Genomic DNA, 72,089 nt, shown 5'->3' on the forward strand with positions numbered 1-72,089 from the left:
GATGCAGAAGAATTGGCTGAAGGTAACATGGACTGTTCGTGAGCACTGTGAGAACATTTGTTGGCCTGCTTTGGGAACTCAAGGAAGATTTTCTGGGGTGAGCTCCCAAGGTCAGAGAATGTACATGTTCAAGACATCAGCAACAGTGGTAGTCAGTGTGGAGCAGAGCAGAGAACCACTGTTTTTGTTGTATAATTCTTACAGTTTTCTATCTCATATTTACATTCTTATATAGTGCTCTAAGCAGTCCATGGTGGCCAGGAAGCAGAGTAGAGGGACAGCACCAGGGAGGAAGAAGCCAGAGACCAAATGGAGTACCTAGGGTCATTCCTCCATGACCCCTACAAATGAGCCCAGAAGTACACTTTACTAATCCCTTGGACAGCTCTCAAACCCATCAATTGACAATGAAATCAATCATCACATAGCAGAAGTTTTGTCAGGTTAAAATTATAGGTGATTTACATATGTGCATATATATATATATATATATATATATATATATATATATATACATATATATATGTTTATATAGTATTTTGGGTTTTTTCCACCTTTAAAATTCTATCCAAAGTCAAAAAATGCTGAATTTTATATAATAGAAATAAACTTTCATTAGGTAAATTTTACAAAATGAACTGAAAAATAAATGAACAAGAGTTTAAAAAGAAACAACTACTTGAAATACAGTTAAACAGTTTCTGTGTTAAACAAGCAAGACCTGAAATATTCAACTGCACACTGACTATCTTCCCCTTGGAAATCAGTGCTACAGCTATACAAACACAAGAACGACTACAGCAACTTTATTTTTGAGCTCAAAACTGGAAACACCAAAAAGGGCCTCAGCTGATGGACACATGAGGATCTGTGGTTCATCCACACAATGGGATGTGATGGCTCAGCCACTGACAAGGAGCAGCACTTGGAAAACCTAACATGGTTATGAGGATTGAATAAACCCTACCAGCTCCCCACAAAACAAAAACAAAAACCTTCTGCATCCTGTGTGGTTACAGACCCGTCACCCCTAGAAAATACAAAGTGTTTCCCAGAGACAAAAAGCAGACACATTGCTTAGGATGGAGGGAATCAATTTTAAGAAGCCATAAGTAAAATATGAAGGTCACGTATACATCACCACTTCGGTTATGATTTTCAAGGGGCTCATGTATGACAAGATTCCTAGAGGATTTTTTGTTTGTTTTTAGTTTCAGTTTTGTTTATTTTTGGTACCAGAAACCAAATTCAGGACCCTGTGCTTGCCAGGGAGCACTTTGCCACTGAGATATATCTCGGGCCCATGTCAAGTTTCATCCAATTTTGTATTTAAACCTGTTCGTTCATTGTATGTCAATTATAATGAAATAAAATTGCTTTAAAACACTTCTCATCTGAGCTATCCACAAAAGCTTTATTTACTTATAGATTGACTGACAAGCACTTTTGTTTTTATAGATTTATTTCTAAGCAGTATTGTTTATTTATAGATTATTTTATACAAAGTCTGTTTATTTATAGATTTATTTAAATTTACTGTGGTGAAGATTGAGTCCAGAGCCTTGGTCCTTTTATCATAATTTATTCCCAGACAGGGCCTTGCTAAATTGCTAAGTTGTTTACATTGGGCTGGAATTTTATTACACTTATTAGCATTTTTTTTGTACTGAAGTATAACAAAGGTAACTAAATTGAGTAGTCTCAAGTAAATCAATAAATACAGCTTAACAAACAATAGCTGGGTGTGATGGTACATGTGTGTATTCCTGGCACTTAGGAAGCTGAGGCAGGAGGATTGTTGAAAGTTCTAGGTAAGACTAATTTACATAGTGAAATTGAAGGCCAGCCTGAACTACACAGTGAGAGTCTTAAAAAATAAATTAATAAAATAAAATAAGATAAACCCTGGACTAAGGCAAGGAATTATCTTCTAGTCCAAAGCATGGGCATCTTCAGAGGATTTACTTTCAAAGGTGATATTATTTGTATCTGGGTGTCCCCACAAAGCCTCATGAAGTCACAGAGGCAGCTAAACCTAGCATCAGTGCTGGTTCATTGTTTAGTGCTGTGATTGATGATGAAATAGTTTCACCTTCCCGTGGTTTGAATTACCCAAGTAAAAGAGGTCTCACCAGTCCATTTTATGAGAGAAGTGAGAAAGTCTTGTAATTCCAAACCACCACCTGTGGCCAAAAGCTGCAGAAAATATTCAGCCTCCCAAAGTCGATAAGCACACGCACAAATTATTCAGATGTTCTGTGTCCCCATCCAATGGCACCTTTTAAGGCAGGAGCTGAACAGCACTGGAGAGAACATGGGGGATAGAGCAGAGTCCTGTCCCATACCTCCCTTCACAGCTACATCAGAGCCATCTTTGGCCTCACAGGACTAAGAAGAGATGTTTCTCCAACAGAGAATACTACACAAATTTTCAAGATTTCTTTTCAAGAGTTTGATTAACAGTACTGTTTGAAGCAGGAAGGAACTGGGACCCTCCCTAGCCTTCACTTAGAGCATGCAGAGGAGAGCTGTTTGAAGAATGCCATGCATGATTGTTGGAGGGAACTCTGGCCAGGGCCATAGAGGTGCAGGTCTAGGGGTGAAAAACTAATAGCACAGCAAGGTTTTTCATGGGCTAACCAGTGTGCTGGGAGTCTACACTGCAAACCAGTGCTTCCCAACACCAGGGACAACAATGAGCAAGGGCATTTGGATGCCACAGGGGCCAGTCAGGTGAGGGGCAGCCCTGACTGACACACCAGAGGAGAGTATCCCTCTGGAGCTGAACCCCCAGCAGGTCCACCTCACTTCCTTTTCAGGTCTATTAGCAAGGACATCACACAGGAGCATGGCAACACAATTGAAGTTTACTCAAACTAAATTATTTAGCTTCCTTTTGAAGAAATGATTGAAAATGCACAACTCTGAGAAATACAAGGCTGAGAACAGCATTCTGCATGTTGTGTAAATAAACTGACCCTTTACAAGTCATGGAAATAATGCCTGTGGGTGAGTCTGCAATGGCAGAGGTGTGCAAAGTCATGCATGCAGGTTTCACAATTGCAAAAGAATAACTCCAAATAAATGCTACATGGACATGACTTCCCTTTGGCACTGCACTACAGCAACCTAGATTTACTGAGCAACCTCAGTGAAACCAAGGCAAAAAAAACCAGATGATACCATCACCCAAATATGAGGGTTCAGGAGCTCTGCTTCATGCTTGATGCTGCTGCTGGTTGACAATTTCAAGGTGTTTCTATCTGCACAAGCCATCTCCACCCCTCTCAGCTCATGATTGCCTGGATATGGATCAGACTATGTCTTTACTTAAAACCCCACCATGATTTCAGGATGGATAGCAGTCTCTTGTTTACTGGAAATTATTTTTGAAGTTTGGGTGTAAGAATCCTTAGACCATGTGCTTAGCAAGTTGAGGGGAAATGAGATTGTTTGAAGTAAATGTATGAAACTCATTTGTCAGTGGAAGATTCAGTTGGTATTGAAGCCCATATGTTATGGGTAAACAGGCATGAGTCAGGGTTTGCTGTACTAAGTGCTGGAAGGCACAGCAGTGTCCCCAAGTTCAGTTTCTGCTTTGCTTCCCTCATTCTACCAAGCTTGAGAGTGGATTCTCAGCATTCAAGCACATAGGGTTTGAACTACAGTAGAAATCTCTAAAAACTTCTGTTAACTGGGTAATGAAAAGACAAAGAAATGTTTTTTGGCAAGACACAGTTCTAAATATATGCTTAAATAAACAAAGAAACCAGAAAAATAACAACAAAGAGAAACGTAATGAAAATATTGTGTTTTGTTCCAGTGGCACTGCCTCAGTCTCAAAGATAGGAGCAAAATTTGCAGAGTAGAAGGTTCACTGAAGACAGTGGTCTTCTTGTTCTTGATCCCCAGAGGTGCAGATTTGGTGCCCTGCCCACTAAGCCTGATGAATTCAGGATAGCACCTGAATTCTGGTGGAGGCTGAGACCAGGACCCAGGAACTGAGGCCCCCAGGGCTGAGGAATCAGAGGTTTTGCTGCATCCTGTCTGCTCTGCCTTCCCTTGCCTACAGGGCTGAAGCATGGATGAGGTGGGGGAAGAGTGTGAAAGGCAGGCAGTGCTAGGCTCCTTTCCAAGCTGCACACTCCCTGTGCTGCCTGAAAGCGGCAAGATTCAGGACTTCCTTGCTGGAAAAATAGACACTGAAGCAAATCACTTGTCGTCCTATGGCAGTAGCAGACACAGGTCAGCACGGTGGCTTTTATGGTAGGAAGGGCAAGGACACCCACCACAGCAGGATCCTCATGGCTGTATGTGTTGTAATTTTTAGAAGTTAGTTGTGAGCGATGTGTTGGCTTGCTGAATACCAAGCCTCCTTATTTTATATTTACAGTGATATTTGAAGTGTCTGTATTGTGCATAACTTTCAGAATATATAATGAAATTAAATCATCAATGTTCACATACCTATTCAAGAAATTAGCCACAATTAAATATTAACTTATTTGAATAAAAGGAATATTGAATAGAACACCATAAATAATGCATTGGAATGGAAAAATTGAAAAAAACACCAAAAAGGCTTCCCCCCAGGTTCAGTGCTCTGCTCTCCAGGAGCTCCTCTCTTCTGTCCTCACCTGCTATTCAGGCCTGGGTCTTTTCATTGCTGGGTGGAGAGAGGGCCAGGCTATGAGCTTTTCTATCATCTCAGGTAAGATCCAGGACATGGCCTAGGACATGGCTTTCTTTCAGCATTTTCTTTGAGTATAATTGTATTATTGACTGAGAAGCTCTGCTGTGGTACATTCATGGTTTCTAACTATCCACACTCCTAACTGAATAAGAAGAGATCACGGGTATCTCTCAATCTCATTTTTTATAATGAGGCCATAGAAGTGGAATTGCCAGGTTAAATGTATATAAATTGAATTTCCTGATCATAAAATTCACACTAAAACTCACCATAGAGTTGGAGCTTTGAAGGGGAAGCCCAGGGCTCCTCAGATCTCTGTGGAAATTCGAAGTAGGAGGAAGATGGACAATGCAGATGTAGAGGACATCACAGCACCTAGTATGGTACCATGGTGAAGAAAGTCTCAGGTCCAGGACTCCTCATCCATCAGCCAGCTTTTCAGCAAACAGCCTACACTGCATGCAGGAAAAGAGAGGGCTGTTGTGGCCCTGCTGTCCAAGTTCATCCCTGCAGTCATGAGTCCCCATGTCTCACTCACAGAAACTCTGTACAAGAAGATCAGCATGTTTCAGAGCCTACCTTGACTGAATGTCTTCCACCCAGCTGAGATCTCAACTCCAACATGTGAATTCACCACAGCTATGGAGCAATACAGCTGTTTAAAGGCATCAGGTCAGGAGGTGGGGACTGCAGTCAGGTAAGTGTACATAGCCTGAAATAAGAGACCTGGCCCTACCCTTCCCCAGTGTCCTCCAGGAGTAACTGCACCTGCAACAATGTGCTTTAAAAGACTAAATAACTTAACAGAGTGCTCACAAAATTATATACTGTAGGGCAAGTTTGAAGATACAAAAGTAAATTGCTACGTCCCTAAGTAAAATGTGACATGATCATTAATCAGTACATGATCTCCCATGGTATCCCTGACCCACACCCTCAGAAAAAAACACACCATTTCACATAGCATTAACAAACACAGGCAATGAGTCAACAATCATAACTGCTTAATAACAATGACAAATGTCAGAATATGATAAATGCCCTGCCTACTTGTATGAAGTGTATAGTAAAGAATAAATACTGGATCTGGCCATGTTGGGACTTAGGCAGCTGAACAAGAAAACAATTCTCCTGCCTTCCTGGAAAGCACCCCTGATGCAAGCCAGGAGGTGAACCAGTCAGCATCTCTGGTGAGCCTACTGGTGCATGGACTGACAGCCATACATCTCACTTGACCACCCTTGGTTAGCAAGGAGAGGCAGAATTCTGAGCATCTCTTGGGAAGATGACTGTGTGCAATACAGAAAATATGGGGGATTTCTTTCTATCTTGTGTTTGAAAACAAATGTTGTTTTTAATTTTTTGCTGTGTTCTGATTAATTGTTTTGCTCTATTCAATATTATCTTTTGACTGGTTTTAAAATGTTCTGTGTTTGTTTGGATTTCACTATAACTAATTGAATGGAAACCAATTGTGAAGATGAGATATACTCTGGTACCTATTACTGTTATCATGGACCCTGCTGTGAAATTCTGTACCAGTTTCACTGCATTGTCTCGATGTGCTTTGTACTGTTTGCTCTGTTGTATTTTACTATCTTCAAAATAAAATTTTGAAAAAGAATAAATACTAATCATTTTTCATGTCTTTCAAGGGAAGGGAACCACCACCAATTCCTTTCAGATGACGAAGTCACCCTGAAAATGAAGCCAGGCCATAATGCTCAAAAAAATGGTAATGCTCTAATGGCCAATATTCTTAATGAACATACACAAAAATATTCAACAAAATGCTCATTAGCTAAATTCACCAGCACATGCAAAATTTAAATACCAAAATAAACACTGGGTTCACCCTCAGTGGTGCTAGAATGGTTCCACTTGCACAAATCATTCAGTGTCACTTGTCACATTCACAACATGAGGCACAGCTAACCCTCAAGAGATTTGGAAAAATCACATTGAGAAATTCAAAAGTTCACCATCCTTTCATGATAAGAACCATTCACACATCATGTGCAGGAGGAATGAATGTCAGCACAGCAAAGAACAGACATGACAAGCCCATCATTGACATCATGCTCAGAGGCTGACAAGCTGCAAGATTGGCGTCTCAGGTCAGGAACAAGACCAGGCTTTGGACTCTTTTCAACACACTACTTGAAATCCTAGTCCTAGAATTGAGTCAACAATAAGAACCCAAAAGTTTACCAAATCAGAAATGAAGAATTAAGAGGTGTCTCTTTTTTCTGAGGACACAATGTTTCATATAAGAAACTTAAAACTACACTGAAAAACTTTTAGAACAAATGGAAAAATAACTTCAGTTTCAAGGTACAATATCCATATGTCATAATCAATTCATATCTATGTGCTTCAAACAAACTGCAGCCCCAAATACAAGGAACACAATTCATTTCATAATTCATCCAAAAGAATTAATATTTATGCAAAATTTAAACCAAACTCACCTGTTCTTGGAAAATTGTAGAAAGTGAAGCAATGAGTGAAGTGGCACTAAGAGAAGAAAAGACAGATTGTGATGGTGGATGGGAAGAATTCATGTTGTTATAATGTACATGCTACCCAGAGCAACCAGGTGTTCAAATGCCATTCCTGTCAAAATATCAGTGCCATTTTCTTAGAAATAGAAAAACAAAGTGAAGATGCACAGGGAAGGACAAAGAGTCATCCTATAGCCATGGAAAAAACATTAAAGTTGAGGCAATAAAAACATAGTTTTCTGGTATATAATGAAGTGACAACAGTCCAAAGGGTCCTATACTGCAAGAACTGGACACAGATTTAAAAGGCCAGCCCAGTAGAGAAAAACTCATACAGTCACCAGGAATTTTGTTTTGTTTCTCCTTTTTCCTTTCCTTCCCTCCCCTCCCCCCTTCCACTTTTATTCATTTCCCTTTCTTTTGGTTTCTTTCTTTTTCTTTTTCAGTTTTTGGTCAAGTTTTTCCTCTGGCCTAAGCTGAACTCAGAGTGTGTTGCAGGCTTGTCTGGATCTCCCAGGTATCCTGCTGCCTCAGCCTCCTGAGTGCAGGCATTGCAGGCATTTTCAACATTCCACACTCAGCCAATCAGTTTTTAACAACACTCTGATGAAACCAGGTCTGGTGGAGTGTCTGGTAATGCCAGCAGTCTGGAAGGCTGAGGCAGCAATATCACAAATTTAAGGAGAGCCTCAGCAGTATAGCCACTTTTCCAGAACCTGGAAGAAAATAAAAAGAATTTTAAATGTGGAAGGCCATGGAGCTAAGTGCAAATCTCTGTATTCAATCCATAGAAACTGAATGCAAAACAAACAAACAAAAAAAAAAAAACTTGGGAAGTCCAACATTAGAAAAAACAGTATTTTACACTGTCCTGGCTTTCTGGAGGGCAGTGTGCCCCAAGTGGCATTAGCTTTCACACTTTTTGTGTGGTTTGACTTCAAAAAATCATCAAAATCCATGAGGGATAAAAAAAAAATAAACAGAAACTGCTTCAAGGACATCAAATCTCAGTCCCAGTGCTGAAGGCATTTGCAGTGATATTCTGAAGCACATGATGACCACAGTTACAAAACAGAGAATCTACAAACAATGTTAATGGGATTTTCAATCTTACTTACTTTGAAAAAACTGCCATTTAGGAGGGTGATATATAGCTTAACTAGATCCACTCTTTCTGCAAAATGTCTAAAGATCAAAGCCAAATATTTCATTCAATGAATGCACAAAATTACTGCTGATTACCAACTCAAGATAATGTACATTTGCAATCCTAGCACTCTGGAAGAGGGAGGGAGATTGAATAAGAAAAGGTTTAAGCCTCACCTGGGAAACTCACAATCTTAGTGGGATCATGCCTTAAAATTTGTAAAAAGATTAACAAATTTTACAAACGCATGAAAATATGGATCATTAAGAAATCTTTGTGCACAATACAGTAGCCAATGTTATTCTCTCATTATTCTTCTGCATTTTATTCTTTTACAGACTTAACAATACCATCTTTTATGTGGACCTTATTAATATGTACTTGAGTTACATTAAAATAAGACAAGAAAGTCTTTCCAAAAAACAGTAATCCTTTGCTCAAATCCTACTTCCATAAATAAAGTTACTACTAAAATAAAAAAGAACCACCAAATTCTCTTTATACTAGGCTCTCCAAATCCTACGTGTGTATATTCAGTAGCATATCTACATTCATCTCAGTTAAAAGGTCAAAAAAGTTGAAACAGTTCAAATTCTTGGCAGTAGATCAAAGTCTACCTCATGGTAAACCTAATGTTCAGTGTGCTGACTAAAGTACATATATAAGCAAAATTCATCAAGATTTGATTTGTCAATTTATAGGTGATTTTTGTGTCTTTTTAAACCTATTTTAATGTATTATTTATTTCAATTTATTTATTTATTTTTGAGACAGGATTTTTCTATGAAGTTTAGGCTTTGATCGAAATCACATTGTAGCCCAGGCTGATGTCAACCACAGCAATCTTACTGCCTCAGCCTTGTAACTTCTGGCATTAGAGGTGTTTACTACCAAACCTGGTTCTCATTTACTTTTTAAATTTTTTCCAAAATTAAATTACCCAAGATTATGTGATATGTCATAGTTTATCAGGTGAGTTATACAAAATGAAATCAGAAAGCACTGAAAATGCACTGAAGGAGACTCAAAATCCTCACTAAAACTAAACATAGTGTAACCTAACATAACATAACATATTATAGCATAAAAAACACAATAAAACAAAGCAAAACAAAATAAGAAAACAGGGTGGGAGATTTAGTTCAGTAGTATAAGTGCCCTCTTGGCAAACTTGAGGTCATAAGTTCAATCCTCAGTACCAAAAAGAAAACAACCACCTAACTCTGATTTTAAAAAATGCTTGCAAGTGTACCTTAACAGCTTGTAAGCTAATCATACACAAGACATATAATCTGACAATTTCACATCTAAGTACTTTTTCTTTGAAATAAAAGTCTGTCCACTCAAGACCGTGTATAAGAATGGCTGTGGCAGCTGGCTTTCCAGGGCCAACCAAGAAACAGAACAAATGGGATCAGTAGACGGGTGACAGATGCATGAACAAGTTTCAGTTGGCGGGTTCAGCCACATGAGAGTGTGTGGTGGCTCCATTACCAATAAGCAGCAGTATGTGGAGAGCCCAGCACAGAGACGCTGCTTGAAGGAGATCAACCAAGAGCATTGAAAGTTAACAGGCTCAGCACCATCACCTCTAGGAAAGGCAAACTACCCAGCAGGGACACAAAGCCCATGGTCTCTTTGGGATGGGAGAACAGGAAGTGAAAACAGTGACTAGGACACAAATTCCCCAGGAGGGAATCCCACGTGTCCTCATCAGCACGCGGTGAAGATGTCCATGGCCTTGCAAAGTCTCCCCCTGCCCTCACCACCTGCTGTCCCTCCTCAAAGGAGGGCAGAGTATGGAGCACTACATTGTGTGGCTGAGGTAAACATGAGTAAAACTTGCTATGAATCCTCCTTTCCTAGACACATGGGTGTTATAACATGAAACATTTCATATCCTTTAAGGAAAATTATTATGGGCATTATGGGAACATCTCCATGCTCCTTAATGATAATGAAATGAAACTAACATAAGTCCAGAAAAGACAGTCAAAATTAAATTTGAGAAATCTCTAAATGAAGAAACTGTGAACCTCATCCTCAAGGGAAAGGATCTTTTGAATGGAAAAGTCTAAAAATACACACATTTCGCTAGCTTTTTAACTTGCTGTTTCTAAGGAGGACACAGATTAGCTCACAATAAAAACAAAGGAGGCATCAGAGGGGGAGCATCAACTGTGGACCCGAGCATATGACCTCACTTCCTTCGTGATATGTCCAAACAGAACTCTGAAGACTCTGGTCACCAGGCACTGTGGTCTGGTGATAGTTGGCCTTCATAGATGGCTGGTTCCAGCGAGTGAACAAGGAACATGCTATGCTGCTTTCCCAGGGCTAGTGGCCAAGCATACGGACCCCATGTCAGGGAACCACGTGGGAACATATGGAGAGGATGGTTCACTTGGTCCAGATGCTTCAGGAAGCTCAACTGGAAACACCCAGCTGTCAGCATCCCAGACAAGGACTCTTGGCACACAGAGGTGCCCAGAGGCACCCAGAGACAAGCGGAAGCCCAGAACACATATCCCTAGGCTCAACCACCAGCCACTCAGAGACACTGAGTCCAGGAGTAGTTCAGATACAGGCAAGTTAAGTTCTCACCTGAGCAGCCCCGTGAGACTTGGCCACCTGTGTATTCAAGTCCTGGCCAAGTGCAAGCACCTCCTTCTCAGTTTACAACACTGAATTGTGGGGTGCTGAGTGGATCCAGAGTGCAGGGTCACTGAGGATGAAATGGGGACTCCATGGCAAGGGATTAGCTGTGGCCTTGGCCCCATGAAGACCTGCTAAGGAGGCTGTCCTGATTCCCAGGGATGACCTTCCACCCACCTCACTGACTCACACACATGGGAAAAATGTTCTATTCTTTGGAAAGGAGATTGGAGAGTCACTCTAAGGGTTTCAAGGTATGCTCAGGGCAGGAATTCTTAGGAACGGCAAAGTGTCCATGGGCCACAGGCATCACTTGGAAGTGGGTGGTTGTCTTCAAGCCAAAATACACATGAAGACACCCTGTGTGAAGACACTTTTCTGAGTATTGTCCATGGTCTTGTAAGCAGAACAGGTGCAACCACTGCCCTTTTGAGTTTTGACATTCTTTGAAGGCCACAGAGTCAGAATTGGCAGCAGAACAGATATTGTTCACCTCAAGGAAGTCTTTCTATGTCCAAGGCCAAACTTAGAAGTGGTTACAGACCATGTAGGAGGAGTTCTACAGAGACCAAGAGAACTGGGCAGCAGATCTTTGCCTGACCTAGACACTGCAAAAGGCAGGAAAGACATTGATGATTCCTCACTTCTCAGATATTCATGGAGCACCAGCCCAGAGCCCTTGAGTGCAAGGACATGGCACATATCAGTCTTTGCCTTTGTTGAGCTGACCTGCAGTGGGGAAGGGCAGGGAGAATCTGTGTCATGCTTCCCTAAAGAAGGGAGTGGTGTCACACCACTAAGCAAGGACTGCCTCAAAGGGAGCATTCTGTCAGCCTCTCAGGGATCCCAAGGCCCACACTGCCACACTGTAGTTGGAAGAGGGTGGGAGTGGACACTGAACTTGCTAGGCTAGAGACCCATGTGCCCCTCGCTAAGGTAACCTGTGTAGGTAGTGTTTAGAAGACAGGCCAGAACTCTCCCTTTGCTACCACCCTGTTTGCTCCAGGTCGGCATCTCCTGTCCTTGACTCCTCACTGGAGCTGAGCTCCAAGGTGGCATCCCAGGCCAAGCTTCTCATGGACCAGCTTGAGCCTCCTAATTTCCTGGTGCTTAAGTCACAGGGTAAGGATCCCTGGGATGTGGGTTGTGGCTTTGAGAGGAGGAATGTGCTGGGGAATTCAGCAATGTGCCCAGATGATGGGAGACACAGGAACATGATCACCTCAGCAGTCAGTGTGGGGATGCAGTCTGGGAGGCTTTAATGGGGCTGTGTTCATGCACACAGCTGCCTCTGTCAGGCAGAGGGAGGTTTGGTCCTGAGAAGGCCCTGGAAAGTCAGTGATGTTTTCTTCTCCTGCAACTGCAGAGGCAATTCCAGTGCATGCTGAATTTGTACCCGCAGAGCTCGTGCTGGCTCCACCTGCAGCTCCATCACCAGCTCTGACCCCACAGTAAGAGCAGGCACATGTTTCCTTTCTCCACCAGCTGCAAAGCTGAATCTCCTGGTGGCTCCCCAGCAGGAGTCATCTCTTGACCTCTACCTGCAGGCAGCTCTTGACCAACACCTGCCATTCCCCTCTCTTCCAGATTTACATATCATTCTATTTATTATTATTCTATTCTGGGATGCGAGTGATAGAATTATTGTAAATGAAATTTAAGGGTTTATTCTTGTTTCAGTTGATGAGTTTGGTACGATTTAGTGCATTCTCCATATTGTGAAACCTTCACCAGTGTCCTCTACCAGAACATTTTCATCAACTCACTACACAAATATATTTTCTTTTATTTTCCTTCCTACTAGATCCTGGCCCACACTCATCCTATGTCCTTGTAATTTACATTTCCTACCTTTTCTGCATCACTGCAGTTATGTTTCTCCTCTGCCTTACCCTGCTGTAAGTAACTGTTTAATCTCACCTTGTCTGAGAAGGGAAAATCCAGACAGATTGCATCAATTTTTCATGCATGTATTCATGGACACTTGGAAGGCCATAGAAAAAGAATACAGGAATTTTTTTTGTAATTCTTAGGATTCTTTGTTTTGTTAATTATGTTCCTGGCTTTATAGATATATACACATCAAAACTGCTCCATGTTTAATTACATGTAGGTCATTTCATATCCATTTCATATGAAAGAGGCTAACACACTTTCTTTTGTTACAGAGCAGCACCATGGGAGTGTCACACCCATGTTTATTCTTTAGATATTTCCAATGATAAATTATTAATTTTAATTTATGAGTGCTTAACTTGAAAAAAATCACAAAAGTAAAGTTTTGTAGTTGTAATACAACCATTAAAATGTGAGGCACTGTGTGTTCAAAGGCAAGTCTATAACCCAGTATAGAAAGTGCAGTGTCACAGGCAGCATGTCCATTGAATTCCCCTGTGGTTTATCTCCATGCAGTGTCATCAATATGGCTGCCTATGTCCCCTTCTCTGGACAGATTAAATTTACATAAAATCTGGCTCAGCATGTCACCACCTATAAGTTTTAATTCTTAACCAGTAGTTCAGTCAATGAACAAGACACATGAACACAGCCCAATTAAGAATGGGCTGTGTTCATAAGAAAAGAAACATAATGGTCAAGGAGGCAAACAAGCTGGAGAAATGAGCACTGGGAAACAGCATAGGAATCAAGTCCCAGGTAGAAAAAACCAGAGCAGAACTCAAATCCACCAGGCTCATGGCCAGGCTGGGGTGGATGGTGGGGACCCAAGAGTTCTCCATGACTCCTCAGGGCTGGGGTGTGGTCTTCAATCACAGATCTGCTGTGTCATGGTTTAAACCCCTGCAGCCTTCACAGAGGCCAGCTGATTGGATGCTCCAAGCTATAAATGCTCCAGGCTGAAGTTATTCCACCAAGTCCTGGCTGCACTGTGCTGCCACTGGGGGCTGGGCAGCAGGAGAGGTTAGGTCACTGATTCAGCAGCCACTAGGATTCCCACAAAGAAATAGCTGAGCACATGGGTGTATGAGCTAAGGTGTAGGTCCTGAATTCATTGGATGATAGAAAGTTTTCCCATGGTCATTGAAACAAGTAGGCCTATAATGTGTCTTAGGCTTGGGGCAAGGCATCAGTGACAGTGAGTGGTGAGTTCAAAGTCCAGGCCTTGCCCTACCCAATGGACTTCATGTGACAATGGCAATGTGAGGTAATCCGAGAATGATGGTCTTAGTAGGGATGATATCAAATTACAGGCAGGTGTGGATGGGGACAGTGGGCAGGTGAAGAGAACCCCATGTGACCCTCTAGTGCCTCACCCCCAAGCATGCTAGAATCTCCACAGTAAAGGTCTATGTGTGTTATTCCATTCCCAATGGACATTTCAGAACCAGTGCCCAGAGAGGGACAATTCCAGGCCCAAGGCACAGGACATGGGCAGAGTGAAGAGGATGGGGGAGAAGTCCAAAAGAGAAAAACCTCCTAGCACAGGACCCATCCCACTCCCAAATGCATCAGAAAAGCAGCCCTCAAGCTCCTGGGACCTGAACCTAAACATATGGGACTGATTTCAAGCGGCATCCCAAGGGATACACACACATGCACACATACATGCACACACACACACACACACACACACACACACACACACACACGAACACACAGTGATGCCATGGGCACCCACTGGGTAGCTCAGAGAAAAAGGGGTCTGATTCATTCAATCTACATGCCTCAAATTCTCACGTTATTTCTGGGCTGAACTCGGCTGGCACCAACACAGAACAGGACAATATGTCACTGGCCACTCAGAAGCTGGAAGGCTGGAGGAGAGGGATAAATCACTGCAGATTGTAGTGGAAGAGAAGACCCAGGGCTATATCCCAATAAAGCAAGGGCACACAGAGGTCAAGGTCACTACATGGGGGCATCTGAACAGCCTCACTGAGATGGAACTGATGCCTGAACCTGAGACATGCAGGCCCTAATGCTGTACAGAGTTGAGTCTGTGTGGCAAAAGATAGAGGACCAACCATTTAGAGATTCAAAGTTAAATTTTTTTTAGTCAAGAAAGAGATGAGAAGCGAGAACAGAAGGCCTGGTGAGGGACAGGGTTGGGGGCAGAACCTCACATCTGCTATAGTGCATCAGTGACCACTGATGATTGCATGGCTGCAAACTTAGATACGACAGGTAAATTTCAGTTCTCTCAGGTTCTATGGGTCAGGCATTCAGGAGGTGCTGCTGGGGGATCCACCATAGTTTCTCCTGACCAGGCTGCAGGCTCAGTGGAAACACTGCTGTGGCAGAATCTGTTCTCAGGCTCTCTCTCTTGAAAACAGGCAGGAACTCAGTTAGGATGGAGGTCTGATGTCTTCTCTGTCTGTTAATCTTTTTCTCTGCAAAGAGTCAGCTTCTCCTCAGGGAAAATGCAGAGATAGTCAGAGATTTAGAGAGGAAGACAGAATGAAACAGAGAGGAAGGAAGGAAGAACAGAGGAGAGAGAGAGCAGGAGGTTGGTCACAGTCATTTTATGTGTGAACCTTGATAGTCACATCCCATTACATCTGCCATGTTGTGTTATTAAAACAAGTAAGGAACTGGGGAGAGAGCTCAAGATACAGCACTTGCCTACCATGTGTGAGGACCTGGGCTCAATTTCAGCCTGGCTAATGCAAACCAGTACAAAATTCACTACGTGTGACCCACACTCAAGGAATGAGCTACTCAGGAGGTGGCCATCAGAAGGTGAGCTGTCAGCAGTTGAGCACCCTTGCCATGGGTGTGGTGACTCACACAGGTTTGAATGTAGGCATAGTGCTGGTAGATTTGGGGGTGCATCTACATCCATAGTGCTTGCTTAGCCTGTGTGAAGTCCTGATGTGAGGCCACAACACCAATACATAGAAGAAATTGAGATGCTTAGGGAACATAATGATGGCTGATCTGAAGAACTTCTGCCCCCTCATTATGCCACCAGGGACACATGTCCAGGAGGAGAGTGTAATTTCCATCACCGTACAGCAGGATCCAGGCCTGTGTGCACTCTGTTCACCTCCCTTCCAACCCTTTATGGAATTAACCTCTAATTCTGTATACTGTGTACACATGACACCAGCCCATAAGGTTTAAAAGTGTGACCTCTCACTTCAGATGATGTCCCTAGGAAGCAGATGCCATAGTTCAGGGGGACACACTGGAAAGGAACTAAAAGGCATTGTGTCTTGTCTAAGTTGACAAGGGAAGTGGGAAGGAGGAATTGGGTCTAAAACTTGGTCTGCTCAGACCAGGGACCCTGGCTTTATTGTGGTTTTTCCTTTCCTGTGGGAAAGCTTTGCCTCTTGCCAAGGATCCATCACTTGGTTGGAGCGTTGTCTTCACTCTGAAGGACATTGGGCAGTCATTCCATGTGTTTCCATGGTATCCAAAGCAAGAATCTCTGGGGGATGCCAGATGACCCAGTTCCACACAGACATCATGGAGGGAGCTGCTGGGTGCCTTAAATCATCAATGTACCAGGCATTGACCATGATGCAATGACCAGAGCAGATGCAAACACTGGTCTCTTGTGCTTCCATATCATGAAGGCCACACTTTCACCCTGGAGAGCAGACCAGGTACTACCCACATTACGGTGAGAGTCCCTAATTCTTGGCCTCTGTACACATGGACATAAAATAGGGGAATGGGAGACTCACAAAGGTACACAGAATGGGGTGATGCATCAGTATATGAACTGAAGGTGGAGGGAAGGCAGACAGGAAGCACTCCCACTATCCACTCAGTTTTCAGATAGTTATAGAGCAGCAGCCTGTTGAGCACCCATGATAAGAGTAACACTGCAGACTCCACTCTCTTTCTCACAGAGGCAATATGCCACAAGGGTGGAAAAGGGAGTTGCATTTCAGGCTTCCTGCAGAGTGGAGGACAGGTGGTCACAGCACTGTCCAGGGAACTTTGTGAGCAAGTGAGGGCTGATTATGTTTAGCACACAGGATACCCTGGGAAGGCCGTTGGGGAGGGAGGCCAGACCTGTAGTGCTGCTTACACCTGTCCTCCTCAGGATCAGAGTTTCCCTTCTTGGCACCTGGCAGGTGCTGCTGAGGAAGGTGGGACAGCCAGCCAACCTAATCTGAGTTGGCGCAAGCCTAGCTCACTGAAAATGAGAACTACAGTGAGAAGGAATTTGCCTGGGTCTGTTGGTTTCTGAGGACATGGGGCACATTACAGGGAGAAAGGCAGACTTGGGACCTCCGGCAACACAGAGGCATGCAGAAGTGAGTGGGGTGAGGCAAAATAGGAAGCTTTCCTGGGGTGCATTTGTACACAAAGCTGTCCCTGACAGGCCCTGGGAGGCTTTGGGGCTTGCAAGGAGCAAGGACAGTTGGGGATTTTTCTAAGGCAAGGCTGGTACCGGATTGAGCTCAAGGTCTACTTACAGATCTTGTGCCAGCCTCACCTCCAATGACCTCACCAGCTCCGTGATCAACCTAAAAATCAAGGTCAGATACCTGGTCTGGTGGAATTCCAAGGCAGGTCTGTCACTGGCTCCATGGCAGGTGTCCTCAGCTCTAGGGCTCAAGTCTTGGAAAGTACTGGCCCTTCATTTCCCCTTCCATTTACCTCTTCTATTTCTCTGTTTTCATTTGTACTCTTAAAATCTATAGTTCTTTGAAGCATTAAATTCTAAGATAATATAATTTTAAGTTAAGATTTTATTAGTTTCACATGTTCAGTTGAGTCACAGGTAAGCACACTGTCAATTGGTACAATCTTCACATCTGTCTAGTTTCAGCTTTCTGCTCAGTGTTGGACCCATCCATATCCCTGGTCTCTCCTGCTAGTCCCCACCCACCACTGACCTTTCTCTCACTGTGATTTACTACCCTGGGTTTTCCATATCAGTGCATCAGATTCTGTTTGGCCAAACAATCCTGGAGGAGACTGGATGCTATTGCTGTTTGATAGAAGAGAAAACCACAGATAGACAAAATCTGCAGGGAAAATGTAGAGACCATTGTGTATGTACTCATCTTTTCATGTTGGAAAATGTTTTCCATGATTTCAGTGATACAAAGGGAGCTACAAAGGGCTGATTCATTGCATTTGAAAAACAATAATGCAAAAATCACAACAGGAAACATTTCTTTACAACCTTAGTCAGATAGATGGTTTTTATTAAAGTATTAAAGAGGTCTCATGAGTCCATTTTGTGAGGGAAATGACAAATTCTTCTAACTCAAAGTAAATTACCAGACATGGCCAACAAGCACACAAAACACTGAGCCTCCTAATCCTGATTCATGCAGGCACACATCTTTGAAATGTGCTGTTTCCCCATCCAGTGACACATTTTAAGGCAGGTGCTGAACAACAATGGGAAGGACATGCGGGGCAGAGCACAGCCCTATCTTGCAGCTCCCATCAGAGCTCTAAACAGCCTTCCCTGGGACTAAGAATAGAGTTTTCTCCCGTACAGAATGCTGCACAAATTTTCAAGAGTTTGATTCACAGTACTCTTTGAAGCAGGAAGGAACTGGGACCCTCCCTAGCCTCTGCGTAGAGTGTGCACAGGAGAGTTGTCTGGATGATGCTGTTCACTGCAGCTGGGGGAACCTTGCCCTGGCCCCAGGGCAACAGATCTGCAGGGCTAAGGATGACCAACTCATGCCAAAACAAGGTTTTCCCTGGGCCAACCAGTGCACTGGGCATCTCCACTGCAATCCAGTGACTCCCGAAGCCAGTAACAGCACTGGGAAAGGGCATTTGGAAACCTGGGTGGCCAGTCAGGTGAGGGGCAGCACTGCCTGACACAGCTGTGCTAAGTATGTCCCTCTGGAGCTAAACCTCCAGCGGATCCCACTCATTGCCTTCATCAGGTCTGGCAGCAAGGATGTCACACAGAAGCACAGCAACACACTTGGTTTACTCAAACTAAATCGTTTAGCTTCCCTTCAAGAAATGACTGAAAATGCACCAGTCTGGAAAAATCAAGGCTGAGAGCATTGCTCTGCATTTTGTATAAATAAAGTGATCCTTTACAAGACATTGTGGTAATGCCCGTGGGTGGGTCTGCTATGGCAGAGATGTGGATTCTCATGAACACAGGTTTTGTTCCTGGAATAGAAAAATTGCAAATAAATGATGCATGTGCATGACTTTCTGTTTGTATTGCACTGAAGGAAAGGGGATGGAAGCAGCAACCTAGATGTACTGAGTTGACTCAGTAAACCGAGGGCACAATCCACCACATGATTCCATCACCCAATTGTGAAAGCTCAGCAACTTGGTTCCTGCTTGCTGCTGCTGTTGGTTGACAATTTTGAGGTGTTTCTATCTGTGCCAGCCATCTCTGCCTCTTTTAGCTTCTGTCCCAGGGTGTAGATCTGACTATGTTTTTACAAAAAGTTCCATCATGATTTCAGGACCAGTGGCAGCCTCTCATGTACTGGAAATAATTCTTCAAGTTTGGCCATAAGAAAGCTGATACAATGTGCTTGAGAGGAAATGAGATTGTCTGATATGAATGCAGGAAACTCATTTTGTCTGTGCCAGACTCAGCTGCTACAGAAGCACATATTTTTGAGGTAAAAAGATATGAGTTGGAGTCTTAGAAGGCACAGTCACAACCCCAAGTTCACTTTCTGCTTTGCTTCCCTCATTCTACTAAGCTGCATGAATGGATTCTGAGTGTTCAAACACATAGGGTGTGAACTGCAGCAGAAATCTTTAAAAATTTCAGTTAACTGGGGTGTGAAAAGACAAGGAAAGTTTTTTGGCAAAATGCACCTCTAAATACTTATTTAAAGCATCAAAGAAACCTGGAAGAAGAAAAAAGATGAAGACAAAGAGCAAGAGGAAGAGGAAGAGGATGAGGAAGAAGAAGAAGAAGAAGAAGAAGAAGAAGAAGAAGAAGAAGAAGAAGAAGAAGAAGAAGAAGAAGAAGAAGAAGAAGGAAAAGAAACAAAACAAAACAAAACAAAAAGTAATGCCAATTTGTGGGGTTTTGTCTCCAATCCCTCAGCCTCATTTAGAAAGGAAAGGATCAAAATTTGCAGAATGGAAGGCTCACTGTGGAAAATGGACTTTGCACCAAGGCACTGAAGGTGTGTCTGGCCCACTAAGAATGTCCAATCCATGGCAGAGCCTGGAGCCTGGTGGAGGCTGAGGCCAGGACCCAGGAGTTGAGGCCCCTGGGGCTGAGGTGGCAGAGTCTTTGCTGCACCCTGGTGGCTCTGCCTTATTGGTCCTGGAGGGCTGCAGCATGGATGAGGTGGTGGAAATGGGTTTAAGGCAGGAGGTGCTGGCTCCTCTGCATGCTGCACACTCCCTGCTTGGCCTGAGCACATGAAGATTCAAGTCCTCCTTGCTGGAAAAAGAAACTCTGAAGAAGATTCTGGGTGTCCTCTACCAGACACAGATGAACACAGTGACTTCTCAGGTAGGGAGGGCAGGACACACACCATAGCGGGATTCGCATGGCTTCATATCTTAGGGGTTTAAAAGTTAGTCATGAATGATGTGTTGCCTTTCTGAATAAAAAGACTCCTTATTTTATGTAACTATTAAGTGAAGCTTGAATGTTCTTCTATATGCATATCCTACATTACATATAAAAGAATACTAAGTCATCCATTTCCACTTACCTATTCAAGAAAAAAACCAACTATTTATTCTTAAGTGAATTGAACAGAAGTAATACTGAATGGAGCACTATAAATAATGCAGTGGAAAATAAAATGGAAAAACCACAAAGGCATCCCTCCCAAGATGACAGGTCTGCCATTGACCAGCTCCTCTCTCCTGTCCTCACCTGCTGTGCAGGCCTGTGTCTCTTCACTGCTGGGTGGAGAGAGAGCCAGAACACAAGCTCTCTTCCATCTCAGGAAAGATTAGGGACATGGCCTAGGACATGGCCTTCTTTCAGCATTTTCAGTGGCTGTAATTTATAATTAACTCAGCATCTGTGCTGTGGTAAGTTCATGGTTTCTAACAGTCCACACCTTAACTGATTAAGAAGAGAATATGGTGTCTGTCAATGTCATTTTTATAATGACCCCTAGAAGTGAAATTTCCAGGTTAAATGTATATAAGATGAACTTGAGGGTCACAGATTTTACACTTGAAGCCTCAGCATAGAGTTAGAGCCTGGTAGAGGAAGACTGTGTCTGCTCAGATCCATGTGGAGATCTAAAGTCAGAGAGATGGTCCAGGCAGAGGTGCAGGACACAATGGCACCTAGCAGGAACCATGGATAAAAAAGGCCCAGGTCAAGGCCACCTCATCCTTGAGTAAGTTCTCAGGAAAGCATCACACACTGCATTCTGGACAGCAGAGTGCTGGAATGTTTCCAGAGCTCCTCCCTACATGCCTGAGGCCCCCTCTCTCACTCAGGGCAGCTCTGTATGAGAAGGTCAGTCTGTTACAGAGCCCAACCTGACTGAATGTTTTCCACCCAGATGAAGATCTGAACTGCCACATGTGGACTCACCATAGGTATGGAGCAGGACAGATGTTTACAGGGAGCAGGTCAGGAGATGGGGACACTGCAGGCAAGTCAGGGTATGAATCCTTAAATAAGAGACCAGGCACTCACCAGGCCCAGTTTCCTCCAGCCGTAACCATATCCTGCAAGAATGTGTATTAAATGTGAGTAACTGAAAGGAGTTACTCACACAATTATATATTATAGAGATAGTTTGAAGATACAAAATAAATGGTAGCATCCGTAAGTAAAATGAGATGTGACCCTTAATGGATATGTGGTGTCCATTGATGTCCCCAAACCACATGCATCAGAAGGAAATAGTCTAATGAACAGAGCAATAAAGAGCACAGGCAATGGGTAAACATCACAGCTGCTTAATAACAACAAAGCTGGGATACAGTACGTGCACTGGTGAATTTTATCCAGTATATAATAAAGAATACTGATTGTTTTTCAATTCTTCAATCAAGTTGAAGGAAAAACCACCACCAACTTCTTTTATGTGACAAAATAATTCTGAGAATGAAGCCAGATAATAATGTGTTAAGAATAATATAAATGAAAACACTCTGTTGGCTAATATTCCTACCAAACATACAGAAACGTGTTCAGCTTTATGTTTGCCACGTTAACTCACCAGCATATTCAAAATTAACCAACATGATCAATACTGGGCTCAATCTCAGTGGTGTAAGAATGGTCCCTCTCTCACAACCCATCTGTTTCCACTGGTTTTAACATGTTGTATCTTACTATATTTTACTATATGTGATAGTATAAAGAAAATTTTTTATAGGCAAGGAGATAATATAGAAACCATTGTTTGTTTTCTGTTAACTGGTTCTAAATACCCTGTAATTCTTTCATTCTCTTGAATGGCTTCACACTGTCTTGATATGCTTGATGCTATAGTATACAAAGTTATACTCAAATAATTCAAGGAATGAGGCACTATGGTGACTACTATTATGTTAGATTATCTGGGAGTGAAATACAATGATGCTTAAATTGTTCCATTCTGACAAGTGTTGTTCTATTACAATGTCCTCTTTTATCTCAATCTCCATCCTTTTTTAAAAATTAAACTATTTTTTTTCAATTAAGGGAAAACTAAATTAAAAAATATTGGCATATATTATAGTAACTATTTGTTTTCCTATTAACCTGATTTGAACCCCAGTATTGCTCTCCCCATCTTGTTCTGTCTGATTTTACTATATTCTATGTGTTTGATAGTATCAAGTTTGAGAGTATAGGCAACCACTTTGAAGGCAATAAGATTTACTATGATACCATTATAGTTTCACTATTATCTTCTTTTGAGATATTGTAAGGTCTCCAGTGTAGGTTTTATTGGTCTTGTTCTATACTGTTTTGATCCATTCTATTATAGGCAACTCTTTTTAAAAATAGCAAGAGGAACAATGGTAACTATTTTTGATCATCTGATACTCTATTTTTGCATCATGTCCTATGCCCACCCTTCTGTTCTAACTGACTCTGTTTTATTTAGTCATGTTAGGATTTATTCTCTTCAAAAAAAACGTAATAAGAACTGTGGGAGTAAAAAAACTCAAAAAGTGTAATTGTTATTGTAATAAACAGGAAAGGAAGGTGGTGTAAGGGATATAACTGCATGCTTGAGTGTGTAGGATGGAAAACCATATTACTGAGCTTTTGTTGGATCATTGAACAGAACTTTCTGCAATCTCACTGTATGAATGTCCACTTTATATGCTTTAATTTTATAATTTGGACAACTGTTTCTAAGGTGACAAGATGTAACCTATTAACTAGTGATTTCTTACTGAATTTTTTCTTGAAATTCTGTATTACTTGTACCCTTTTACTGCTTTGTTTTTTATTTCCTATCTTTGTTCTCTTTAATTAAAAAATAATCAAACCTGGAATGGATATCTTTTATTTATTTATTTATTTATTTATTGATTGATTGATTGATTGTTCACTGGAGATCCAGCTCATGAGCTCACACATGCCAGGCAGGTGCTTAAGCCACTGAGTTAAATCCCCAGCCCACCAATGGATATCTTTTACATCTTGTCATCTTCTGAGAAGTTGCCTCTTCTCTTGAACTTGATACTAGCAAGCATACCCACAGTGAATAAAATCAGTCAAGGCCAAATAACATTCAAACAAACCAGCTTCAAAGAAGATCAGTCATAGAAGACAATGTAAGTAATATAGGGTTTCAGTTTTAGTTAATAGGAAATTAAGGATAGTTACCATGGTATAACCTGCTATTTTTGGGTTATCTCTGTGTGCCCTCAAATCTAATATGAGTAGACAGACAAGAACAAAATATAACCAAACTAAATAGAGCAACAAGACTACTGTAGATTTTAAATCCTGATACACTTTTAACAATGTCCTCTGCCTTCTATTTTTAGGCAATTCCTCACCTTTTTCCTTCTCAGGATACTATTATTCACTGTTCAGAGTGATATTAGTCTAGTCTCTTATGTTACACTGCATTTTAAAAGCTTTCCCACATTATTTACATGCGTAAGAGTTTGTCTCCAGTGTGAATTCTTTCATGTTTCTTACAACCTCCCCATGTGCTAAAAGCTTTCCCACATTGCTTACATACATAGGGTTTCTCTCCAGTGTGAATTCTTTCATGTTTCTTACAATTTCCCCATGTGCTAAAAGCTTTCCCACATTGCTTACATACATATGGTTTCTCTCCATTGTGAATTCTTTCATGTTTCTTACAATATCCATGTTTGGTAAAAGCTTTCCCACATTGCTTACATACATATGGTTTCTCTCCAGTGTGAATGCGTTCATGTTGCTTACAATGTCCAGAACTAGTGAATCCTTTTCCACATTGCTGACATACATAAGGTTTCTCTCCAGTGTGAATTCTTTCATGACCCTTACAGTTTGCACGTGTGTTAAAAGCTTTGCCACATTGCTTACAAACATATGGTTTCTCTCCAGTGTGAATTCTTTCATGTCTCTTACAAACTCCCCGTCTGTTAAAAGCTTTCCCACATTGCTTACATACATATGGTTTCTCTCCAGTGTGAATGATTTCATGTATCTTACAATCTCCCCGTGTGCTAAAAGCTTTTCCACATTGCTTACATACATATGGTTTCTCTCCAGTGTGAATTCTTTCATGTCTCTTACAAACTCCCCGTCTGTTAAAAGCTTTCCCACATTCCTTACAAACATATGGTTTCTCTCCAGTGTGAATTCTTTCATGTCTCTTACAAACTCCCCGTCTGTTAAAAGCTTTCCCACATTCCTTACAAACATATGGTTTCTCTCCAGTGTGAATTCTTTCATGACCCTTACAGTTTGTACGTGTGTTAAAAGCTTTGCCACATTGCTTACATACATATGGTTTCTCTCCAGTGTGAATTCTTTCATGCTGCTTGCAATCTCCCTGTGTTTTTAAAGCTTTCCCACATTGCTTACATACATATGGTTTCTCTCCACTGTGAATTCTTTCATGTTTCTTACAGTCTCCCCATGTGTTAAAAGCTTTCCCACATTGCTTACATACATATGGTTTCTCTCCAGTGTGAATTCTTTCATGTCTCTTACAAACTCCCCGTCTGTTAAAAGCTTTCCCACATTGCTTACATACATATGGTTTCTCTCCAGTGTGAATTCTTTCATGTCTCTTACAGTCTCCCCATGTGTTAAAAGCTTTCCCACATTGCTTACAAACATATGGTTTCTCTCCAGTGTGAATTCTTTCATGTTTCTTACAATATCCATGTGTCGTAAAAGGTTTCCCACATTGCTTACATACATATGGTTTCTCTCCCGTGTGAATTCTTTCATGTTCCTTACAACGTCCAAGTTGGGTGAAACCTTTTCCACATTGCTTACACACATAGGGTTTCTCTCCATTGTGAACATTTTCATGTATTTGAAAATGAATTTTACTGCTAAAAGCTTTCCTACATTTCTTACATATATGCGATTTCTGCCCAGTGTGAAGTTTTTCATGGATTACACAATAAGTGTGTGTGCTGAAAGCTTTCTCACAGTGCTCACATTCATAACGTTTTTCTCCAGAGTGAAGTCTTTCATGTACTTGACAATATGTATGTGTTGTAAAAGCTTTCCCACATTGATTACATATGTAGGGTCTTTCTCCTCTGTGAATTCTTTCATGTTTCTTACAAATTCCAAGTGTGGTTAAACCTTTCCCGCATTGCTTGCATACATAGGGTTTCCCTCCACTGCAATATTTTTCATGGATCTGAACATTGTCATGTGTTTCTGTTTCTTTCGCATTCACATTACCTTCTTCAGTACCAAGGAAGACTTCTTTACTGTCGAGGTCGCTCCCGGCCGGCAGGAAAGACACACGACAAAGTCTGGCGGTGTGCAACCTTGCCTTTATTTATCTCCGCGTGGGCCCCGCGAGGCCTCCGCTCAGTCACCAGCCCTTTCTCGCCGGTGGACTTTTTCTATCTCTCTCGTGCTTCCTGTCTTGTGGCGGGAGAGGCATTCACTTTTATAGGGTGACAGTGGCCAATCAGTTCAAAGCGCGCGATGCGGGCTGATTGGCTAACATCAGTTGTTGCTAGGCAGACTATCTTACAGAGCGGGTTGTTTAAGTCGCCAGCGCAATCAGGGGGCAGGAAGCAGGCGCCAACTTGACTCACTCGATGGGAGGGGCAATCTAGCTCAGGCTCCGCTCCCACCCACAGGCCCTACGTCCGCCAAGTAAGGCGACCGGTGTTGGCGGCTCCCAACACTTTACACTGATTCCATACATCTCCAGATGTATGTCCATAGGATTTCCCTAGCTTGTCATTTCTGTAAAGAAAAAAATCACATATAAGATTTATAACCATATTACTAAGTTTTTGCAGTCTCGCTGTTTGAATCCCCACTTCATATGTTTCACTTTTGTATTTCATATCTATTTCCATGAGCAGCATATGTAATCATCATCTTGCGATTTCTTACTGTTTACTTTCACTTTGAAATTAGCATTATCTCTACTTATTTTGTTTTGTTTAATCTTTCCTTATATAAATTTAAAAAAGAAAAATTCACAGTGAAATGGGTCTCTGTTTAATGACTGCATTAATGTCAAGTTCTGTTTTTAATGCCTGCTAAGAAATTCTGACCATGAAGCAACAGAATGGCCTTGTAAGATATGTTGAAAACAACCATTCCCAAAAGACTGGCATACATTTAGAAATCTTAAAATTTGGTACTTTGAAATGCAGAATCTTTAGCTTCACTTTGGGCATGGGCACATATGTGTATCACATACAGATTATTCTGATATGTTTCCCCATTCCAATCTCCCTTCTGTCCTTAACCTGTAGTTCCCTTTTCCATATTGTCAGACTTACTTTTCTCTATCAACTTTCTTTCATTACATTCCACAATTTATATTTTGGTGTCTCATCTAAAAGAAACCCTATGACCTTTTATGTTTTATAGCTGAGCTATTTCACTGAATTGATGGGTGAAAGACCCATCTATTTCTTATGGCAAATGACATTATATTATTTATTTTTTGGCATTATATAACACATATTTTCTTTTCTGGGCTGGGAATGAACAACAGGTATTAGCATAAAATCTGTAGCTTTTTAAAAATCTATTTTAAGATATTTTCGCTGATCATTAAGCTGTGAAGTTTGAACTTGAATTTGCCATTCTGCAAAATCTGATTCCTTGTGTGCTGGGTTTACAGAAATGCATAATCACAGAGAGTCTATTAACATTTTCCTTCTCCACAAATCCAGTGATAGATAGATAAGCTTCAAGGCCTGATCTGTTATAACTTAATCTGCTTTGTATGTGAGTAAGCATGTATCAGTATTTTATGCAGATTTGAGATTTTAAAAATATCCAGGACAAGTGTGAGGGGATCAATTTCTAGAGACAACTGTATACTGATATTCAAAATGAGTGCAATAACATTCCACCAGCCTACTAAGAATATTAATCAGAATGGCTGATTCTCTAGAGAATGTCTTGGAAACATGAGCACTCAGTTTTATTTCAAATTCTATTGCAATCTTAGCAATTGTTAGATAATGAATGTGTTATATTCACATGTAGACATGGGTAGAAAAACTGAAGGCAACTCAGAGTGTATCCTTTTTGTATTCATCTATATGCAATGTCATACATTTTCATGATTTAATTCGCTCATATATACACTAGCTTATACATCTTCAGAGAATATTACTGACATTAAATTGAATGGTGTCTCTTTCTTTGGTTGTCATTTTTCTGCTACTCACTAATTACTGAGGAACATTCCTCTCCTTGTGAGTGCGAATTACCTTAAGTAGCTCCAGTAAATTTTGCCTTCTTTTTCAGCTTCCTGGATATCCCAGAATCCTCCTGAATTGTAGACATAGAAATACCAGGACTCTTTAGAGTAATACATACAAATTAATAGGTTTTGTTTAGAGTTATGATATAATGTGTCCAGGTCTGAGATATTTTAAAAAATATTTTCATATTCTTTTTCATGAAACAGCACTAATGAGCAAGAAACAATATTCTGACAGCATGAGGGGCAAAAAGATTTTATCCTTACCTATCAGAGTCATGTTCCTAAAGGTTTCACCCATCACATCTCTGTAGAGCTTCTTTTGGGATGGACTCAGCAAAGTCCACTCCTCATTGCTGAAGTTCACGACCACATCCTCAAAGGTCACCACCTCCTAAAGGATCATACATATATTTCTCAATGGAAGGTTGAGACCCCAGGTTTGGGATATCTTAAATTTTCTCCTAGAAATCTGAATCAAAAGCAAAGTGTGGTGGTGCATATCTATAATCCCAGCACTCAAAAGGCTGAGACAGGATGGCATCAGTGTGGTCAGGGCAATTCTAGGCTCCATAGGGTGTTCAAATCCACCTGATATACATACAGAAAGCTTGTCTCAATAAAACAAAACTAAACTAAACAAATACAACCAAACAAAACAGCTGAATGAAGACTGATTTCTTCCAATTTTAATCCATGTCTTGGTCATTAATTTTGTGTATATAAACATTTTTGAAGACAGCAAATTTGATGCTAGATTGCAACTCACTGCTAATGTAACAGCCAAATAGGAGCACTGATTCTTGTGCTGAATCTTGGCAAGATTCCCCTTGCAATGTCTCTAAAGCAGAGCTCACAGTGAGAAGCCTGCAGGACCAGCAACCACAAAGCACAGAGGCAGATAAATATCCCATCAATTGACCGGAAAGTCAAGCAAGCACCTCCCCACCCCGGTCAGCAGTGGTGGTTTGGCAAATTTCAGCCCTTCCAGGGGGAAAACCAGCAGCAGCTCCTGAGATCCATGCCAACCTGGAATTTAGGACACTGGGAAGCCAGTCAAGCACCACTTCTCCCTGGTAAGTGGTGGCAGTCTGTCAGACTGCAGCCCTTCCAGGGGGAGAACCAGCAGCAGCTCCTGAGATCCATGCTATGTTGAAACTTAGGATGCTGTGAAACCAAACAAGAGCCTGTCTCCCTAGTAAGCAATAGTGACATACTGATGCACCACCTAGAATCAAACATCCCACTTCCCTACCCCTCTTCTCCTGTCACCCCATATTAGCAAATGGGAACTGGAAATCTGAGCATCTCTTGGCAAGTTGACCATAGCAAATAAGGGTACTTCCTTCTACTATTACTTTTAAGGAAAATGTTTTATTATTGTTTCAGTCTATTCTGATTAATGGTACTGCTCTATTCAATATTCTGTTTTGATAAGTTCTAAAATGTTCTGTATTTCATTTCATTTTAATATATGTGATTAAAGAAAAGCTATTACAAAGATAAAAAATATACTGTGATACCTATTACTGTTATCCCAGTAACCTGTTGTGAAGTTGTGTACCAATTTCACTGTGTGATCTTAATTGGCCTTATGCTGCCTTGCTCTGTTGTATTTTACCAATTTCAAAATTAAATAAAAAATCTCATCAATCACTTTGATAGACTACAGATGATGTCTCTTCAAATCTCATTTAGGCCAATGAGTACTTTGTTCTTAATATACTTAAGCAGCATTTTGAAACATTAATTTGGTTTCATAGAACAAAACATAAATAACATCAAATATGGTACATAAATAATAATAACAAGTGTTATAGTGGAAAACAGCTGTATTTCTAAAAATACGTATATAAAAATAAACCAGGCCCAAGCTGTAAATTATACCTCACTGTCACCAAGTGATCACTTTCAATTCAAATATAAGAAATATATCCTGGGAGGCTGGTGAAGGAGTTCTTCCTTGAATTTGGGGCTATCCTAAGTTACAGAGCCATCTAAAATAGACAATCCCTGACTGAGATACCGAACAAACAAAGTGAAACTTAAAAAGAGACTGCATAAAACATCTTTGGTTTGTTTTAAAACATTATAGGCGTACAATACAGAAAAATTCAACAATACTCAACACTTTCTGAGAAACAATATGGATATCTTCCATACTACACAGAAAACACTTTCATAGTTGGGTATTTAATTCTGTAGCATGAATGCCTGCCAGGAAAGCATAGGTCATGAGTTTGATCCTTGGTACAAAAAAATTCAAATTTCACTTTCATGACACTGGGGCGTAATTAGAGATAATCAAAATTAGATCTCAAGTACAGAACACAAAAATAATGGGTTGACAGGGTTGTGGAATACTGATTGTTGCCAGAGCTGGTGTTGATCACCTCAATGAAGCAATCAGAACCCAACCTTACTTCACACTTACTCTAAGAACTACCTGACTTTCAGTGAAGACCCTCTCTGTTGTATGTCCTGCTATTTGCTTCCTGCATCCTCTCAGTCACTTCCACATCCTTTCCATACTCCTCTGATCCATCCTAAGCAGAAAATCCTTCATGCCTAACAAAATTTCTATTTAGGGCTTCTCCTTTACACCACTTAGATAAGTCCATTGTAGAGAATTTCCATATTTAAACACTCTATGAACAACCAAGCTACTAAATCAGCTCTTAATTCAGAGATGACACCTCTTTCCATTCAGAAGGATATCACATGTATATGTCCATGCAAATGCCTAAATTTTGGCATTTTTCGATGAGAATTTAACAGGTAGAACTTTCTGGAATTTGTCCTTCACAAATATTTACCCTGTCCTAGATAACACTTTCATATTTGCTTCATTTTTCTCAGACTTCAAAACTCTACAAACCTAGACTGTGAGCGGGAGTGCCACCTAAATTATTAAGTATGTTCAGAAATTGTTTTGCACTGATCTGTATAATACACAGGAGTTCACCAGGTGTTTGGGAAGCCTTTCTCCACTGAGGCACACTACTACAAATCCCTGAATTCTCAGGACCTTTGCCACTACCTGTCCTGAGGATGGAAATATGAGAACATACTGTAATTTAAGGAGATCACTATAAATACAAAAAAGCCAAGTTTAAGTTGAGCCATTGTGGCTATGAGGCCCTGCATTACATACATTAATAAACTCCAGACATTCCAGATCTGCTACTCTGAGGAAAAAGAGCAGAGACCTAGCTCATTACTGCTCTACAAGCTACAAATCATCATATTCAGGGTCTTCCCAAGTTCCTTCCAATGCCCAAGATGCTGGAGTTACCAGGCTAGGAATGAATTTCAAAGATGATACTTGAGTCTGCTGCTGTCATAGTGAAGCCAGGGTTCTGAGGACACCCAAATCATCCTTGCCAACAGCAAGAGGCAAAAGGGACAGAGAATGACCCATGGGCAATGCTGGAGGACCTCAGGAGCTGAAGCTAACTAAATACCTGGGGCTCCAGATACCGGAACTACTCCTAAATACTTGTAACTGGTTTCACCCAACCCACCCTATTTCTGGGCTCCCATCCACAACCTCACTATTCCATGGTTCCAGGATCTCTCAGGTTCTTTGCTAATCAGGCCACAGGATATTGAACGTACTGAATGAGATCCAGCACGTGTTTTGCTACCACTATTTTACTCAGAACAGATAAATCATGCTGAGACACCAGAAGAGACAGAAGTCACAGCCAGCAATGGCCCGCCTGATTGGACAGTTCATATAGCCTGCCCCTTCATCACTGCTTGACTCCTGCTATACTGCCTTCCTTCTGAGTCAAGAATAACCAGGGAAAGGAACCCCTTCCTGCAAGTGAGGATCCCAAATGATAGACTGTAGTGCAGAGACTTCTGGAGCTGTCATTCTTCTACAGTGGTGAACCCAGCTTGACAGAACAGTGTTTGTACTGAAGAGCTTTACCTCAGGCTTTTAATTTTCAAATCCATTTTATTTCAAGGAAAAAAGAGCACATCAACTAAAATTGAATTTCAAAACATGTCAATCAGGGGGCAACACTGGTATATACATTGCACATTGTCATCCCCAGATCATTCACCCGGAGCACAAGACATCTCTAATCAATTTTCCAAACAGTACTGTTATAGGCACCTGAGTTACTTAAATACTCTTGGCATGAACCAGGGCTAGGTCCTCCAAGGAGCCCATGCAAGAGACCAGATACCTTGCAACTATGGAGAAGACTGACACCTCATGCTATTGGCCAAGGCTCAAGACAATGATAAGCAAATTCATCCATAGCCTAAGGATAGATATTCTAAATACTTCCCTAGCACTCTGAGGAAGTCAGGAGTCACCATTCAAAGAAATGTATCCTTATCCTAAAGACTGACATTCTAAATAGTTCCTATCATACTGAGGAACTCAGAAGTCACCCTCCCAAACTCCTAAGGGAAGAGTCACAACTGCCTAAGAATGCCTGCTTTCTATGTGACTCCCTTCCCCCTTTGTTCCCAATTTAATCAGCTTTACCTGAACTTAATAATCCTATTGGGTACCATAGCTCTTTCTCATCTTATGCCCATTTGCATTGTGAGTTCCTAGTTTACCAACCCTAAACTCATTTCACCACATGATTTTACTCTATAAAGTTCCCTAGAAAGGACAATGTTTGGCAACCTGCTCAGGACTCCATCTCTCTCTATCTCAGGCAGCTTTATTTCTCTCAATAAGTACATTCTTCTCTTAATCTCTGTTGTTCCTAAAATTCATTCTTTGACTTTACAGAAAAAAAAAAAACCTCATATCAAACATAGTAGACCAGGAGATTCATTCTGCTACAGCAATATCGATATAAACATTTCTCTTTCTTGAAGTCAGAGAAATCAGTTGAAGTTTGTATCACACAATGTTGATCTCACCTTGCCAGTTATACTTGCATTGAAGGCCTTTATCCCTGCATTTAAGTGCTGCTTCTTTTTCTGAAAGTGAACTGATCTGTAATTTTGGTTATGGAATCTAAAATGCGTTAAGGAGATGACTCAAAATTTCTTATGAATGGTTTACCACCAGCCGTGGAGGAAGGCAGATAGCAAAAATTCTTTGTTTTGATTTCTTCATTCAAATCAAAGGACGCACTTGAAAGTGTTTTGCCCTAGAAACAATTACAGGACCTCATGGTGGTAGTTCAAGGTGGAAGAAGGTGAAATCAGGGATGCTTACTCATATGGTCACTTCCTCTTTTCTCCCTGATTACAACTTCCTATTTCTTTCCCACGGTCCTAAAAAAATTCCTATCAGCTCCTGGCATGACATAAATGTACCTTCCAAGCACCACATGCAGTCAAAAGTCACATATATCCCATATCCCCCTAGTCAGTCAGAAAAAAAGAAAAAGCTGAAGTTTAAGTTGAATCATCGTGGCCATGAGGCCCTGCATAGCCTCATAGTCTTGGTGGCTGTGGGCTCCTCTCCACATTCTTTAAGTAAAGGACCACTTTTACATTTCTTATATTCTGCTTCTCTATTATGCCAATTTATCTCCTCAATAACATCAGTAATCTAACACATTTTAAACCTTCTCACTACATGATTTTCAATGTTGTGAGACATTAAACTTGCTGTATTTGATATCATATGGGGCAGGATTATATTTCTCTTTTCTCAATTTAAATAAGAAATGTGTGCTAATGACATTGTTCCAAAGCCAGAGTTTCAAGCTGCTTGTTTGCCCTGAGTTTAACATTTCCATGAGCTTTTAGAAGTCCTCAGTCTAGTGAACTGCAAATGTGTTGGAGGAAGGAGGTCACTGTTGTCCTGTAGCACAATAGGTGCCATTCCTAAGTCTGTGTTAGTCACTGCCTCCTGGATGCCACTACATGGCCTTCTTTCCTCTGCAACATCATTCAATAATTCCCATTTTACATAACTTAAATTTCACTCAGCTCTACTACTATTTGTTTTTAATAGTCTTTCTGTTTACTTGGTTGTTTTATTTTTTCATTTTAGTTTTTTGATTTAAAGACGTAGTCTCACTTTGGAGTTCTGGGCAGCCTTGCACTCATTATGTAGGTTAGGCTGTCTTTGAATACATGACCATTCTCTTATTTCAGCTTGTTCATTGCTGGGAAAAGAGATGTGCATTATAGCACACGGTGTTTGTCTTTTTTCTCTTCTCCTTTTCATTACTATTCTTTCCTTTCAGGGGCACTGTCATTTAATCCTGAGGTTTGCTTGTGTCAGTAAGGTTTCTGCAGCTTGAGGTGATTTTGTGAACAATAATATAGGAAGCCAAGCAACCCAATTGAGAAATGTGGAATTTCATTAGCTGGTCTCAGCACCACTTGCATACAGAACCCACACCCCCATTTCAGGATCTAAACAAGAGGGTCAGAACAGGAAAGATAGAGATGTTTTAAAAGATAGAATCACAAAAAGATCGTGTTGGAAATCACTTAACTAGAATCTTATAATAATTTTTGGATGACAACTGTATTCTGCTTCTTTTGTTGAGCAGGTTAATTTTTTTCCTTGGGTACAGCTCATTTTGCTTTTCTCCTGGGACGTATACCCTGAGTGATTTTCCATTTTTCTGAATGAAATACAGGGCACTAGTTAAATGCAAAGCTCAAGATGGCATCTATTAAGCCAACCTGCAACACAGCTACATTACAAGCCTCAATATTTTCTAGGGTAAAAACACACATATCTATAATCCCAGCACACAAGAGGCTGAGACAGGAGTGCTGCTTTGATGTTAGGGCAATTTTGTGCTCCATAAAGGGTTCAAATGTAGCTGATATACATAGAGAAAACTTGTCTCAATAAAACAAAACTAAACTACACAAATAAAACCAAACAAAACAGCTGAATGGACACTGATTTCTTCAAATCTTAATTCCACATCTTGGGGACTAATTTTTGTATATACACATATATTGAGACAGCAAATTTGATGCTATATTGCAACTCACAGCTAATGTAAAAGCCAGATAGGAGCACTGATTCTTATGCTGAGTCACTGCAAGAGTCCCTGTGCACTGTCTCTACAGCAGAGCTCATAGTGAGAGCCTGCATGACCAGCATCCATAAAGCACAGAGGCAGACAAATATCTCATGAATCACTTTGATGTACTAACAGTGATATTTCTTCAAATCTCATTTAGGCCACTTAGTCCTTTGTTCTTAATATACTTAAGGAGCATTTTGATATTTAAATTTGGTTTCATAGAACAAAACATAAATAACATCAAATATGATACATAAATAATAACTCAAATGTTCATGGAAAACTGCTGTATGTAAAAAATGTATAAACAATGAAACCAGGCACAAGTTTCAAATTATAGCTCAGTGTCACCAAGTGATCACTCTCCATTCAGATATAAGAAATATATCTTGGGAGGCTGATGCAGGAGAACTTCCTTGAGTTTGGGGCTAGCCTAAGTTACAGAGCTGTCTGAAATATAGAAACTGTGACTGAGACACCCCACAGACAATGTGAAACTTGAAATGTGACTGCACACGACACCTTTGGTTTTCTTTAAAAATTATATCCATACAATATAGAAAAATTCCACAATATTCAACATTTTCTGAGGAACAATTTTAATATCATACATAGTATACAGAAAACACTTTCAGAGTGGGGTATTTAGTTCAGCAGCATGAACACCTATCTAGCAAGCTTGAGATCATGAGTTCGATCCCTGTTACAAAAAACTTTCAAATTTTGTCTTCATGACACTGGGTCATAATTAGAGATAATCAAAATTAGATCTCAAGTGAAGAACAAAGAATTCATGGGTTGACAAGGATGTGGAATACTGATTCTTACCAGAGCTGGTGTTTTTCACCTCAAGGAAGAAATCATAAGCCAACTTTATCTTCATGCTTATCCTAAGAACTACCTGACTTTCAGGGAATACCCTCTCTGTTGTATGTCCTGCTATTGGCACACTGCATCCTGCCAGTCACTTCCACATCCTTCCCATGCTCCTCTGATCCACCCTAAGCAGAAAACGCTTCATGACTAAACTATTGATATCCCTGCACAATTTCAATTTATGGGATCTCCTTTACACCACTTAGTAAAGTCCACTGCAGAGCATTTCCATATTTCAACAATGTATATGATCAACCAAGCTATTAAATCACCTCTTAATTTAGAGATGGCACCCACATTCCTTTTCATTCAGAAGGATATCACTTGTATATGTTCATGCAAATGACTACATTTAGGCATTTTTCAGTGAGAATATAACAGGCATCCCTTTCTGGAATTTGTCTTAGCAAGCACACTTTACCCTGCCCTTGATGACAATTTTATATCTGCTTTATTTCTCTCAAAATTTAAACCTCTATGGCTGTTCTCCCAAACATCATCTATGAGCACATGTGTCACATAAAGTATGTTCAGAAATTCTTTGCATTGTTCTGTATAATACACAGCATTTCATCCGGTGTTTGGGAAGCCTTACTCCACTGAGGCACATCACTACACATCTTTGAATTCTCAGAACCTTTGCCTCCACCTTTCATGAGCATGGAAATATGAGAACATAGTATAAATTTAGGCGACCACAAAATATATAAATGCATAAGTTTAAGGAGAGAAGTTGTGGCTATCACGTCCTGCAGCACAGACATTTATAAAGTTATGGCTTTCATATCTGTTGCTGACAGGAATGAGAGCAGAGACCTGGCTTATTACAGCTGCACACAGCTTGAAAACACATCGGAATCAGGGTCTCCTCATGCCCAGTCCTGGGCCCAGTCTGTTGGAGGAGCAAGGGCAGCAGGCTATTTCAAAAATGGCATTGTGCCCTGGTGGTATTACAGTGATGGCAGCATTCTAGGGACCCAGAACTGTCCCGGCCCCAGCGAGAGGTAAAAGGGACACAGGATGACTCATGCTAGCACTAGTGGACCTCAGGCTAAGCTCACAAGCGCTAGACAGCACAGGTGCTTCTGACCACTTTTTTTCCTTCTCTTTTTCTTTGTTTCTTTATTTTATTTAATTTTATTTATTTATTTATGTATTTTGGTCTTTTTCCTTTTTATCGGTACCAGGGATCGAACTCATGACTGCCTGCTTTCAAGGCAGGCGCTTAAGCTGCTGAGCTAAACCCCCAGCCCCTTCTCACCACTTCTAACTGGTCTCAATCGGATCCCATTTCACTGCTCCCATCCCATAACATCACCATTGTGTAGTTTGGAGGTCTCCCAGGTTCTTTCTAAGCAGTCCACAGCGAATAGAAGCAAAAAATAGTGGTCTAGCAAACATTTAATGCTCCGTTTTGTGCCCTGGCCTTACAATTGACGCCATGATACCGGAAAAGACCGCCTACCTTGGCCCGCCTGATTGGACAATTCTTCATCCAGGCTCTCCATCACTGATTGGCTCCTGCTCTCCTGCCTGCCTTCCCCACCAAGAATAATTAGAGAAAAAAACCCACCCTGTAACTGTGGATCCCCAATGAAAGATTGTGGAGGCTTCTGGAGCTGGCTGTTTTCTGGAATGTTGACCTCAGCACGTCTGATGGTATTTGCACTGAAAGTCTTTACCTCAGTCCTTGTTTTTTCTCCCAAACCCATTTTATTTGAAAGTTGAAAAGTAAAAAAAGTGGTCCAGGGATTTAGCTTAAGCGCCTGCCTGGCAAGCTAGAGTTCCTGCACTCCATCCAAGATCTGGCTACCACAAACTTTGCTGCTATAAAGATGGGTGCACATATACCACTGTAGTATGATGATTTTTATTCTTTTGGGTAGATACCCAGAAGGAGAATAGCTGAGTTGAGTGGGACCTGTAGAGCTAGTTTGTGTGGAATCTCCACACTGATTTCTACAGAGGTTGCTTTACCACCAACAATGGAGAAGGGTTCTTTTTTCCGCACAACCTCTCCAGCATTCTTTATTGCTTGATTTCTTGACAGTAGGCATTTTTTTCTGGGGCAAGGTGACATATCAGTGTTATTTAATTTGCAATTCTTAAATGACGAGTGATGCAGAACATTTTATCACATATTTATTTGCTGTTTCTATCTCTTCATCTGAGAACTGTGTATTTCACCTCAGATGCGCATTTTTGGATTGGGTCTTTAAATCTGGGAAGACTGAAATTTTTTTAGTTTTTCGTGCTCTCAATAGTAATACTTTGTCTGAGGAACAGTTGGCAAACATTTTCTCCCACGTTGTGGGTTGTCTTTTCACTCAGTGATTTCTCTTGCTGTTAAAAAGTTTTTCAGTAGGGTGAGATTCTCACTTAATTCTCTTTGATTTTTGCTGTTCAATTGAAGTTTTCTTCATAAAGACTTTGCTTACATGAATGTCTTCAAGAGTTTTACTTACTCTATCTTGCAGCAGATTTAATGTTTCTGTTTTAATATAAGGTCTTTGATCTATTCTGATCTTAGCTTAATACACGTTGAAAGATAATATTCAGAACACGTAGAGCCAGTTTTTCCAGCACCATTTATTAAAGAGGCTGCTTTTCTTGCAATGACTCTGTTTGGCACCTTTGTCAAAGATAAGATGGTTTAGTGGTCTGGGGTTGTTTCTCCATCTTCTAATTTGTTCCTTTGATTTTTGGGTCTGGTTTTGTTTGTTTTGTTTTTTGTCAGTACCACATCTTTTTTTTTTTTTAAATCACAATACCTTTATAGTATAAATTCAAGTCAGGGATTTTGATGAACCCTATCTTTCCTTTGTTGCCCGGGATCACCTTTGCTACTCTAGGTCTCTTCTGGTTCCAGATGAGTTTTAGGATTTATTTTGTGTAATTCTTTGAGATTTGCTACGGGGTTTTGATTGGGTTTGCACTAAATCTGTACAATAGCTTTGGAAGTATGGTCATTTTCACTATATTGAATTTCCCTACCAAAGACTATGGGATAGCTCTTCATTTTAGAATCTCTTCTTCAATCTCCTTTTTGAGAGTACTGTAGCTTACAGTGTAGAGATCATTTACATCCTTTGTTAGATTGATTCCTAAGTATTTCATTTGGTTGGATGCTATTGTAAAAGTTATTGTTTCCTTGATTTCTCTTTCCATGAGTTTTTTATTCTTGTTTATGAAGTCTATTGATTGTTGAGTGTTGCCTTTGAAACCAGCTATATTACTGAATTTGCTTCTTTTTTTATTTTATTTAAGAGGAAAAAGAGAAAAACACAAAACAAAACAAAGTAGTGTATGGGTACACGTAATACAGAACTACAAAAAAAAAACATAACAGTAAGAAATCACCTGTTAATAGATTACATATTATCATCTTGAAAATAGTTGCTCAAATCACAGTATCAAAGAATACAAGGTGGACATTCAAACAGGGAGACTGCAAACAGCTGTGTTCAATGATCCAAAAGCATTGATATAGTCAGCTATTTAACACCCCTAAACACACTTGCTGTTATATCCGTTAGAGCTCTTTTCCTTTTTTTTCCCTCTCTTTTTTACAACAAAATTTACACATTTTGGATTTTATTACTCCTTAGTGCTTATTACGTTTTTTTTGGGGGGGGGAGAGAATACAGTCAAATATGGCAAAACAAAGCTGTCAGTCAAAACCAAGGATAGACATAGCACATGGTGTAGAACAGAGTACAAGGTTATCAACAATGGTTATCAACGTTGTCTCTTGTTTCCTTAAAAAGAATTGTCTATCTCATTAGATATTATAAAGTTGGACAAAACAGTAGAGAACAAGACCAATAAAACTTAGGCATTGTAAGCATTACAGGACTTCCAAAGAAGATAATAGTCAAACCAGAATGGGCATCTTAGTGAATCTTATTGCCTTCAAAGTAGTTGCCTATATCCTCAAACTTGATACTATCATACAGAATGGAACAGAGTCTAATCAGTCAGAATACGATTGTGGGAGTATTACAGGACTTCAAAACAAGTTAATAGGAAATCAAAAAGTTACTATTTATATATCCTAATTTTTTAAATTTTTTCCCTTAATTAAGACAAACATAAGAAATGACTAAATAATTTTTTTAAAAGAATAAGGGGGAGATTGAGATAAAACAGGACATAACAATGTAACAATAGAGGTCTAAGCATGACTGTTTCAGCAACCTAGTACTTCACCACCATATAACCAGACTTAATAGTAGTTACCATAGTGTCTGTCTTTTTCCTTGAAATATTTGGATAAAACTTCATATACTCTAGCTTCAAATATTTCCATATCAAGAAGCCCAGAATAAAGCCTTTCTAATTAATGAGTGAAAACTTTATAAGGCTTCAAGGCCACCTAATGGGGAATCATGATTACCACATATTTTTATATATTTGAATCATTACTTACATTAGGGAAACTATTCGGTATTCACACATGCTAGATTGCTTTATTTCACTGATGAGTATGATGTCAAGCTGTGCCCTTCTATTGATAAATATCTCAATGTGATGCTTCTTTATAGCTGAATAATACTCCATTGTATAGAAATACCACAACTTTTTTATCCATTCCTCAGTTGATGGACACTTGGGTTGTTTCCAAGATCTGGCGATTACAAATTGTGCTGCTATAAACATAGGTGCACATATATCACTGTGGTATGATGCTTTCAGTTCTTCTGGGAATATGCCTAGAAGTGGAATAGCTGGAATAAATGGGATTTCCAATCCCAACTTTTTGAGAAATCTCCAGACAGATCGCCACAAAGGCTGTACCAGTCTACACTCCCACCAGCAGTGCAGGAGAGTTACTTTTTCCCCACAACCTCTCCAGCATTTGTTGTTGGTTTTCTTGATCCTGGCCATTCTTTCAGGAGTGAGATGGTATATCAGTGTGGTTTTAATTTGCAGTTCTCTAATGACCAATGATGATGAGCATTTTTTCATGTATTTATTTGACATTTGCATTTCTTCATCCGAGAATTGCATATTCATCTCAGATGTCCATTTTTGGATTGGATCTTTGAATTTCGGAGGTCTGAGTTTCTTTAATTCTTTATATGTTTTAGACAAGAGGCCCTTGTCTGAGAGAGAGTTCACTAAAATCTTTTCCCAGTTTGTGGGTTTTCTTTTCACTATGCTGGAGATTTCTTTTGACATGCAGAAACTTTTTAATAAGAAATGGTCCCAGTTATTGATTCTGGGAAGTATTTCCCGTGTGGTTTGAGTCCTGTTCATGAATTCTTTACCTACTCCTATGTCTCCAAGGTTTCTACCTAATTTGTCTTCCAATAAATTTAGTGATTCTGTTTTAATATTCAGATCTTTGACCCATTTAGATTTTAATTTAGTACATGGTGATAGACATGGGTCTAGCTTTAGTTTTCGGCAAATGGAGAGCCAGTTTTTCCAGTACCATTTATTAAAGAGACTGTCGTTCTTCCAATGAACCTTCTTGGCTCCTTTATCAAAGATAAGGTGGTTGAGTGTGTTTGTAGTTGTGGTTGTATCTTCTAATCTATTCCATTGATCTTTGGTCCTGTTTTGATTCCAATACCATGTTGATTTTACTACTGTTGCTTTGTAGTATAACTTCAAGACAGGGATTGTGATGCCTCCTGCTTTGTCTTTGCTGCTTAGAATTGCCTTTGCGATTCTAGGTCTCTTCTGGTTCCAGATGAAATTTAGGAGTGATTTCTCTAGATCTATAAGGTATGTTGATGGTATTTCTATTGGGATTGCATTGAATCTGTATAACAGTTTTGGGACAATGGCCATTTTCACAATGTTTGTTCTTCCTATCCATGAGCAAGGGATGTCTTTCCATTTTCTGAGATCATCTCCAATTTTCTTTTTCAGTGTATTATAATTTTCACTGTATAAGTCTTTCACTTCTTTTGTAAGAGTAATTCCTAAATATTTCATTTTTTTGGTTGCTAATGTGAATAGTCCAGTTTCTCTTATTTCCCTCTCTGTGATTTTGTTGTTTGTGTATAGGAATGCTATTGATTTCTGAGTATTGATTTTGTATCCGGCCACATTACTGAATTTATTTATTGTATCTAAGAGTCTTTCAATGGAGTTTAGTGGGTCTTCTATGTAGAGTATCATGTCATCTGCAAACAATGATAATTTAACTTCTTTTTTTCCTATCTTTACCCCTTTTATTTTTCTTTCTTGCTAATTGATCTGGCTAGTACTTCCAGTACTATATTAAATAGGAGTGGTGATAAAGGACATCCTTGTCTTGTGCCCGATTTTAAAGTAAAGGCTTTCAATTTTTGGCCATTTTGTATGATGCTGCCTGTTGGTTTGTCATAAATGGCCTTTATTATATTGAGGTAAAGACCATTTATTCCAATTTTCTGTAAAGTTCTTATCATGAATAAGTGTTGGACCTTATCGAAGGCTTTTTCTGCATCTATAGAAATGATCATGTGATTCTTATTTTTGGCTTTATTGATATGGTGCATTACATTTATTGATTTGCATATGTTGAACCATCCTTGCATGCCTGGGATGAATCCCACGTGGTCATGGTGTATAATTTTCTTGATGATTTGCTGGATCCTATTTGCCAATTTTTTTTTTGTCTTTTTTTTCATTTTTTATAGGTACCAGGGATCGAACTCACGACTGCCTGCTTTCAAGGCAGGCACTTATGCCGCTGAGCTAAATCCCCAGCCCCTATTTTATTGAGGATTTTTGCATCTGTGTTCATTAGGGAGATCGGTCTATAGTTCTCTTTTATAGTTGGGTCTTTCTCAGCTTTTGGTACTAGAGTAATGGTTGCTTCCAGGAATGACTTAGGAAGGATTGCTTTCCTTTTAATTTCATTGACTAGTTTGAGGAGTGTCGCCATTAGGTCTTCTTTGTATTTCTTGTAGAATTATGTAGTGAATCCATCTGGGCCTGGGCTCTTCTTGGTGGGTAAGGACTTAATTACATTTTCAATTTCATTAACAGAGATTGGGTTATTCAACAGTTTTACATCCTCTTGATCTAGCTTTGGTACTTCATATGCTTCTAAGAATCTGTCTATTTCTTCTGTGTTATCAAACTTTTGAGAATAGAGGTTTTCGAAATAGGTGTTGATGATCTTCTGTAATTCTATTGGGTCTGTAGTGATTTCTCCTTTTTCATTTCTTATTGCATGAATTTGAGCTTTTTCTTCCCTTTTTAAAATAAGGTTGGCTAGGGGCTTATCGATTTTATTTATTCTTTCAAAGAACAAACTGTTTGGTTCGTTGATTCTTTGGATGGTTTTCTTAGTCTCTATTGCATTGATTTCTGCTCTGATTTTTATAATTTCCTCTCTTCTTTTGGCTTTGGGCTTGACTTGCTCTTCTTTTTCTAGCTGTTTGAGGTGTAGCATCAAGTTATTTATTTGTATTAGTTCTGATTTCCTGATGTGGGAACTCAGTGCAATAAATTTTCCTCTCAGAATGGCTTTCATTGCATCCCACAGACTCCGGTAAGTTGTATCTGCATTTTCATTTTTTTTAGGTATTGTTTAATTTCTTCTTTAATTTCTTCTGTGACTCACTGATTGCTCAAGAGTGTGTTATTCAGTTTCCATGTGTTTGTGGAATTTTTGCAGTATCTTTTATCATTAATTTCTAATTTCAGAGTGCTATGATCTGATAACATGCAAGGGATGATTTCAACTCTTTTGCATTTGCTTAAATATGTTCTGTGAGCTAATATATGGTCTATTTCAGAAAATGATCCATGTACTGCTGAGAAGAATGTGTATTCTGATGTTGTTGTGTGGAACATTCTGTATATGTCTATCAAACCCATTTGTTCACAGGTGTGATTCAGTTCTGTTATTTCTTTGTTCATTTTCTGTCTGGTTGATCTGTCCCTTGGTGTCAATGGCGTATTAAGGTCTCCTGTTACAATTGTGTTACTGATAATTTGAGTTTTCATTTCTGTTAATAATTGTATTATATAACTGTGTGCTCTGGAGTTTGGTGCGTATATATTTAAGATAGTTATCTCTTCCTCTTGGAGTTTTCCTCTTACGAGTATGTAGTGACCTTCTTTGTCCTTTATGGTCATGGTTGGTTTAAAGTTCACGTTGTCTGCAAACAGAATGGCTACACCTGCCTTTTTTTGGATTCCTGCTGCATGAAGAATTGTTTTCCATCCTTTGACTTTCAGTCTGTGAGTATCCTTCTGGGTTAGATCGGTTTCCTGTAAACAGCATATGGTTGGATTTTGTTTCTTGATCCATTCTGCTAGTCTGTTTCTTTTGATTGGTGCATTGAGACCATTTATATTAATGATTATTACTGTTAAATGCTGGTTAATTGTAGGAATGTTATCTCTCTGCTGCTGCATCTTTATCTTTCTGTTCTGTTTAATTATTTGCTTTGCTTAGTGGTTTTTTCCTTTGTGTATCTAAACTGTCTTTCAATATTTTTTGCAGGTTTGGTTTGGTGTTCATAAAGTTCTTCAGCTGTTCTTTGTCATGGATGTATCGCATTTCACCATCTATTTTGAATGATAGTTTTGCAGGATATATCAGTCTTGGTTGGAAATCATCTTGCTTTAGGATCTGGAATATTTCACTCCATGCTCTTCTTGACTTTATCGTTTGTGCTGAGAAGTCTGCTGTGATTCTGATAGGTTTTCCTTTATAAGTGATCTGTCTTTTCTCTCTGACAGCTTTTAATAATCTATTCTTGTGTTGAATTTCTGGGATGGTGATTTTTATATGTCTGTGTGTAGTTTTATTTTGGTTATGACTGTTTGGAGTTCTATATGCTTCACTGATCCTGATGTCAGTTTCTGATCTCATGCTTGGGAAATTTTCAGCTATTACTTCTCTAAATATCCTCTTGACATTCTTTATGTTGTCTCCTTCTTTTTCATTAATCCTTATCATTCTTATGTTATTTTTCTTTGCATCGTCTTGCAGTTGTTGAATTGTTGTTTCCTGATTCCTTGTTATTTTTAAAAGATCTTTCCTTTCCTGTTCACTAGCTGCAATCCTGTCTTCAAGTCTGAAATTCTATCTTCATTTTCATTAAGGCGGTTTTTACAACTTTCAGTGGAGTTTTTTATTTCCTGTGTATCTCTGTGCATCTGCATTATGTATTCTGTTTATTTCTTATATCGCTCATCTAGGGATTCTATCTTTTTGTTTAGTTCCTCCAATTTTTTATCTGTGTTTTCTTTAGATATATTTAGAATCTCTTTCATTTCTTTTATCATTTCTTCTTTTATCTGGGAGATTATTTCGAGTTTGAATTTCTTTAAAGCTTCCTGGAGTTGCTTGTCAATTTCAGTAGCTATTGTGTCCAATATATGAGGTGGATGGGATATATTTTCTTCTATATACATCGCTCCTAGGGTTTCTTGAGATGGGCTGGAGGTTTGAGGTTGTAATTTGGTCTTTCGTTTTGTCATTTTCCTATATTTCTGTGTTTCAAGTGTTATTTGAAACCTTCCTCAGGATCTGTTGAAAATCCCCTTCTATGTTTGCAGTTACTGAGACTCTGGCACCACGCTACCCCAAGCCATTGGGCCTACAGAACCAGTGGCCCTCCTCTGCCTGCTCAGAACTCCACAGTTCCAGACAAGCTGGGCCTCAGGGACACTGTGCACACACCTGCCCCTTGGAAGCTCCACAGTTCTTCAATAGCAGCCGCGTTAGGGTACTCACCACAGGCCGCGGTGCCTCAGGAACCTGTGGTCCCTCCCTGCTTACAGAGATATCCACAGTCCTCCAGACACACGGAGAGGCCGATGCAGGCACCCCAGATCACCACAGCTCCTCCTCTGCACACTGATGGCTAGGCGTGGCCGCAAAACAGGCTGGGCTCGGCTGATAGTGTGGACTGGCCCACCCGTTGGGAGCTCAGCCGTTCTCCAAGTGCAACCGGAATGGGAGGCTGATGTGGAAGCCTCAAACCCATCTCTCCCCTTCACTGCACCTGGAAGCCTGGGGGGACTCCAACAGTCTGGGCTTAGATATCCAGAGTCCTCCAGACACGCAGAGAGGCCGATGAGGGCACCCCAGATCTGCCTAGCTCCTCCTCTGCACACCGATGGCCAGGTGTGGCATCACAACAGGACAGAGGCTATGGAGTTTTGATTCAGATTGCACTGAATCTGTACAATAGCTTTGGAAGTATGGTCATTTTCACTATACTGTATTTCCCTACCCAAGACTATGGGATAGCTCTTCATTTTAGAATCTCTCCTTCAATCTCCTTTTTGAGAGTACTGTAGTTTACAATGTAGAGATCATTTATATCCTTCGTTAGGTTGATTCCTAAGTATTTCATTTTGTTGGATGCTATTGTAATAGTTATTGTTTCCTTGATTTCTCTTTCCATGAGATTTTTATTCTTGTTTATGAAGTCTATTGATTGTTGAGTGTTGCCTTTGTAACCAGCTATATCACTGAATTTGCTTCTTAAACTACAAGTCTTTTGGTGGAATTTTTAGGGTCTTCTAAGTAGAGTATCATGTCTTCTGCAAATAATGATATTTTAAGGTTTTCCTTTCCTATCTTTATTCCTTTTGTTTCTTTCTCTTGTCTAATTGCTCCAGCTAGTTTCCAGGACTATATTGAATAAGAGTGGAGACAGTAGGCATCCTTGTTTTGTTCCTGATTTTAGAGTGAAAGCTTTCAGTGTTTGTCCACTTAGTATGAGGTTGACTGTTGGTTTGTAATAAAAGGCTTTTATCAGATTGAGATAAAGATCATCTCTCCCAATTTTTGTAGGTTTTTTTATTATGAATAGGTGATGGACTTTGTCAAAATTTTTTCTGCATCTATTGAAGTGATCAAATGAGTTTTGCTTTTGGATTTGACAATACGGTGTATTATATTTATGGATTTATGTATGTTGAGCCACCCCTGAGTACCAGGGAATAATTCCACTTGATCATGATGTAAAATCTTCTTGATGATATTCTGCAGTCTGTTTGCCAGTATCTTATTGAGGATTTTTGCTTCAATGTTCACTAGGCAGAATGGTCTGTAATTCTCTTTCTTATTTGGATTGTTCTCTGGTTTTGCTATCAGGGTAATGCTTGCTTCCAGGAATGAACTGAGAAGTACAATTTCCCATTCGATTTCATTAAATTTTGAGAAGTGATGGTGTTAGGTCTTCTCTAAATTTCTTATTTATCCCTGCCATTTCATGGCTACCCCTGCTTTCTTTCAAGGATCAGTGGACTCTTTCCAAAATGGGCTGCAAATGTTTTCAGGATTCACGTTCAATCCTCCAGGAATAAAAATCCACTGATGTCAGAAAATATTCTGAGAACAGGCCAGGACAGGACACAACAGAACAGAGATTCAAAAGTCTGTGTTAGAGGCAACAGACTTCATTTTCATGATTTTCACTCATTTCTATTAATTTTCCACCAAGAAACCTAGTATGTGAACACAAAAGGCGCACAGTTACAGTGAAGACATTACATTTAAATGATAGTAATGGTCTGCAACAGAGTAAGGATGAAATAAAAGCAAGCATCAGTTCTCCAAGACAAGCTTGCTACTCATTCAGGCTCATAAAAATGCTGAATTCTGAAAGTGATCATATTGTGAAGCATGGGGGTGACAATTATTGCTGAAATGGAACCAAATACCTAATCCAATTAAACATTTCCTTCTGGTGAGGCAGGGACACCCAAGGACTTCACACTCTAAGTTCCCCTTGCCGTATAGTTCCCTTGTCACTAATTGGCACTCAGCTCTTTGTTGTACTCTACTCAAAAAAAAAAAAACCAGGGCCCCATGATGAAAAAACGGGGCAAGACCCCAAGATGATGAATGGGGAAAGACATCTTTTTTAAAAGAAGCACTTTTATTTTAGCTGGCCCATTGACACAGTGCAAATGGAATTTGCAAAGCTGTGCAACTGAGTTAGAGTTTTGACTGATTTTTATAGTTCATTTATGATTAGCTCATTGATCAGTAAGTACATAGTGATGAGAAACAGACATAAGGTGGGCCTTTGTTCCCCTTTGCTTGAGGACAGAGGCATTTCACAGGGGGTGGTTGGCCAATTCATAGCCCTTGGTCTGCCAATTTCAGGAACATTTGTGTCTCATAAAGGGAACAGTGGTTGGCACAGCATCATTTGTCTCTTACAAGGGGAACAAAATTTGACATAGCACACAGGTCACTAAGGTGGGGGGGATGATGCATTACAGAACAGCAGAATGACGTGGTCAGTTAATTTATAACTATGTGGTTGGTGCTTGGTTACTAGAGCAATGAGCTCAGTAGAATGATAATATTACTAATAACTATCTTTTTAAGTATTTTTGTTAATTATCTTTTAATCAATTATTTTAATTTTTAGCATCTCAGTATAACACTCTTCAGGATTTTAATATTCCTAGAAGTCATGTATTCCCTAAAGCCTGGTGATCCATTTGTTAACACCTTTTGGCTTCAGAAATGTGTAGGAGATTACTATGCTTGCTTCTATATGTATAAACTGCAGCCATGTGTGTTGGAACCCATGAACCAAATCTGGTCTCTGGATCCTTCCTCTCAGGTTCTGAAACTGTCTCCGGCTTCTTGATCTCATAAAATGTTACCTTTTCCTTTTCCCTTTTTTCCAAGATATTTATGCTTTGGAAACAGTCAAAATCATACATCCCTCATGGAAACCATGAGATAAAGAATATATTTATATTAAATTCTATAAGTCAGGTCTTTTGTACCTGTATAAAAGTAAAGAAATAAATATCTAATATAATTCAGCTAGCTGTATGTTCTGAATAATCTTCCAAATGCATCAACTCATTCTTCAACTAATTATGTAAATGAGTTTTTAATCTATGTAAACCCTAACAGTTTTTTAACACTTACCTGTTTCAGTTTGACTCCAGCAATTCTTTGGAGATCAAAACCACTTAATTTCCTGTACAATCCATTCTGTGCCAAGCAGGCATAACTGGCATCTGGTCAGGAATTCATGGTTAAAACAAATGAACTGCTAGAAACACCGAGACTCATGTTACATAGTACTTAGCAAGTTGATGGAGGCCTCCGTTATTTTCTACCAATTTCACTTATAAGTACTGACTTAGAAAAGTTATGCAGAATACTCACAATGATGTAAAGAGGTGTATAATCATGCCTTCTGAGAAATCACTATAATACCCCTCAATATGTTAATAAGGAAGCATATGTTGATAAGTTAGCAAAATCTTTGTTGATAATAACACATCCATCTACAGGTAAAGAAAATTTACATGCAACAAAATTTTCAGGAAACTTACAGTTATCCTATCTGGAAGTTAATTTTTTATTGGAGCCTATGCCTAAATATCTAGCCCCCCAAAAATTGCACAGCAAAGGACCAAAAGAAGGAGAGAAGTGGCATTGTCTTGAGGGCAACAGGAAGAGTGAAATCTTCTTCAGAACTCATAACTCTGCTAAGCAACCAGCCACCTGTCACTAGGCAGCCCATATTTAATCAGAACAAGCAAGGAAGTGAGTGGACAATGGTAAAAACCTGAGCAGGCCCCTGGGAGAGGTTCAAGGAACCCACAGAGCAACAGATGATTCTAATTAAGAAAAATTATTCAGGAAGTCTCTAGGTGGCCTCAGCTGTGGCCTATCTTGTTCCTTGTGGTGTCTCCTCATTCTCAATTCAATCATGCCCAGGCCACACCACAGCCCTGCACATGTATTTATCTTCAACCCTTTCCAACAACTCTCTCTTATTTTGTTTTGTGGACTCCCAGGATGGGTGGCCAGCTTAAGGTGGGGAAGCATTGAGGAGAACTCCAATTTAAACTCATCATAGTCCATCAGTTCATAACAGCAACCATTTAACAGTATAGCCAGCAATTGTCAGAGGATGTTAGTGATCCTAGCTTCTCCCACAGCCAAGGGTTTACATTGCACTATATCTTCCAGAGGCCAGACATTCCTCCAGGACGTCCAAAGCCAAGCTAACATGAGATCTGCATTAACTACTGTCTGAGTTATTTTTTACTTGTTTCTGAGACAAAATACATGAAGCCAAAGTTGAGAAAGGAAAGGTTTATTTCTTCAGTTTTTGGAGGTTTCAGTCCACACTCAGTTGGCTCCAATGCAGGTGTGCATGGCTGGGCCACATTTCTTGGCAGCTGCAAACAGCAAGCAGGAACCAGCAAAAAGCAAGACACACTTTTTTCGTGCCATTATATTACATCCTGGCTCCACCCCTATGTGGGTATAGCACTAACACCATCAATCCACGTACTACACAATGAACCATCACAAATGCACAATGCAAACTCATGAAGCCTGGGGGACACAGGCATAAACCATGACATTCCACCACTGGCCCCCAGGACTCATGTATATCCATTATACAAAAGACATTTAGTCCACTTCCAAGAGTCGCCAACATCCTATGTTTCAGCATTACTGAACAGTCCAATTCCCAAGTCTCCTCCAAGAACTAAGGCAAACTCTTAACTGTAACCGCTGTACAAATCAAACAAGGTTAAACATTTCTCAAATGCAAAGGCACAAGGTAAACATTACCGTTCCAAAAGTTACAAGAATGGGAATATAAAGTACTGGAAACAAAAGAAGTCCAGCAGGGTGAACATTAAGTCCTAGAATTCCATGTTCAGCATCAGAAGCAATCTGGTTGCAAACTCCAAAATGCTTGGGTAATTCCACCCCCATGGCATTTCCAGCAATTTTAACCCCAGTAGCTTTTCTCTTAAATCTTCTCTGCTCTCTTTTTGCAGCTTCCCTTGAATCTATCACATTCTTGCCTTTTCCAAACATCTGCAGTCTCCACTGCACCTTTGGCTTCACCCTTACGTCTTCACAAATTGCCCTCTCAGGGGCACACCTTTTGGCCTCCCAGGCACTTTGCAATTGAGATGGATGCCATCTTGCCTCAGAATTTGTGCATTTTCCTTGCACCTAAAATCAGCACCTTGTGGATGCCACCAAGGTTTGCTGCTGACTGGAGCAGTACCTACGCTTTTCTGTCTTTTGGCTATAGGGGTCAGTTGCCTGGATTGCAGAGCTCTGTTTACATGATTGTGATGAAAAGCTTCTCAAAGGGGCCACCATTCTGGAACCTCAAGTGGCTTCTGTTCCCATTCTAGAACATGGCACTCTGCAGCTTTTCCCTCTGAGCAAATTCTTTCACTTTTGCAGTGAGGCTGCACAGGGTTGGGACCACCTTCCTATGATGCCCTGTGGCCATCTTTCTTATCTCTCTGTTTCTCCTCAGGAATCAAAATCTCAACTCTGTCTTTGCAATCCACAGTCTTCCTGGAATTTTCCTTCTGGCCAAACTCACAGCATTGTACACTATCCCGCTGATCTCTTTGCTTTTGATATGCAACATAAATCTGGCTAAAAGCCCCCAACAATATCCATGCCACAGCCTCAAGGTTTGATTGCTTTTTAATTACTTTTTCAAAATTAATCAGTCCATTGCCCTTTGTCTCAGTCTAAGCAAAGTCTCTGGGCAGTAGCAAAATGCAGACAAACCTTCTGCCAAGCCATAACACACATCAGGTGGAGTCCAACCACCAATGCAGTCCTTCTTCCCAACAGAAACCTCGCAAGCCTGGTTCTTCTCATCAGGCCCTCTATCAGACTTCTGGTCTCCTGAGCTCAGACCAGAATCCCCTCTACAGAACAGCCTAAGCTGCTCCAGCTCTACGCATCCAGGTGACATGTCCAAGCCTTTCCAAACTCTGCCCACAAGCCATTTCCAAAGCCTCTCGAAAAACATGGTCAAGAATAGTCACAGCAAAAGACCCCACTCCTAGGTACCAAATTCTGTCTTAATTACTTTTTACTTGTTGCTGAGACAAAATACCTGAAGCCCAATTTCAGAAAGGAAAGATTTATTTCTTACAGATTTTGCAGGTTTCAGTTCACACTCAGTTGGCTCCAAGGCAGACAGGTATGGCTGGGCTACAGTGCATGGAGGCTGCAAAGAGCAAGGAGGAACCAGCAAAAAGCAAGACACACCTTCTTCCTGCCATTGAATTACATCCTGGCTCCACCCCAATGTGGGTTTAGGACTGACACCATCAATCCGAGCACTAGATAATGAACCATCATAAATGCACAATGCAAACTCATGAGGCCTGGGGGACACAGGCATAAACCATGACATTCCACCCCTGGCCCCCAGGACTCATATACATCCATTATGCAAAAGACATTTAGTCCACCTCCAAGAGTTGCCAAAAGACCTTCCTATCAAGGTCACTTAGGTCTTCTCAGGAGTTATCTTAGAACCATTCATAACAACTCATGGCTCTTCTGTCAGTGTCAGCCACTTAGAAGAGTCACAATCATTGCTTCACCACGTTGCTCTCTGTGAAAGCTTGGGAGATTTTTCTCCTGTGACTCTTCTTAGGCACACCTTGCATTGAAGGTGACTTTCCTCTGTGGTTTCATCATCTCCTTGATGAGACAACCAGGGACTCACTGAATATCTTAGGATGATGCAATCAGAGGTTATTTTATATCCTGGGTGTCCACCAATCTTAAAGGGCTGGGGCCAAAATATTGGCTATCCATTTAGCTCATCTGTTTCTCTAAGTTTTGGCTTCCAAACCTTAGCTGTCAGACATCCAAAAGAAGTTTTTCGTAACAATACAGTATATTAGAGGCAGTAAATGTAATATTACTATTTTATCTAAAGATGAAACATCTTAGAACATTAAATGAATCCTATTTTCTTCTATCCATGGACATTTTAGCATTTGAATACCTACAGTATTAACAGTTGCATATTTTACATAATATATCAGGAATCAGAACCATACATAGTATTGCATCATGACAATCATGAGAATCTTGTAATAATCTAAATTCTTGTTTTGACATAAAATATCCCTTTCAGTCAATCACCCTTCTCTAAAACACAAGAAGATTTTCTGTATTATTGAACAACTTATTGATCTTTAGTTGAATGTGAATCTCACATGTCTTTGTTAGCAGCAAAGGTGTGCACATGAGACAAAAATCTGTTACCATAAGTAATCCCCATTTTACAATCATAGAGTCTTATGTATCCAGAATTATGAATATATGCAATACATCATATAGTTGATTAAAATCAACTGTCATAACCATGTGAAACCTTTATACACGCATCATCAAACCAAAAATATGTATTACTTCATTTGATAATGACCAATGTGAACATTTAGGAATAAATTTCATAAATTTATTTGAGGTGTCTCCTATAGTGATCTGGAGATCATTGAGGTCTCTAATCAATGGATAAAAACTGGTTAAAAACGTTACCAGACAGCTGCTTTCTTATTTATTAATCAGAGCTTGGTCCACCAATCTAACTGCTAAGGGACTTTGTTTATTTATTTATATTTTTAAATTTATTTTTATTTAAAGAAAGACAAAACAAAACAGAAAGCAGGCATAAATAGTACATACATTCAAATTAAAGAATAAACAGTAATAAATCACTAGTTTGTGTGTTTTATTGTCCTCTTACAAATAATTGTTCAAGATACAAAAGTGGACCATATAAAAGGGAATTCAAACAGGGAGACTGCAAATAGTTCTGTTCAACTGTCTAAAGAAAACAAAGTAATATGGCAATCAATCCTATACACTTAAACATGTATGTATTTATCCATATCTTCATTTATGTTGAGTTTAAACAAACCAAAGCAGATTAAAATCACTCTAGTTGAAGATTAATAGTATTGCTTGATTTCACATCATGACACTATGGAACCAGCACTGGGTACTGTAGTCCCCTTTTTTCTCCTTCAAAGTATTTGTTCATTTCATCATGTATCATAAAATCAGTTCTTCTACATTATTGATAGGTTTTATGGAAGCATGCATCTTAACATGTGTTACTACACTTTCTATATTAGAGGGAGAAACAGAACAAAGCAGGACAGAGCAAAACATAATCCTAGAGATACATAAAACTAAAAAGACATATAAAACTGCTGTACAAGGAGTTCTGCCATGGTTACTGTGTTGTCTCTTGTTATCATCGATAAAAATGGCTATATCATTGGATAAAGTATAATTGAATATATCACTGCATAACAGTATTAACAGAAATAGAACTTTGTAGATAGTGTAGAGCTATAAAAACAGATATTAAACAAGCCAGAATGGGTATTATAGTGAATCATTTCTATTTTCAGTATAGTTGTCTACACTCTGATGATACTATCAACCTAACGGTTTTGAATAAAATAGTCAATAACAAGAAGCAATCAAACAAATCAGATTTAAATAAATTCAGTAATGATATAACAGTATAAGTTATAGGGGAATCTGATTTAAGTTAACAGGAAATTAAAGATGATTACTGTGCTATATCCTGATATTTTTAGGATAGCTATCTGTGCCCTCAGATTTAGTGCTTGTATAAAAACTGGGATGGAATAAGTTCTATCTAAACAGAGTGGTACAAGCAATATGGGTTTTAATTCCTGATACACTTATAGCAATATCTTCTTCTGTCTTTTTAAAGTCTATTCTTCCCCTTTCACTCCCCCAGGGTGTACTGTGTATTTTTGGGTCTCCCCAACACCCTTGGTTTTATATTGTGTGGGCAACCTGCTATTTATCTAAGTGTTTCTGAACTTTCTCACTCCTGGACTTGATCTCTAGTTATATTTCTTTACTTATTAAAGCCTTTCTTTCCAACCTACCCATAAATACTGGTCCAGTTGGCCCTATTACTCTCTCATTCCCTATCATATCGAGTTCTATTTTCTCATATTCAATTTTGGTCCAAATACCCTTCTTCAGGTCAGTTATACTTCCTATAAAGAGCATCTCAGTTGGCCCTATTTCTTGATCCACTCTGCCTGTGATTCTCTTTTTTTCCCTTAATTTAGTGTATATAGGACATCTGCATTAGAAATTATATCCAACCTTCTCTGTCTCATTTCTGTTGTTCTCTTTTTCTGTCATCAGTTGTCTATTTGTCTTCTTCCCTTTGCTTTTTGCTCCATTCATTGTGGCCGCTCTACCACTGTTCCTGAAATCTTGGTGAATTTCTCTCTCTTTAGAAAGTCCTATATTATTCTCTGTAGGGTGGGATTGGTGGTTGTGAATTCTTCCAGTTCCTCTTTATCTTGGAAGCATCTTATTTCTCCATTAATTTCTAGGAAAACTTTTCAGGATACATCAATCTGGGCCATAGGTTATTTTCTTTCAGGACTTGGAATGATTCACTCCATTTTCTTCTCGATTTGATGGTTTGTGCCAAGAAGTCTGATGTAATTCTGATGGACTTTCCCTTATAGACGATCTGTTTCTTGTCTCTGACAGATTTTAATATTCTGTTCTTATATTGGATTTCTGGGATCTTGATTATTATATGCCTATGTGTAGTTCTGCTTTGGTTTAGATGGCTGGAGTTCTGTATGCCTCAGAAAACAAAGGACCAACAATTTAGAGATTCAAAGTCAATTTTTTTTTAGTCAAGAAAGAGAAGAGAAGTGAGAACAGAAGGCCTGGTGAGAATAAGGGAGGGGAGGAGTGTGCAAGGGACAGGGGTGGGGGCAGAATCTCACATCTGCTATAGTGCATCAGTGACCACTGATGAATGTGTGGCTTCAAACTTAGGTACAAACAGGTAAACTTCAGTTCTCTCAGGTTCTGTGGGTCAGGAATTTAGGAGGTGCTGCTGGGGGATCCACCATAGTTTCTTCTGACCAGGCTGCAGTCTCAGTGGAAACACTGCTGTGGCAGAATCTGTTCTCAGGCTCTCTCTCTTGCTAACAGGCAGGAACAGAGTTAGTATGGAGGTCTGATGTCTCCTCTGTCTGTTACCCTTTTTCTCTGCAAAGAGTCAGCCTCTCCTCAGGGAAAATGCAGAGATAGTCAGAGATTTAGAGAGGAAGACAGAATGAAACAGAGGAAGGAAGGAAGGAAGAACAGAGGAGGGAGAGAGCAGGAGGTTGGTCACAGTCATTTTATGTGTGAACCTTGATAGTCACATCCCATTACATCTGCCATGTTCTGTTATTAAGAACAAGTAAGGAATTGGGGAGAGAACTCAAGACAGAGCACTTGCCTACCATGCGTGAGGACCTGGGCTTAATTGCATCCCAGCTAATAGAAACCAGAACAAAATTCACTATGTCTGACCCACTCTCAAAGAATGGCCTACTCAGGAGCTGGCCATCAGATGGTGAGCTGTCAGCAGTTGAGCATCCTTGCCATGGGTGTGGTGACTCACACAGGTGTGAATGTAGGCACAGTGCTGGTAGATTTGAGGGTGCATCTGCATCCATAGTGCTTGCTTAGCCTGTGTGAGGTCCTGACTTGAGGCCACAACACCAATACATAGAAGAAATTCAGATGCTTAGGGAACATAATGATGGCTGATCTGATGAACGTCTGCTCCCTCATGATGCCACCAGGGAAACATGTCCAAGAGGTGAGTGTAATTTCCACCACCATACAGCAGGAACCAGGCTTGTGTGCACTGTGTTCACCTCCCCGCCACCCCTTCATGGAATTCACCTCTAATTCTGTATCCTGTGTACACCTGACACCAGCCCACAAGGTTTGAAAGTGTCATCTCTCACTACTGATTATGTCCCTTGGAAGCAGATGCCATAGTTCAGGGGGACACATTGCAAAGGAACTGAGAGGCATTGTGTCTTGTCGAACTTGACAAGGGAAGTAGGAAGGAGGAGTTGGGTCGAAAACTAGGTCTGCTCACACCAGGGACCCTGGCTTCATTGCAGTTTTTCCTTTCCCAAGGGGAAGTTTTGCCTCTTACCAGGGACCCATCACTTGGGTGGAGATATTGTCTTCACTCTGAAGGACACTGGGCAGTCATTCCATGTGCTTCCATGGTATCCAGAGCAAGAATCTCTGGGAGATGCCAGATGACCCAGCTCCACACAGACATCATGGAGGGAGCTGATGGGCACCTTAAATTATCAATGTACCAGGCATTGACCATAATGCAATGACCAGAGCAGATGCAAACACCGGTCTCTTGTGCTTCCATATTATGAAGGCCACACAGTCACCCTGGAGAGTTGACCAGGTACTACCCACATTACGGTGAGTGTCCCTAATTCTTGGCCTCTGTACACATGGACATTAAATAGGGGAAGGGGTGTCCCATGAAGGCACACAGAATGGGGTGATGCATCGTATATGAACTGAAGGTGGAGAAAAGGCAGGCAGGAAGCAATCCACAATCCACTCACTTTTCAGATAGCTATAGAGCAGCCACCTGTTGAGCACCCATGATTACAGTAACACTGCAGACTCCACTCTCTTTGTCACAGAGGCAACAGGCCACAAGGCTGAAAAAGGGAGTTGCATTTGAGGCTCCCTGAAGAGTGGAGGACAGGTGGTCACAGCACTGTCCAGAGACCTCTGTGAGCAAGGGCTGATTATGGTTAGCACACAGGATACCCGGGGAGGGCAGTTTGGGAGGGGGGCCAGACCTGGAGCGCTGCTTACACCTGTCCTCCTCAGGATCAGAGTTTGTTTTCTTGGGTACTGGCAGGTGCTGCTAAGCAAGGTGGTACAATCAGCCCAACCTAATCTGATTGAGTTGGGCCAAGCCTAGCTCACTGAAAATGAGAACTACAGTGAGAAGGAATTGGCCTGGGTCTGTTGGTTTCTGAGGAGGACACGGGGCACTTTAGAGGAAGAAAGACTCTCAGACCTGGGGCCTCCTGCAACACAGAGGCATGCAGAATTGAGTGGGGTCAGGGAGAATGGGAAGTTTTCCTGGGGTGCATTTTTGCACAGAGCTGTCCCTGGCAGGCCCTGGGAGGCATTGGGGCTTGTAAGGAGCAAGGAGAGTTGGGGATTTTTCTAAAGCATGGCTGGTACCATACTGAGCTCAAGGTCTACTTACAGATCTTGTGTCAGCCTCACCTCCAATGACTTCACCAGCTCTGGGATCAATCTGAAAATCAAGGTCAGATACCCAGTCTGGTGGAATTCCAAGGCAGGCCTCTCGCTGGGTCCATGACAGGTGTCCTGAGCTCCACTTAGGGCTCAAGTGCTGCAAAGCACCTGCCCTTCGCTTCCCCTTCCCTTTACCTCTTCTATTTCTCAGTTTTCATTTCTACTCTTAAATCTATAGTTCTTTAAAACATTAAATTCTAAGATAATTTTAAGTTAAGATTTCATTAGTTTCCACATGTTCAGTTGAGTCAAAAGTAAGCACATCGTCAATTGGTACAATCTTTACATCTGTTGAGTTCCAGCTTTCAGCTCAGTGTTGGACCCATCCATACCCCTGTTCTCTCCTGCTAGTCCCCACCCTGTGCTGACCTTTCCCTCACTGTGATTTACTACCCTGCGTCTTTCATATCAGCGCATCAGATTCTGTTTGGCCAAACATTCCTGGAGGAGACTGGCTGCTACTGCTCTTTGAAAGAAGAGAAAATCCTAAAAAAAAAAAAAAAAAAAGTCTACAGGGAAAATGTAGACACCATTGTGTATGTACTGATCTTTTCATTTCTAACAATGTTTTCTGGGATTTAAGTGATACAAAGGGAGCTACAAGGGCAGATATATTGCATTTGTAAAACAACAATAATGTAAAAACCAAAACAGGAAACCTTTCTTCACAGCCAATAGTTAGATAGATGGTTTTTATTACAAGTGTGAAAGAGGTTTCACGAGTCCATTTTGTGAGGGAAATGGCAAATTCTTCTAACTCAAAGGAATCACCAGACATGGCCAACCAGCACACAAAACACTGAGCCTCCTAAACTGGTTTCATGCAGGCACACATCCCTGAAATGTGTTGTTTCCACATCCACTTACATATTTTAAGGCAGGTGTTGAACACCAATGGGAAGGACATGGGGGGCAGAGCACAGCCCTATCTTGCAACACCCATCAGAGCTCTAAACAGCCTTCCCCAGAACTCCTAGGACTAAGAATAGAGTTTTCTCCCACACAGAATGCTGCACAAATTTTCAAGAGTTTGATTCACAGTACTCTTTGAAGCAGGAATGAATTGGGACCCGTGTTAGCCTCCACATAGAGTACGCACAGGAGAGCTGTCTGGATGATGCTGTTCACTGCAGCTGGGGGAACCTTGCCCTGGCCCCAGGGCCACAGATGTGCAGGGCTAAGGATGACAAACTCATGGCATGACAAGGTTTCCCCAGGGCCAGCCATTACACTGGGAATCTTCACTGCAATCCAGCACCTCCCAGAGCCAGAGACAGCACTGGGAAAGGGTGGCCAGTCAGGTGATGGAGAGCCCTGCCTGACATAGCTGTGCAAAATGTGTCCTTCTGGAGCTAAATCTCGAGCAGATCACACTCATTGCCTTCCTCATGTCTGGCAGCGAGGATGTCACACAGAAGCACAGCAACATACTTGGAGTTTACTCAAACTAAATCATTTAGCTTCCCTTCAAGAATACTGATGACTTCCCTTCAAGAAATTCCCTTCAAGAAATGATTTCCCTTCAAGAAATGCACCAGTCTGGAAAATCAAGGCTGAGAACATCACTCTGCATTTTGTATAAATAAACTGACCCTTTACAAGATATGGTGGTAATACACGTGGGTAGGTCTGCTATGGCAGAGATGTGGACTCTTATGCATACATGTTTCATAACTGCAATAGAAATTTTCAAATAAATGATGCATGTTCATGACTTTCTGTTTGTATTGCACTGCAGGAAGGGGGATCCAGGCAGCAACCTAGATTTACTGAGCTGCCTCAGAAAACCTAGTGCAAAACCAACAACACAATTCCATCACCCAACAGTGAAAGCTCAGCAACGTGGTTCCTGCTTGTTGCAACTGGTAGTTGACAATTTTGAGGTGTTTCTATCTGTGCCAGCCATCTCTGACTCTCTTAGCTTCTGTCCGCCAGAGTGTGGATCAGACTATATGTTTACAAGAATGTTCTGTCATGATTTCAGGATCAGTGGCAGCCTTTCATGTACTAGAAATAATTTTTCAAGTTTGGCCATAAGAAACCTATACCATGTGCTTCACAAGTTGAGGGGAAATGAGATTGTTTGAAATACATACAGAAAACTCATTTTGTCTGTGGCAGACTCACTTGCTGCTGAAGTCCATACTTTTGAGGTAAAAAGCCATGAGTCAGGGGTTGTTGTACGATATGCTAAAATGCACGGAATCTTCCCCAAGTGCAGCTTCTGCTTTATTTCGCTCATTCTACCAAGCTGCAGAATGGATTCTGAGCATTCAAACACATAGAATTAGAACTGCAGTAGAGATCTGTAAAAACTTCAGTTAACTGGAAAGTGAAAACACAAAGTAGGGTTTTTGGCAAAATGCACCTCTAAATATATGCTTAAAGCAACAAAGAAACCAAGAAGAAGACTAAGAAGTCCATGACAAGGACAAAGACAAAGATAAAGAGAAGAAGAGGAAGAGGAAGAGGAAGAGGAAGAGGAAGAGGAAGAAGAAGAAGAAGAAGAAGAAAAAGGAGAAGGAGAAGGAGAAGGAGAAGGAGAAGGAGAAAGAGAAGAAGAAGGAGAAGGAGAAAGAGAAGAAGAAGAAGGAGAAGGAGAAAGAGAAGAAAAGCAGGAAAAAGAAAGAAAAACAAAAAGTAATGCTAATGTGTGGGGTTTTGTCTCCAATGCCTCAGCCTCATTTACAAAGGAAAGGATCAAAATTTGCAGAATGGAAGGGTCACTGTGGAAAACGGACTTAGTGCCAAGGCACTGATGGTGTGTCTGGCCCACTATGTAAGTCCATCTCAGTGCAGAGCTTGGAGCCTGGTGGAGGCTGAGGCCCGGACCCAGGAGTTGATGCCCCTTAGGCTGAGGTGGCAGAGTCTTTGCTGCACCCTCGTGGCTCTGCCTTATTGGGCCTGCAGGGCTGCAGCATGGATGCAGTGGTGGAAATGGGTGTAAGGCAGGAGGTGCTGGCTCCTCTGCATGCTGCACACTCCCTGCTTGGCCTGAACACAGAAAGATTCAAGTCCTCCTTGCTGGAAAAAGAGACTCTGAATAAGATTCTGGGTGTCCTCTACCAGACACAGATGAGCACAGTGACTTCGCAGGTAGGGAGGGCAGGACACCCACCCCAGCAGGATCCGCATGGATTTATGTGGTGGGGGTTTAAAAGTGAGTCATGAATGATGTGTTGCCATTCTGAATAAAAAGACTCCTTATTTTATATATCTATAAAGTGATGCTTGAATGTTCTTCTATATGCTTATCCTACATTACAGATAAAAGAAAATTAAGTCATCCATTTCCACTCACCTATTCAAGAAAATACCAACTATTTATTCTTAAGTGAATTGAACAGGAGAGAAGTAATATTGAGTGGAGCATTACAAATAATGCAGTGGAAAAACCCCAAAGACATCCCTCCCAAAATGAGAGGTCTGCCATGGACCAGCTCCTCTCTTCTGTCCTCACCTGCTGTGCAGGCCTGTGTCTCTTCACTGCTGGTGTAGAGAGGCCAGGACACAAGCTCTCTTCCATCTCAGAAAAGATCAGGTACATGGCCTTCTTTCAGCATTTTGAGTGGATGTCATTTATAAATAACTCATCAGCTGTGCTGTGGAACATTCATGGTTTCTAACTGTCCACACCTTAACTGACTAAGAAGAGAATATGGTGTCTATCAATCTCATTTTTTATGAGCCATAGAAGTGGAATTTCCAGGTTAAATATATATAAGATGAATTTGAGGAACACAGATATTTCACCTGCAGCTTCAGCACAGAGTTAGAGCCTGGTAGAGGAAGACTGAGTCTTCTCAGATCTCTGTGGATATCTGAAGTCAGAGAGATGGTCCAGGCAGAGGTGCAGGACACCATGGCACCTAGCAGGAACCATGGCTAAATGGGGCCCAGTCCAGGCTGCCTCATCCATTAGTGAGTTCTAAGGAAAGTGTCACACACTCCACACTGCAGTGGAGAGAGCTGGAATGGTTCCAGAGCTCCTCCCTATATGCCTGAGGCCCCGTATCTCACTCAGGAGAGCTCTGTATGAGAAGGTCAGTCTGTTATAGAGCTCAAATTGACTGAATGTTTTCCACCCGAGTGCAAATCTGAACTGCCACATGTCGACTCACCATAGCTATGGAGCAGGACAGGTGTTCACAAGTGTGCAGGCCAGGAGATGGAGGCACTGCAGGCACGTCAGGGTACAAAGCCTTAAATAAGAGACCAGGCCCTCACCAGCCCCAGTTTCCTCCAGCAGTAACCAAACCCTGCTAGAGTGTGCATTAAAAACTGAGTAACTGAAAGGAGTTACTCACAAAATTATATATTATGGAGATAGTTTGAAGATACAAAAGTAAATGGTAGCATCCGTAAATAAAATGAGACATGACCCTTAAAGAATATGTGGTGTCCATTGATGTCCTCAAAGCACACACATCAGAAGGAAACAGTCTGATGAACAGAGCAATAAGGAGGACAGGCAATGGGTAAACATCACAGCTGCTTAATAACAACAAAGCTAGGATACAATACATGCACTGGTGTATTTTATCCAGTATGTGATAAAGAATGAATACTGCTTCTTTTTCAATTCTTCCATCAAGTTGAAGAAAAAACCACCACCAACTTCTTTTAAGTGACAAGTCATCCTGAGAATGAAGCCAGACAATAATGTGTTAAAAATAAAATAAATGAAAACACTCTGTTGGCTAATATTCCTAACGAACATACACAAAAGTATTCAACTAAATGTTTACCACATTAACTCAGCAGCATGTTCAAAATTAACCAACACGATCAACACTGGGCTCAATCTCAGTGGTGCAAGAATGTTCCCTCTCGCACAAACTATTAAGTGTTGCTTACCACATTCACAGCATAAGGCACAGCTAACCCTTGAAAAAATTTGGAAAAACAGCTTTGAAAAGCTCAAAAGGTCACCATTTTTTCATGATAAAAATCATTCATAAACTATAACTATATGTAGGAGGAATGGACCTCAGCACAGGATGACAAGCTCCATCCTTGACATGGTGCTCAGAGGCTGACCACCTGCAAGCTTAGCTTCTAGGGTCAGGAAGGAGACAAGGCTTGCAACTCTTTTCAACATACAATACTCAAAGTCCTGGCCATAGAATTTAATCCAGAAAGAGAAAGCAAAGCCTTCCAAGTCAGAAAGGAAAAATTAATTGTTGTTGCAGTTCTCCTGAGAGTGCAGCATTGTATATAAGAAATTTAAACTCCATTGACAACCTTATAGAACAAATTCACATTCCCTAATCAATTCATTACTACATAGTACAAACAAATTGTAGTCTCAAATACAAAGAACACAATTCATTTCACAAATAATCAAAAATAACTAACGATTAGGTTAAATTGAAGCAAACTCACATCTTCTTTGAATGCAATAAGTAGAAGAGCACTAACAGAAGAAAAGCCATACTGTGATGAGGGATGGGAAGAATTCATGTTATAATGTACATGCTACCCAGAGCAACCAGGTGTTTCAGTGCCATTCCTGTCAAAGTATCAGTGCCATTTTCCTAGAAACATAAAAAAATATGAAAATTCACAAGGAAGTACATAGCCATAGAAAGAACATTAAAAGTAGAGGCATCAAAATACTAGTTTCCAGGAACTATAAAGTAACAGTAGTCAAAAGGGTTTTACACTGGAAGAAAAGGACCACAGACTAAAACAGCTTGCCCAGATGCACAGCAAGTGACAAAATCACTAGGCATTTTATTTATTTCTTCTTTGCTTTCTTTCCCTTTCCTTTCCTTTCCTTTTCTTCCCTATTTTTTCATTTTCTGTTTATAGGCAGGGTCTCCCTGTGTCATTGTAGCCTGAGCTGAACTCAGAATATGTTGCAGGCTTGTCTGGAACTCCCAGGAATCCTGCTGCCTCAGCCAATTGAGTACAGGCATTACAGGCATTTTCACCATTCCTTGCTCAGCCAATAAGTTTTTAACAACACTATGATGAGACTGGGTCTGGTGGTGTGGCTTGTAATCCTAGCAGTCTGGAAGGCAGAGTCAGGAGCATCACAAATTCAAGGTGAGCTTCAGCAATTTAGCCATTTATTAAGGACCTGGCTCAAAACAAGAAAAGTGTTAAAAGGGGAAGACAAAGAAGCCAATGCAAAGCTTTGTATTCAAATCCTAGAAATTGAACAACAACAACAACAAAAAATAAAACCTTGCAACTGACACCAGGAGGGTAAATAAATTTTTACACTGGCCTGGCCTTCTGGAGGGGAGTGTGCCCCAAGTAGCTTTAACCTTCCCACCTTTCTTGTGATTTGAATTCAAACAATCATCAAAATCCATGAGGAATCAAAAAAACAAAAAAAGAGAGAGCGAGAATGTGTTTCAAAGATACCAAGCCTCAATCCTAGTGCCGTAGGCATTTGGAGTGATCTTCTGAAGTGCCTGCTGACCACAGTTAGAAAAGAGAATCTACTAACAGTGTTAATGAGATTTTCAGTTCTAGTCACTGTGAAAGAAGCTGCAGGCTAGGAAAGTGACAGAAAGCTTAACTAGAGTGACTCCATCTACAAAGCGTCTGAAGACCAAAGCCAAACATTTTATTGCAAGAATACACAATATTGCTACCAAGTGCCAACTCAGGATAATATACACCTGTAATCCCAGCACTTTGGGACAGGGAGGAATGATGAGGAAATGTTTAATCCTAGCCTGGGAAATTTAGAAAATTAGTGAGACCATGTCTTAAAATTTGTACCAAACCAAAGCTTTTCCAAATGATCTTTAAGAAATCTCAGAAGTCACTGAACAAAGTACACTAATCACTATTAATCTATACTTATTTTATCTTTTTATACACTTAAAAAGTGTATCTTTATATGATTCTTGTTATTATTTCAAAATAAAAAAGTAATCCCTTGCTCAAATTCTGGTACTAAATATAAATTTAGAACAGAAAAAAAACCAGATTGATCAAAATCTCTTCATACTGAACTACCCAAATCCTAAGAGGATATATTCAGCAGCATATCTACAGTCATCTAAGTAAAAAGCCTTTTAAAAATTGAAAGAGTACAAACACCTGGAAGAACATCAATGTCTCCATGATGGTAAACCTTATGCTAGGTGTGCTGACTAAAGTACACATGCAAGAGAACCTCACGAAGATGTCTCACTAGAAAGTCAATTTTGGACTTTTCATTTTTATCTTTTTTTTGCTCTCTTTCTTCTTTCTTTTTTTCTTCAGACAAGGTTTTGCTATGCAGTTCAGTCTGACCTTGATCTTCCCTTGTAGCCCAGGATGACCTAAAACTCACCACAAACTTTCTGCCTCAGAGGCCTGGAATGACAGGTGTTTAACAACATTCCTGATTGTGTTTTCCTCTTTAAATTTTCTCCAAAACAAAACTCCTCAAAGTTTTTGATATTCTCAAAGTTCATCAGGTTGGTTATACAAAACCAAAGCAGAAAATACTGAAAACACCCTGAAGGACTTTCAAAATTCCCACCAACCTATAACATAATATAACATAACAGAGCATAATATAGTATAGCAAAATAACACAAAACAAAATAAAAAAGAAACCACATAACTCTGGTTTAAACATCTGCTTCCAAAGATACAGCAAGAATTTCTAAGTTATCCATACACCAGCAACATGATGCATTTTCTTTGAAATAAATGTCAGTATCCGCTCAAATGCTTGTGTAAGAATGAGTGTGGCAGCTTCCTTTTGAAGTCTGACCCAAAAATATAAAAAAATGGCCATCACAAGATGGGTGACAGGTGCATGTGCTTGGTTCAACCACATAATAGTGGGTGTTGGCAGCACAGAGAGAGCCCAGCATGGAAACACTGCTTCAAGGAGACCAACCAAAGAATATTACAACTGAAAAGGCTCAGCACCATCACCTCTAGGAAAGGGAAACTACCCATCAGGGACACAAAGCCCATGGTCTGATTGGCGTGCTAGGAAAGGAAGTGACAGCAGCAGCTATCAGACAATTTCTCCAGTAGTGATGCAAATGTGTCCATCAGTATGGAGTGATGATGTCACCTCCCCTTGTACTCACCACCTGCTATCCTCCCTCCCTGGAGATCAGAGTTTGGAGCACTACAGTGTATAGCTGAGTTGAACATCTAAGGATGAATAAATAATCTTTCCTAAGCACATGAGAGTAAAACTGGCTATGAATCCTCCTCCCCTTCATATATGGGGTTTATAACATGAGACCTTCACATTGTTTGGTAAAATTATTATGGGTATTCTGCTTCCTAATGGAACTGAAATTAAACAAGATAAGCCCAAGAAAGGAAGTCATCCTAACATTTGATGAATCTTTAACAGAAGAAAATGTGTCTTTCATCCTCCGAGACAATGGATCCTTTGGATGGACATTTGTGTTTGGCACCCAGCCTGACACATCTGAAGCATCTACATGTTTGCTACATTAAAATTTTCAAAGTGCAGAAAGTCTAAATGTATACACAGTTTTCTAACATTTTAACTTGTTGTTTCTAAGGAGGACATAGATTTGTTCCACAACAAAAATAAAGGTGATATCACAGAGGAAGGCCAAACTGTGGACCCCAGTGCATGACCTCACTTCCTTGGTGACAGGTCCAAACAGAACTCTGAAGGCTCAGGTCACCAGGCACCTTGGTCTGGTGACAGTTGGTCTTTACAGACACTTGGCTCAAGACAGTGAACAGGGAGCAGGTTATGCTGCTTTCCCAGGACATGAGACCCCAGCCTCAGGATCCCGCATAGGTAGACCATGTGGGAATGACTGAAAAAATGGTTCACTCATCCCAGAGCCTTCAGGATGATTGCGGGCAAATGCCAAATGACAAGGGCATTAAAGGACAGGGCTCACTGTCCCCAGCCTTCTGGCACCCAGAGGCAGGAGAGAGACCAGGACAGGTGTCACAAGACTCAGCTACAAGCCACTCAGACTCACTGAATCCAGCAGAGTAACATTAAGGCCTGACTACCACTGTGAATCCCCATACACAATTCCTGCCCTAAGTCAAGTGTGACTGGGTCTGACAAGCCCTGAGGGCAGATCCTTGTGGGCTGGTGCGGGTCCTGGGAGGATACAAGCCTGGGCCACTGTCAGGTTCCCACCCAATACCGGGCTGGCAGAGCAGAAGAGCAGCACACCTGTCTAATCCACAGTCTCCAGATTCATCTTCTGTCTTCCTGGGTAGAAATATGGAACAGAGTTGTCTTTCTTACAGAAATATTATATTATCTATGTACAAAAAGAAAAACCAGTGTTGTCTCAGAGCCTCAGAGCCTCTGGCTTCCTGCCAGAAGCTGTACTCTGCCTCAGCAGAGTGGCATATAGGACAACAGTCTAGAGGCGGTCACAAAGCTATGTGTTCCATGGCCTTGCAGCAGACTCTGGGACACACAACAGGTGCTGGCACAGGCACAAAGTGTGTGTACAGAAAGGACTATAGAGACTCTCAGATGACAGAGAGTTATCTTCGGGTCAGTGCTACACTGTACTTAAATATCAGCATTTGCATGAAACTCTAGCCAGGGTTATTGACTCTCTGACTATCCATGGAAATTTTAAAAATGTTTTCTAAGGAAAGTAGAAAAAGAAACAGTTTTGTACAGCTATGTTGCACTGCAGTACACTGACAGCTCTGAACACAGCAGACAATGTCATGAGTCTGGTGATATGCAAATCACCACCTCAATAAGGCCAAAGTTTCTACAAATGCTGGAGGTAAAATATGGAAATACTTTAACAACATAAACAGTTGAAATAAAATATCTTGAATATGCACTTAATATACCAAATATAAACTAGGCCTGGTGGCTCTTGTGTGGAGCCCAGTACTTGAGACACTAAGGAAGGAGAATTATTTGAGACCACTCTGGGTTATAATGTGACCTCAAAGCCAGCCTGAACTTCATATCAACATGCTTTCTCAAAAAGATAAATACATCAAATCTAATGAACGTAATAGAGTACTAGTGATGGCCTTGTGACATTAGCATGACTATCATATTTACACTGACCTGTAGTCTACTGGAAAACCTAAGTCACAGCCAACTTCACAATAAAATATCACATCATTTATCAAATGGAGTACACTAGTGAGTATTTGTTGTTCGTCATTGGTATTTGGTGGTGATGGAGCAGTGCTTGCTGCTGCTCTCCACAGAAAAATGACTGTTGCTGCAGTAACAGGAATCTGCATGAATCACTGCAATATGTCCTTAACTCTTTGAGGAAGAGACCCACTAAAGGAAGCACTGCACTAATGAGCATTACTAATTTTAGTCTTTTGAATACTTTAAAAATTCAGTAGTATTTGAACTACTTACGTACATTTCCACCAAAAAGATTAAATAATTCCTTTTCTCCTGTAGTCTTCTGAATGTTCTTTAGATCTTATGGTGACTAGTTCTCTCTACAATGAAATGATGTCCCTATTTGCATTTCTCTATTGTGCAAAAATGCTCAGTAGTTCTTCAAGTATTTCTTTGCACTTTGTACATATTCTGAAAAATGTGCATTCCTTTCACGTTCCTATTGGTTTTACATGTCAGCTATCAGGGAGTATTAGGCAAAATTTCTCTCATTCTGTATTTTATTTCTTCATCCTTTTGGTTTGACTTTTTTGTGGCTTGTATGCTTATGCAGGAGGATTAAAATCTTACAAAGTCCTTTTTGCTTCTTTTGTAACCGTATCTTATTTTCTACACAAAACAGCAGGAATAGTATTTAAAAAAATGTTTTTTAATACCTCTACATTCAGAACATGGAATGTCTGGATCTTTCATGTTTCACTATGCTTTACTCCAATAGAGGCATATTTGAGACTGCTGCACAAATTACCAAAAAAGTACACTTCCTGAGTAAAAGAAAAATCACAATTTGCAGTAGTGATTATTTTACCCTATCGTACCTTTATATTCTTGACCTCAACGTACTTGTTTCCTTAAACTTCAAATGCAGGCATAAAAACAACTGTTTCACACTCTGCTAAACCATCTAGCAATTGACTCCCAAAGTCAGCTTCAAAGCAATTATCCTCCCATCTCATTCTCTCCTGATGCTTGAACTAAAGAAATCATCTTTAGCCTTATCTTTATAGGTAACTCCTTACCAATGCAATTATTTAAATACAAAATGATTAAAAATTGCATAATTTTTGTTAGTTTTTATAAAATAACAAGGAATATAAAAGTGACAATTCTACTGTATTCAATACAAGAATGAATGGGTTAAACTGACACTTGCCCAAATGATGCTCAGGATGGTCACTGCAAAAACAAATGTTTTTCACAAGTGATTCTCTGGAATAACTGCTACATGGCCAACCGATAAAAAGACAACTACTGATGTGCAATTGTGAGTATTAAAAAATGTTGATGCTGGGGAAGAAAGGGAGGAGATCCAAATCATTAAGCAACATCTGCAGAACTTGAAGATATATTTTGAGACAAGGTCACTCTAATTGTGTAGGTCAGACTCAACTTCCTCTTCCACTAATTTAAGCCCGTTGAGGTGCTAGCATTACAAGCATGCATCAACAGGACCAGCAAGATTTACTTTCATGGTAAAATGAGAAAGTGCATGTACTCAGGATATATTCTTATAGATGCAGTATTCTATTTTTAGCTGTAATACAAACTCCAAATATTCCCATTGATGGTATGCAGAAATATGCTGCAGGGGATCTGGCCACATGCTGTAGTGCATAGAAGCTGACAATTTACTTCACAGTGTCTTTTACTTTGTGAAGTATATCAGGTTCTTCAGGTACAAAATAAATATAGTTTTAGTGGTGATTACATAAGAGGTGAGTAATTTACTTTCCCAAGAATAATTGAGACTTGGGCAAGCTATTTTCACTGGATTAGGGGTATTTACTGCAATGTTCACTTGTGTTTTCATGACATCACAGTTTTTAACAACATAATTCCTAAGCAGATTTTGTATTCAACAACACTGCATTAAACACGTTACAAATTACATGAATGTTAAAATGGAAGTGAAAACCACAGACCACAGGAAACCAACTGGGACTCATGGCCCAGTGTATGTGTTTAAAGATAATCACTACACAACACCAACGTCATACACTGGTCCTTATAAATAAAGTGATATGCCATTGTATAAATTCACAATTCAGTAAAACAAAACACAATCTGAATCTTAATTTAGCAAATTTACTTTTTACTGTGTTGACAGCTCAAAATTTAGGTTTCCCTTCATGCCATTACTTCAGTATTTTAGGAAAAAACAGTAATAATTACAAAATATATAATGCTTTCACAGCATCAAGGAATAAAATAAAGGCATTTGCATGATACAACCAAAAACAACCTTTCCCCCCAAAACAACTCCATATTTAAGAAAAATTGATTTCAAATATGGTTACTCATAAATCATGCCAAATTTTATAATTTCTTGAGATATATATATATATATATATATATATATATATATATATATATATTGTGATGTGCTATGGGAGACAAGTTATGATTCTGTCAGTATGGCACAATCAGAAATTCACAGTAGTATGGTTTACATTTGGTACATGTGGGGAAACCTTACTAGCAAATAAAGATGTAATATAAACATAACAAGTAAAATTCTGATGGTTAGAAAAACAAAGGTTTACTTAAATGACAAATATTGGCTCCACTGAGAAACAAAATCAGGCAACATAATTTACATGGTATGATATCCAGTGATGCTAGGAAATCAGCAGATGTCTTGTCACAACTTGGAAAACGTAACATTCATTAATGTACAAGTTATGTGAAAAGAACACAACTTTTTCAAAAACACATGCTCCAAGCTTCTATAAATGTATATCTTAATGCCAAATATTGCATCCACTTCAGAAACATCATTTATGAAAGAGAAAATGAAGCATGTGCATCAAAAGATTAAAACAAAGCCATGTTAATATTACAATTCCCCCCCAAAAAATAAGAGACTAGACTAATATCACTCTGAACAGTGAATAATAGTATTGCTCAATTTTATATCATAATGCTACAGAATTAGCATTGGGTTTCTTAGTGTCACTTCTTCTTCAGAGTATCTGTTCATTACATTATGCATTATATTATTTGTTCTAATAAATAGGTTATAAATTCTTCCCATGTGTGAATCTCTATGTGTATATCTATGCTTTCTGTGTTATGGGGGAAAATAGATCAAAAGAAGACAACAAAACAAATTCCTAGAAAATCATGATATGAAAGAGACATATAAGACCACAATATTAGGTGATATACAGTACCTTCTATGCTTTCTCTTGTTATTTTCAATAGAATTGTCCACATCATCAGGGACTATATAATTAAGCATAACATTATATAGCTATTTTTATAAAAACACAACTTTGAAGACATTGTAGGATGTGAAAGCAGTTAATAATCAAACCTGATGTAGAACCCGTGGTTTCCTGCCAGTACCAGTGAGTCAGGCCAAGGCATGGAATACCATCTCAGTCTGGAGGAACTCCCTTCCTCACCTGGGGACCAGGTGGTTGCCCTCTGTGACCAGTGAGTTGGGAACAGCAAGTCAGAACCAGGGAGTCGGGCAAAAGCACAGAATCCTTTTTGAGACTGGGGAAACTCTCTTCCTCACCTGGGGATAAGCCCACAGATTCCTTCCCGGACCAGCGAGTGGGGCCAAGGAACAGATTCCAATTCCAGTCTGGGGGAACTCCCTACCTTGCCAGCAAGTTCAGCCGAGGCATGGAATCCCATCCCAATCTGGGTGAACTCGCTTCCTCACTTGGAACAATACTTGAAGCTTGAAAATACAGCAAAATGACAAAATGAAAGACCAAAATGCAATTTCAAACATCCATCCCATCGCAAAAAAGCCTAGGAGCCATGTGCATAGAAGAAAACACATTCCACATAACTGAAATACCTCAAATAATAGTAAATGAAGTAAAGAAGCAACTTTGGGAAGCATTAAAGAAATTCAAACTAGAAATAATCTCATAGGTAAAAAAAGAAATGTCAAAAGAAATGAAGGAGATTCTGAACATATCAGAAGAAGCCACAGTTAAAAAATTGGAGGAACTAAACAAAAAGATAGAATCCCTGGATGAACTCTATAAGAAACAAACAGAATACATAAAGCAGATGCAAAGTGATATACAGGAAATCAAAAACTCCACTGAAAGTTGTAAAAACTGCCTCAATGAATATGAAGATAGAATCTCAGACCTCGAAGACAAGATTGCAGCCAGTGAACAGGAAAGGAAAGATCTTTTAAAAATAACAAGAAATCAGGAAATAACTATTCAACACCTGCAAGATGATGCAAAGCGGGACAACATAAGGTTGATAGGGATAAATGAAAAAGAAGGGGACAATGTAAAGGATGTCAAGAGGATATTTAGAGAAGTAATAGCTGAAAATTTCCCAAACATGAGATTGGAAACTGATATGAAGATCAATGAAGCATATAGAAATCCAAATAGCCATAACCGGAATAAATCTAAACCCAGACATATAATAATGACCATCCCAGAAATTGAGCAAATGAATAGAATACTAAAAGCTGTCAGAGAGAAGAGACAGATCACCTATAAAG

Source organism: Cavia porcellus, unplaced genomic scaffold (assembly GCF_034190915.1).
Source record: "Cavia porcellus strain 051 isolate PalLab524CR breed Dunkin Hartley unplaced genomic scaffold, mCavPor4.1 scaffold_46, whole genome shotgun sequence".
NCBI lineage: Eukaryota > Metazoa > Chordata > Mammalia > Rodentia > Caviidae > Cavia > Cavia porcellus.